The sequence below is a fragment of the Diabrotica virgifera genome, chromosome 5 (genome assembly GCF_917563875.1).
Source record: "Diabrotica virgifera virgifera chromosome 5, PGI_DIABVI_V3a".
In the NCBI taxonomy this organism is placed as follows: Eukaryota; Metazoa; Arthropoda; class Insecta; order Coleoptera; family Chrysomelidae; genus Diabrotica; species Diabrotica virgifera.
The window spans coordinates 233,527,209-233,599,297 of record NC_065447.1 but is presented as its reverse complement, the minus strand read 5'-3'; the positions used below and the strand labels follow the sequence as shown (position 1 = coordinate 233,599,297).

The 72,089-nt window shown below is 33.5% G+C and overlaps 1 protein-coding gene across 1 annotated transcript; it reads left to right on the top strand.

Annotated features, from left to right (window-relative positions):
* Nucleotides 1–25,277: 25,277 nt before the first annotated feature.
* Nucleotides 25,278–57,484, top strand: LOC114334329 (uncharacterized). The gene is made up of 4 exons (XM_050650863.1): nt 25,278–25,561; nt 39,064–39,178; nt 42,730–42,847; nt 56,486–57,484. The coding sequence occupies exons 1-4, from the start codon at nt 25,440–25,442 to the stop codon at nt 56,698–56,700; spliced, it is 570 nt and encodes a 189-aa protein (XP_050506820.1). The 5' UTR covers nt 25,278–25,439; the 3' UTR covers nt 56,701–57,484.
* The last annotated feature ends 14,605 nt before the right edge of the window (nt 57,485–72,089 follow it).

Below are 72,089 nucleotides of genomic sequence, written 5' to 3'. Positions count from 1 at the left end.
ATTGTGTAGTCGTGAAAACATAATTTTGCAATATGGAATGGACCAATGAAAAGATACTTCAATTAATTTAGTTATATAGAAATGAAGAATGCCTATGGAACCCGAAATCGAAGCTATTTAAAATAATAAACAGAAAAACTGATGCTTGATATAACATTTCTATAGGAATGGGTTGTGATGTCTCTGAACTAAAAAATGAATTAGCCTCTGGCATCATTTAGACGAGAAAGGCAAAAAGATGGTTCGAAGTGGTTTGCTTTTAAAAGCCTAATGTTTTTGTGTTTGGAAATGTGGTGCCTACGTCGAATTCTTAGGATATCATGGACGGACACAGTCAGAAATGATTAAGTACTAAGAAAAGCGGGTTTACAGGATAGGGAACTTCTTAATTATGTTAAAAGTAAGGAGACTGCATACTTGGTACACAAAGATAGAGGGTAAGAGGAGTCTGGGAAAAAGATGTCATTGCTGCGTAATCCCTCAGTGGACAAGAATCCACGACTATGAAATGCTTTGCAATGCTAAAAACATAATATTTTAATAAATAACAGTAATATTTTATAAACAAGACAATGTAAGGTGGACGCCTACGCAGAAATGCACGGCATCTTAAGAAGAAGAAGAAATATGAATTTATAATTGCTAGACATTTTTGGACGTTTTATTTATTTCAAACTTTAGTTGATGATGCCAGATTTAAATAAAATATTAATTAATAAAACTTATCATCAAATTTTTCAACAAACTAATAAAAAATACCTGAATAAATTATTTTTGAGTCTGGAAATAATTTTTATTTTATTTTAATTATTAAAATCAAATTTTTTAAATTAAATAATTATAGAATAGAAGATGAAATTATTGAAGTCATATCAAAATTTATACTTATAAACACAATGTGTGACTGGCCCATCTTAAATACATATGTAATCTGTGGGCAATATGAAATTCCGATCATCAACCAATGCGAACGTTCGCTTCAATGTAAATGGCCCCACTTTGTAGCGAACGAATGACCAAATGAACACCTACGAATTCGTTCCTTCTTTCGTTCGTGTTCGTTTTGATTTAAATGCGCCTTTAGTTTTGATGGTTCGCTGAAAGCAGTGTCCTGAAAACAACGTCCAATTCAGTATGTTCTAAGTATTTAAGGAACCACCCACATCCCCCATGAAAAAATGCGGCATTTCGAAGTTGCAGAGCTTTTTAATAACGCGGATATTAGGGTAGCTATTCCAGAAAAGCTATAAAAATATAAAAACTAAATAAAAATACAACTGATGAGCCAGATCGTCTTCAAAACGCCAATGGCACCAATCATCTTGTTAATGGCATCCGATATCCGATTTCTTCATCAATTCATCTGGTTTCAGATCCTCAACCAACAGCATGTCAGAAAACGTTCAGAAATAATAGGGTCATTAGAAGCCCGTCAACACTGAGATACTAAAAGTCATTATAAGGAAATTTAACGCTGCCAGGACCATCAACATCCAAAGCTGGTGGAAGTAAGAAGACAACCACAAGACAGCATTTGCAAATAACTCCTCCACCCCATACAAAACTGTCCTTAAAGGAAAAGCTGAGAAGAAATTATCAGCCCAAAAATAAAAGCCAAATGTATATTGCCTTATTACAGATACAAATTCGTGAACTACAGTGTAATACTAGCACTTTGTTCCTCCTAATATTTAACGTGATCAATCTAACCTTATTGTACATAATTTAAAAGTTCGTGAAACTTTTCCAATGCAGTCAACAGAATTTTCTTTCACCCAAAAATCGTTTATTAATTGTAATTTTTTTCTTTGAAAAATTGTTTACGTGAAAATTGAAACAGTCCTGAAAAATGCAACCCAGAACGGCGAACCAGACGTCATTACTCTCAATAAGGCAGGAATGATATTTTTCACCATTTCCGGTTTCAGATTTACTGGTGCTTAGAGGCCGACAAAGTAACTTAAGATAAATTTATCATTTTCTTGAAGTAACTACGTGCAGCGACAAAAATTGATATTTTCATTCTAGTTTGTAAGGGACAATTTTTAAACTAAATTATTAATGGTTTTAGTTTGTAATCTGTCACCAGTGGTGGCTGGTGATGATTTTGTTCATGGGAAGTTGATTCGAGAATAGGGAACATCCATAAACTACGTCGTTGAAAAGGGGGAGGGGGGTCTTTGCTTATTACGACGGTATACGACAGAGGGAGGGGGCCATGAGTGCACATCCGACGTCGTTTGATGTTCACGAATATAAAAAATATACCCTATTGTAGGACTAAAAAGAATTAGTAGGTATATTACATTTATCGCTCACTTTTCATTTCGTTTTTATCACTCACAGCCCTAATAATATTGCTAGCAGTTTTGTACAGAATATCAAACAATAAAACATTGTTCTATGTATTTAAACAAACGCTTCTATACAGAACAACGTCTGGAAGCAATAAATATTAAACTGCTCATTTATTTACTGAATACCCTGTGTGAAACAATTATTCTACAAGAATGAATAGAAATAAAATATTCTATTTTATTTAGTTAGAGTTAGGACATTGTATTTATACTTAATAAAACAAATGGTATTGCAATCAAAACAAAATAAGTACCAAGATTTATATGATGCTGTTAAGAAAGCATAGGAACTCCGATAAAAGTATTGTCTTTTGTCCCAATAAAGCTAATTAGTTGTACAGTGGATTAAGAGAAAAAAAGTACGCGGATATTAATGAGCAACATAGTAATACTGATTTGGATACTTTCGTAAATAAACTTTGATAGCTAACTTTAAAAAATCCAGAAATAACATGAAATTAAAAAAAAATCACTAAAAAGGGGGTTATGAGTTGCAATTACGACGTCGGTATGAGCGGGGGGGGGGGGGGGATCAACGGATCAACTGTAAACGACGCTTTACGACGGAAGTGGGGGAGGGTATTAAAAAGTCCAAAAAATTTTACGACATAGTTTATGGATGTTCCCAATAAAAGTCAGGGCATTTAGGAAAAAATAAATCAATTTTTAAATACAGCACCTAACGACTTAAAGCTATTTGAATTGTGTTAGGGATGACGTCAGGAAAAAGTTTACAATATAAAAATAGGTCTATACAGTAATGAGCGTGCTAATAACCGGCAAAATAGCTCAAAAGATGGAAAATATAATACATTGCGAAACAACAAGAGATGAATCTAGTTAAAATGGAAATGATCGTTATAAACGTACAAATTGACATTATATTACAGTTTCCCAGCTTTAGACGTATCAGACGAGTATGACAACTGCCACTGTGACAGTAGAATTTTATAAAATACTACTGTCACAGTCGTCTAAAGGTGAGAAACTATGTAATGTAATGTTAATTTATACGTTTATAACGATAATTTCCACCTCCACTACTTTCATCTCTTTTTGTTTCGCAATGTATTATCGCATGTGATTATTACGTGAAATAAACGTACCTTTGCGATGTAACCGACATTCACACCTATTATAAAAAACATGTACTATATTCGTCATGTATAAAAGAAGCACTAATATATAGGTGAATGATTTGGCACTGGAATACGTTTTTTCCCGTCATAAATCACCGAGTTACGTATTCGTTGAAATTTGCCGTAAATTTAACGTAATCATCACGTAACTGGGCTCAAACCTGTTTGCTGGGTTAGCAGTAGTGACACTAGGCACCAGGTGCTTCCGGTGTCGGCTCTGGTATTCGTATTCAGTGACCCCAAAAACTCCCCGAATAACAAAATCTGGCCTGTAATATACTAATTTTGACATGTTTATGCACTTTGGATATATTTTATGGACTTTAAGGGCGTAGGTGCCAAATTTTGGGCCAGTGTGTTTTAAATGCATTCATTTTTTCGAATCCTGAGTAAACTAGTAGGTACTTAAGTATTTTTGAAAAATTTAAACGCAGAATGAAAGATTGCATTATTGCCGAGGGCCGAAAGTCCCTGAAAACTTCTATAATCTTTATTTTAATAAGACACAGGGGGTAAAAACAGAGAAAATTTAGTGTGTTTTTTAATTTCAAATATCTCATTCAAAAGAAACTTTCTTGTTATTCTAAGGGACTTTCGGCCCTCGGTAATAACGTAATCTTTCATTCTCCTATTGTTCTGAAGCTATTTCTTTGTGGGACATTTATGTAATTTATTATTCTAACTGGGAAATAAGCCACAATTTAACTTAAAAAATTATTTTATTGGCGTTTCGACTTCCACCTTGGACGTCGTTATCAAAATACTATTTATTTATAAAATAATATAGGTATTCTGATAACAACGTCCGAGGTGGAAGTCGAAACTTCAATAAAATCATTTTTTAAGTTAAATTATGGCTTATTTCCCAGCTAGAATAATAAACTTTCATTCTGCGTTTAAATCTTTCAAAAATACTTATTATTTTTCTCAGGATTCTAAAAAGAATAATGTATTTAAAACACATAATCGCGAAATTTTGGGCTTAAAATGCAATTTATTCATTTCCACCCATATTTCTATTGTTGACTTTTTTCCTGGCGTCATTTTGAACACAGTGCAAAAAGCAGAAAAACACAGAAGAAAACGGTAAGAAAATTTCAATAATTGCATGCAATATTAATTTTTTGTCTACAGAAAACACGTTATCATATTTTTTTATATATGTCATTTTATTTCATGTTAGCGCCGAAAAACACAACCCCAAATCTTGTTTGGATAACGTAAAAACACCGAAAATTGCAATATACGTTTGGGCTCTAATAACAGTGGCACAACTCAAAAACACGTATTTTGGGTTAGAAATAAGTGTAAATGTTAAAATATACATTTTTTTCAGCATCAATACAGGCACAACTCACAACTCATAATTATTCAATATTAGGTCGTAAGATGGCAAACGTGTCGTTGTTGTATTAAGTGATTATTCCCAAATATTGTCTGCATTACTGATACTACTCAAATTGCTTCCAACGCTCGATAGGATCAGGGCACATTCTTGTTATCAACAGTGGCACATTTTGAGTTGGGTCAGTGTTACAGAAATATTTGGTTTTCTCTAGTGGCACTTTTAGAGTGTCATTAGAGTTTCCTATAATTTCCTACAATAATTGTAGAATCTTATTTTTAATGAACTTTATTTTTATAATCCCTAGTTAATCTATTTAATGAACAATGGTCTTGCTGCAATAGTGGTATAACTCAAAATATTTTTTCAAAATTGGCATTTAAAAGACGAATTTAAAAAAATCAACATTGTAGACGCATTACTAAATAATATGATAGACTTGGATCCCGCGTACCAAAAAAAGTTGATTAATAGCAAGCTGAAAATTTGTTAATAGCTTAACGGAGTCTAGTCGGACAAACTTTGATGTATGGGAACACTGGAACAGGGGAAGTTTTAATTGTGGAACAGGTTAAAAATTTGGAACGTCCGTCTACGAAAACGTTCCATGTATTTTGTCGGACAGAACTTCCAATTGATTTGTTACCATTTCATTAAACTCTCGTGTAAAAATCAGACTGGTGTTTATCACCAACTAAGAATTTTAAGAGTGGAACACGAAGAACATGTCAAATGACAGGAATCATGTTGGTTAGTAATAGTAGTCTAATTTTTGCATGAGAGTTTAATGAAAGGGTAACAAATCAATTGGATGTTCTGTCCGACAAAATACATGGGACGTTTGCGTAATCTGACTTTCCAAATTTTTAAACTGTTCCACAATTAAAACTTCCAGTGTTCCCGTTACATCAAACTAGACACCGTTAAGCTATTAACAAATTTTTAGCTTGCTATTAATCAACTTTTTTTGGTACGCGGGATCCAGGGATATGACCTTTACAGAAAGTATCAACTTGAAGATAACCTTCATTTAAGCAAAATAAAGCATTTTTTATGCATTTTCCTAAGCAATGGAAACTTTAAATCCATTTATCTCAAAACAAAACATGATTTTTTGAGTTGTGTCGCTTGTGTGCTTTTGCAGCCTATGAACAATATGTTATTATCATATTTTAATAAAAGTCCTTTTATTCCATGTTGGCGGCGAAACAACACAACCCAAAATCTTGTTTGGATAACGCAACAACACCGAAAATTGCAATATACGTTTGGACAAACAAGACAATCTTTTTCGCTCTTACTTAGGAGATCTTATCTTATATAACCGAAGCTCTCGACAAAAATGTTTCATTAAGTCCAATCATCTATCACATTATATAAAGTACCAGAAAGTTAGGCATCTCTGGCCGGTCCGGAACTCTAATGCCTCTTTTATAGTTTCAAAATTTATTAACAAAAGATTCCTGTTCGTTGTGGTCCGTTTCCTCTAATTCAACTAGAATAATGGGGTTGACGCTATAGCGGCGAGTCGGATTTCGTTCATAAGTGATAGGCCATGTGAAAATCCTTTTTTAAATTTCAAGATTAACGCAATTCTACAAATGCGTGTTTGAATGGCAGTGAATGAACATAGAATTCAATGGAAAGATTCAATTGAATGATTCAATAATAAGAGCTCAAGAAACTGCTCTTATTAGGTAAAAGAAAATAACACTATTGTGTTATGACTGAATATCATTCTAAGAACCTTCCTTTTAAATACCAGATCAGAAGCTCATTTATTTCCCGCTGGGATGTATTATTTAGATTTTAGATTATTTAGATTTTCTTTCTAGCAGCTTAGATCTTAAGTAACGTACTAAGGAAGTAAAACCTCACTTATAGGTAAATGGTATATAAATTTATTAAAATTTTTATCTAAAATAATCCAAATTGGATTGAAGTGGGTACATCTATAGTACAAAAATCACACAAACGTTTTCGGACCAATCAGTCCATCATCAGGTAGAAAACCTAAAATAAGCAAACCACTGTATTAAAAGAGGCCAAGATGAAATTATTGACTGTTTGAAAGTTAGGAAAATTAAAACATGTGGTTACTTACTTTAGATCCAAAGTAGTTGGAACTAGCTACATAGTTAGGTCAAAAGACCTTAGAATTACAATATTGTACTTACTTTAGATCCAAAGCAGTTGGAACTAGCTACATAGTTAGGTCAAAAGACCTTAAAATTACAATATTGTAATTTTAAGGTCTTTTGACCCAACTATGTAGCTAGTTCCAACTACTTTGGATCTAAAGTAAGTAACCACATGTTTTAATTTTCCTAACTTTCAAACAGTCAAAAATTCATCTTGGCCTCTTTTAATACAGTGGTTTGCTTATTTTAGGTTTTCTACCTGATAATGGACTTATTGGTCCGAAAACGTTTGTGTGATTTTTGTACTATAGATGTACCCACTTCAATCCAATTTGGATCATTTTAGATAAAAATTTTAATAAATTTATATACCATTTACCTACAAGTGAGGTTTTACTTCCTTAGTAAGTTTTTTATTATGGTATACAGCCAATGAGAGGAATCTTTTCCTTTATATGTTAGATCTTAAGTCTTGGGTATAATGCTCTATTAATTCTAAACTATTCTAAATCACACATTAGAAATTGTAACATATCATCATCCAAACATATTTCTTTCTTAATATGGCCCTAAAATATTTCTCTATTAATAATACCATTATAATACAGGGTACGCATCTGTACCATACTTTTTTGCATTATATTTCCTTTTTAATGTATTTTTACCACAAAAAAAGATTCGAAAGTTCGTTATATATTTCATAAATCTTTCAAATTGTTTTCAATTTACGCCTACAGACCAGTTTTAATCTCTTTGCTCATTATCCGAAAGGGTAACCTCATCCCAAGCTATTACTAGCATGTGCAGATGACATTGATCTCGTTGGAGACTCCATCCTATCCATAAAAGACATTTTCAACAAGGTGGAAGGAGCAACAAGTGAAGTAGAGCTGAAGATTAATGAAGAGAAGGCGAAATATACATATGTGTATAAATAGAACGACACGAAGAGATAGGATAGGACTAAATGTGACGGTCAACACATTTAATTTCAATTTACTGAAGAAATAAAAGACAGAACCCCATCGACAAATGGCTGTCTATTCGCACTGGATAAGCTTATAAAATCAAAAAATCTTACAAGAAGTTCAAAGATCAAAATCTATGAATCCATAGTCAGACCTGTACTAACATATGGATGCGAAACGTGGACCATGACCAAAGCAAACGAAGAAAAGCTCATACGTTTTGAACGAAAAATACTTTTTCGGACCTCGGATGTTTCGGTTAGAAACATTTTCGGACCTCGACATCACGAGAACCAGTATAGGATCAGAACCAATATCGAATTAAAAGGACTTTACAGTGACGCCGATATTGTCCAAGAAATTAAATCAGAGCGACTAAGATGGGCAGGCCACGTGCACACACTTCATAACGAGAGACTTGTAAGACTGTTATGGGAGGAGATTCCTACAGGCAAAAGACCACTCAGACGTCCCAGAATGCGATGGAGAGATAACATCCAAGCAGATCTTCGGAAAATGAACAATCCATTTGACCCTAGATTGATGCAAGACTGAACAAATTGGAAAAATGTTGTACAGTCAGCCAAGACCCACCCAGGGCTATAGCGCTACGGGATAATAAACCTCATCCGACAACTGTATAATATATTCGCGTCAAAAGGTTTAATAGCCAGTTGTTAAACATCTTTTTTATTTATATATGTAACTATAAACCATAAATCACACACTTTTACTTTTTCACGGTTCTATTTTTACTAAAAGGGAATTATAAAAAAATGTTTTATCTACTCTATGTCATATTATGTGTAAGTTTTTATTTTGTGAAAACTGTCATTATAGATAGCAGTGCGTGAAGTGTTTAAAGTGTGCGTGAAGTAACAATATATTTTAAATGGGACTACTTTTTCGAACTGTTTTAACACACTTTCATATAATCAAATATTCTTAACATTCGCGTTGTCATGGTCTATCTACTCTATGTCATATTATGTGTAAGTTTTTATTTTGTGAAAACTGTCATAGATAGCAGTGCGTGAAGTGTTTAAAGTGTGCGTGAAGTAACAATATATTTTAAATGGGACTACTTTTTCGCGCTGTTTTAACACACTTTCATATAATCAAATATTCTTAACATTCGCGTTGTCATGGTGATGACATAATGAGCAATAAATTACGACAAAAGTTTTGACAGTTTTGTGGTTTGAAAGAAGTTAGAATTTTTAAATGTCAAAGCTCTAAAAATTGTAGAATAGAAATGAAATCCAGTGAAGAAAAGTTATTTGTTTATGGTAGAGTAGATAAAATATTGTATGAAACTGTGTGTGAAGTACTTTTTGCGAACTTACGCGATGTATAGCACTCGCTCAGATGTCGCTCGTGCTCTAAGTATCGCGTGCGTTCGCAAAAAGCATACTTCACGAACTGTTTCATAAATAACTATTATTGTTTGAATGTACAAACTAGAAGAGAACAAAAAATTCTGTTAAAAATGTTCACAACTTTATCAGAGCATTAGACTACATTTTAGTCATTGATTCTGTAAACTATGAATTTTTTGTAAGCTGTTTTAGGTTAAGGCCCATCAAAGATTCCGGTTTTCAATTTGTTTTTACTGAATGTAGGAAATTTGCTGTACAAGTACCTATTCAAAACATGGACAATTCTGGTATAAGGCCTTTACAATTGGTTTCATGAGCCATAAGCATTATCTGGAGTATAATATGCAACGGAGGTATTATTATTTTCTATCGTGCGAACAACGCTTCTTTAATTACGTTAACTTGTCCTTGAAATATCATCTTGCTGAGAAAAAGCAGCAAAAGTACTTTCTCTGTTATAGCGGCTTCCCACGATCGGCAATATTGCGGACGGACACGGACCCGCTCGCACCACGCACCGTGGGAAGCGTATCGTCCGTGGTAGCAAAGACGTGTCTGTGCTGGTCCGTGCTAGTCCGTAGTAACTACGGCTTCTCAAGATCGGCAATATCGCCGACAGACGCAGACCAGCTCGCACTACGCACCATGGGAAGTGGTCGTCTGTGATAGCACAGACACGTCTGTGGTGATCCGTCGAAAGTCGGTACAGATCAAAGGTGCGTTAATGGTCCGTGTGGACGCTGTCATGATTTTTTAACACGTTAAACGCCAGTTTTTTTATAAATTGATAATTTAACACATTTTGATAACAATAACATACATAATATGAATAATTATTGATTTGAATCATAATATAATACATTTCTTCTTAGTAGCTACTAATAAAAATTTAATAACTTTTTTCATGAATATTATTGCATTAATAATTCTGATTTATGAGTAACAACCAAACATTCGAAACAATAAAAAATTTTACAAGTGCTAGGTACATTTGTAGCGAGTTTGCGAAGATTTAGCTTGGGTATATTATTATTATGAATATCATTAACATTGCTTATATACGGATATATCTCCCTATATAAACAATGTCATTAGCTTTGAATAAAGATTTTCATGGAATATCCATGTCCATACTACACATTTCACACCATAATATGCTATTAACGAAAACATTGAAAGTGATAAGAAACGTGAGAAACGCAATGTAATCAATAGCTAAATTACAAATTAAATAAGTCACATACATAAAATCCGAAATTCATGACACCGTCAGTTTTCGCTATCCAGCATTTCACTGATATTTTTTCGCGTCACTGTTTTAACGGACGACAAGGCATTGATTGGCAAGTTAAAGAAATTGTTCATTTGCTGACACCACCAGTTGTATTTAGTGTTGCTAAAGTGTGTTGAGTTGTTATTAGAATTTTTTTTTGCTAAAAAATGGAATGGACCAACGAATTAATTTTTGATTTTTTAAATCTGTACCACCCACTTTGTGGAATTCGACGGCACCAGACCATAAAAATAGGAACGATACATACGATGCATGGAGCCGCATCAAAAGCCAATTAAAGGATGGCACTGTTTCGATAAAAGATTTAAAAAAGAAGAGGGACAATTTAATGTAGACCTTCTTCTTAAAGTTCCATCTCCTAGCGGAGGTTGGATATCGTAATGGATATGGTCACTTTGTTGGCTGCTGCTCTGAACAGTTGTAACAGGGCCGTAACTACCATTGGGGCAGCCGGGGCACTGCCCCGGTCCCCCGGTCAAATGGGGGCCCACAGAGGCCTCATTTTGGTTTACCGTGCATAGATTTTAACGAGGAAAATAAAAATATGTAATTTAAAAGCCGATATCAACGAAATACTTTCAAATGACACAATTTTAAAAAGACAGCAACATAAAGCCTTAATTTTTCACTGGGGAAATTAGTCTTTTCGACTAAAATGCAATTGGAATAGAACAGGGGCCCTGAGGCCTGAGCTAAGCTGGGACCCCCGAGACCACATAAAAATTTAAATTATTAGTTAGGAAATTAGTTATTTCGGCGTAACAAAACCTAAAATGCCATTGGAAGAGGGGTCCCGGGCTACGCTGGGGCCCCCGAGACCTTTCGTAAAGATATAAGTTGTTGCTGAGGAAATTAGATATTTTGGCGAAATAAAAATTAAAATGCAACCGGAATCGGGGCCCCAGGTCCCAGCCCAGCTACTTTGTCTTAACCAATTTTCCCAGACAACATCTTGGTATATGAAAGGAACCAAATGGTACCACATTTTGAAAAGAAGGGTAAGGGTAAGATAGAATGAGCACATTAGGATCAGTCCCACCACTACACTGACCAGCTTCACTGACTGTGTTTGGCTCACATTGCAGTTGCTTAAGGCACCTTAAGGTGCACTTACGTTTGCTTAGTAGTTCGCTTGGTTATTCGTCCGCTACAAAGTAAGACCATTTCATTGTAGCATACGAACGCATTCGTTGATGAGCCGTCCACAATGTCAGATACAGATGAAGATGTATTCATTAGCGCTGCTTATTTTATAATTATTGCAAGACATGCTGAAAAAAAAAAGAAAGAAGAGAGTGTGGTGTTCACACAGGAGGGAAAATGCGTTTTCAAGGGGTTAAATACCAAACATTTTTTCGGACCCCCCTTGCGCTGTGGGGTAGGGGGCCCTTAGATTACGTTTGCCCTGGGGCTCCCAACATCGTAGTTACGGCCCTGAGTTGTAATGAACTACAGTTAAACCATTCTCTAAGGTTCCTCAGCCAGGAGATGCGTCTTTTTCCTATGCTTCTTCTTCCTTGGATCCTTCCTTGCATAATAACTCTCAGCAGCTCATATTTCTCTCCTTTAGTAATGTGACCCAAATATTCTAGTTTTCTTGTTTTTATACTGTTCATAATGTCTAACTCCTTATTTAAACGTCGTAGCACTTCAACATTGGTAATCCTTTGATCCCACTGAATTTTCAACATTCTTCTGTAACACAACATTTCGACGCTTCTATATTCTACGCTGCTCTGTAACGCTTCTATTTTCCTTATGTGTTGCCTTTTCAATGTCCAAGCTTCCATTCCGTATAGTAATATAGAAAATATGTAGCATCTTAGAGCCCTCAATCTGAGAGGCAACTGAAGGTCTTTGTTTGAAAGCAGTGTCTTCATTTTTATAAATGCTTGCCTTGCAGTTTCAATTCGGACTTTAATTTCTTTGCTTTGGTCATTTTTGTCATCAATCCAGGTTCCCAGAGATTTGTATGTACTTTTTCTATTTGGGTTTGCTCTAGTATTAACCTTTCATTTCCATGTTGTGTTTTTGAGACAATCATAAATTTAGTTTTTTTCTTGTTTATTTTGAGTCCATATCGAATGCAATAATCGTTAATTCTATTTAAAAATTCTTGTAGCGACTCCAGGGTGTCTGCTATTATAACGGTGTCATCAGCGAATCTTATGTTATTTACTATTCTTCCGTTTATAGAGATTCCATCACTTAGTTTCGCTATCGCTTCCTGAAATATGGCCCCTCTATGGACCAGAGAGGTCCACTAATGTGGACCCTCTATGGACCCCCAATGTCTTACCCCTCTATGGACCTCTAATGTCGACCTATAGAAGGCAAAAAACAAAAGTTAAAGAATCAATGGGAACTGGTAGTGGGGCTGATGACGTTTACAAGTCTGAGTGGCCTTTTTATATCATGGCAAATTTTTTGGATGATGTCTACAGTAGTAAGTAAGATTAAGTAATTTTATTTGCAGTTTATATAAGACTAATATTAAAAGTGACATTCGCCAGTTGAGCCTAGCTTCAGCCCGTGAGTAATGACCCGTGAGTAATGAACTATTACTCACGGGTAAAGTAATGGGTGTTATTATCTATTAAAAAATAGCGAATAATGAGCATATTATTAAACGGTCGTAGAAAAAATACATTATTCCACCGGCGCGCCACAAATAATGTTCATTTGTTAGTTTTTTCCCGTGATGCGAACTTTGGGTGTCAAAACAGAAAAGAAATATGTCAAAGAAAATAAAATTATAATTTATATATACTTACTTTGAACGACTTTTATTGTATTCTGATATCCACCAGTCGTGACAAGACACCTCGTAACGCGACAGTTTGTAACCGGACAGTTGGTAACGGACAATTCGTAACAGCGACAGTTCGTAACGGCGACAGTTCGTAACGGCGACACTCGGTAACGGCGACAGTTCGTAACTAGACAAATTCGTAACGGACAATTCGTAACGTCCAAATTGAATTATTCTGTTTATTGGAAACTAACTATTATCAATTATCACAGTTATAATTGAAATTATCTTTATCAATTTAACGAATCAGTACGGGGATAAACATGTTTAACACATTTTATATTTCGTGTTTCAGAGTATGTACCTATATTAAAAGTCTTTAGACAGAAACACATATTTAAATACATACAAACTTTTAACAATATTCTTAAGTTTATTTCTCTTATTGTTCCTTAAATTTGCATATACAGTAAAACCTGTGTGTTACCGGCCACTTGCCAAAAACACAAATTGTAAACTATGCATTTGATCATTATTATGTTGACCTTAACCCGGCATTAGTCGCTAGGTTGGTTCTTACGTGAGTGGTCGCGCGTGATATTTTGTCTCACAAAGGTACCCAACTTTCGCTTTTTTTTACGAAATATAATTTTCAAAATAGATTTTAAACTTAATAAAGTTATTATTAGCTTTACACAATGTGACTGTTGATGCGCTGTTACAGTTTAACCTAATCTAAAAATGTAGAAATACTATTAATTTTAATATTTCAATATAAATTTCAAATTTGTACTAGTACCTTTATTTTATTGTCATGCAACAGGGTAAGTTCTAAAATTATCTTTGCACAATTCATATTGCAAATACAATATAAAATAATGCTACAATATAAAATAATGCTAAAAATAATGCTGAATAATATTATACACGGTCTATTCGATTGTAGAGGAAGGATAATTCGGAGACAAGAAGGAACTAGAGCATGTGTAATTTACCAGGGGAAAAGTTGTGTGCAATATTCTTAAACCGTGAGAGAAAATCTCATATAGCGACCAATGCCGGGTTAAGCAAAGTTGTTGTGCATGACTGAAGGTTGCTGAGTGCCCCTCCCCCCACACTACTCTCTTTTTTATTTTTTTGGACAAACTGTTTTTTCTTAATTTTATAGGATGTATAATCAAAAGATACATGCAACCCTAAACAACCCTTTTTTCTAATAAACAATAGTTTTTTGTGCTGTTTGCGCAAATAATTATTACTTAGGTTGGTCGTACTCACTAAGAAACCTTCCCGGGTTCATGTATAACAACTTTGCTTGAGGTCATCCTATTATGATCAAATGCATAGTTTACGATTCTATAAAGGACATACAAACTATTTTATATTGTGTCGTATAAACATCAAAAACATGGTATAAAAATAATTATTTTTCAAATCAAAATGTCAATTTTAAAAACAAAAAAACTTCCAACGTGGGGAATGGAACCCGGCTTGCCTGGGTGAAAGCCAGGAGCTAGGTATTTCAGGCCATGATATAAATATTTGACGTATAGTTGTAGGGATTTTCCATCTAGTTTCATATTTTATCTTGTTTTGCCTAAAAGCCCCGATTTTGGGCTGGCCGACACATCATTTTTTAACGGAACACCTAACTCAATAAAGAAAGACACCCATGCTAAAATGCTCCGGTCAAATTTTACACTACCTCCCTGACTATTATAAAGCATATCCAAAGTTAGTCCAAAATTTGTTTTTGAGCAAGGATTTTTTACAAGTTAATAATTTAACACATTTTGTTAAAAATAAAATACATTATGTGTGTAATTATTGATTTACATGGAATGTGCAATATGCATACTACACATTTCACACCATATTCTAAACTAAAACATTGAAAGAGATAAGAAACTTGACAAACGCAATGTAATCAATGCCAAAATTAAATGAGTCACAATATATAATCTCGATCAAAAGCACAGACTGTCGCGGACCATGGGAAGACCTCTGTCCGCGGTGCGTTAGAATCCGCGGTGGTCGGCTGTTCGTGATGATCCGTAGAATCGCAGACCATGGGAAGACCTCTGTCTGCGGTGCGTGGTGGTCCGTGCTCGTCGGCTGTGCGTGATGATCCGTAAAATCGCAGACCAGTGGGAAGCCGCTATTACAATAGTAGGTATGTAATTTTGGTGCCCGGATGAAGAAGATTTTTTGGATTTAGTCCTTAGATTTCTTTGGAAGGTTCAAACCTCCGATAAGATCATTTAGCTCGTCCAGAGTAAAGCGTTCAAGGCGTGTTGAATCACCTTCAAAATCAGCCTGTGTAAAATAAGCCGATTGGTTGAAGTACGACCTGTTTATAACAGGCGGCTTTCAGCAAAAAAAAACACAGCCTGGTTTATCAGGATTAGTGAACATTGGCGTAAACAGAGTAATTTAAGATTCCAAATTTAGCTAAACTCACAACAAAAATAATTTAAATAAAAAATAATTATCAAACAAAATTTCTAATCTGACCACTAATCTGACAAAATTTCGTATGAGAACAGCATTGAAAACCCTTGACTGGCCTAGGAACGCTTTAGCTACACAGGAGAACTAGATTTTGGTCATAAATTCGACGAATTTGTGGTAAAAGGGAGTGTGAAATAACATTCGGAAAATATTTGTTTCTCTATGATTTTGAAATTGTTTTAGTGCTTATGATCGTGATCCATTACTTCCAAAACATCAGGTCTGGAATAATCCGTTTAAATCAGTGCCGTAGTTTCGACAGTAAAATCAAATGGGATTACAAATAGGCAGATTGGAAATATAAACTCGTCATAAAGTTAAACCAGCTTTAATAGTAATTTATGATATCCTAAGTGTTAAAAGTACACGTTTAAGGCACGCATGTGAAAGTTTGCAGAATGAGCGATAGCGAGTTCTGCAATTCACATGTTTGCCTTAAAAATTTACTTTTTAACACGCATATCATACAATATTTTTTCTACAAACGTAATTACAGGACAATATCTACAAAAACTTTTACTTGAACTTGACTGACATTCCGTTTTTATATTTTTTTGACATTACATCAAGATTGCCTATACGGTCAATACGAACTGCAGTGCCTTAAAAATATTTTAAAGCACTAGTGCCTTAAAGTAGCATTTTTAACGCTCGTATGACGGTTGTAGAAAAAAAATATTAATTTAATTTTTAAATAAACTTTATTACGTTTTAAATCAGACTAATTTAATTTACACAATAAATTAAACCAAAGAAAAAAAGGTTGAGGCAGAGAAGATAAAAGAGGATTTACATATACAGTAAAACCTCGATATAACGGACCTTTATTTAACGGACTTCGAATATAACGGACAAAAAATCCGATAAAATGTAAAAAAATTAAAAATGTTCTGTTATATTAACGTTATACTTAATTTTGATGGCCAAGATGCAGTAATAGATTTAGAAGGGTTGGAAGTTCCTGATTCCTATAAACAATAAATACTAGTGCAGAAGAAGAAAGAAACTGAAGATGTTTTACAGTGGACCACTACATACTAGTGCCGGAGAAGAAAGAAATTGAAGAAGATGTTTTACAGTGGCTAGAAGTAGATGAAGGTGGCCCTGGATATAACATCATTACTGAAAGTAAAATATCAGATAAAGTTATGAACCTAAAAAATTAGAATGGAAGTGAAGATAGCGAAGAAGACAAAACAACACTGCCATAAATAAAGTTATCAGAGGTAAGATCGCATCTCGACCTTGACGATTAAGTAACATTTATAATACAATGTACATATTTAAAAAAAAAAAAGTTTTTTATTTATTTTTAACCCATTTTTATATACCGGACTTTCGACTTTAACAGACACCCCGTCCCCCCAACTAGTCTGTTGTATAGAGATTTCATTGTATTTTTTATAGTGGAGTGTGAAAAGTTAACAGAGAACAGGCAGGATTATCAAATCATTGTTCATAGCTCTACCTAAGAAGGCAACAACAAAACCTGTGCTGATTATAGAACCATCAGTTTGTTAATTTTTCTATGAAGGAATACCTAAGCGCACGAATATAGTGAAGCCTCGCTGCTCGCCAGGATGCTCGACACGCTGTTGGCCAAGATACTCGATGCGATCGATATATTTAAGGGCCTTTAAAGTAAATATTCCACCAACGGTTAGAGCTTTAGAGATAATTGTTTATAGAAGCGGATTTAAATACAAAATGTATTTCTACAAAATTTAAAAAAATACTTTTCTATGATTGCGTAGATTAGAAGGGGGGAAAAGTGACAAAAATGAAGTATATATCTCTACAGCACGCCTCTGGTATCAGCGGAAAACTATATTTTAAGACAAGTTAAAGTACCCTAGCATGCGTAAACTGTAGGTCCGTGAACTTAGCCCGAAAAAGTCGGGAAAAAAATGCGATTGATGCCATTCGTTTGTCCATTGATTGTCCACGTTTGTCCACCATTTTATTTCGTTAGTCAACCCATCAGTTCTTTTTTATAAACAAAAATTTTTTTCGGGCTAACTTCACAAATCCACAAATTTTCGAAAATTTAAAAAAACTCTTGCTATATTGTTTGTCCATCGTTTGTCCATGTTTGTCCACCACATAATTTTTTTTGTCCACCCTCTGAAACAACCCCCTGTTAATTGTAATTATTTTTTTATTTCTTAATTCGGGCTAACTTCACGTTCTCTTAAATGGGCATTTAAACGTTAATTCGGGTGCAGAATCACAACTACCCGTTTGTCCACTCCTTCGCAGCGTTTGTCCAACCCCTTAAAGTGCGAAACAACCCCCTCGTCAAATGTAATTATTTTTTTATTTCTTTATTCGGGCTAACTTCACGTTCTCTTAAATGGGCACTTAAACGTTAATTCGGGTGCAGAATCACAACTAAGCGTCTGTCCACCCCTTTGCAGCGTTTGTCCAACCCCTTAAAAAGCGAAACAACCCCCCTGTTAATTGTAATTATTTTTTTATTTCTTAATTCAGGCTAACTTCACGTCCATTTAAACGTGTATTTTAAAGTTAATTCGGGTGAAGAATCACAACTACCCGTTTGTCCACCCCTTCGCAGCGTTTGTCCAGCCCCTTAAAGTGCGAAACAACCCCCTCGTTAATTGTATAACCTAATTATTTTTTTAATTCTTAATTCGGGGTAACTTCAAATTCTCTTAAATAGGTATTTAAACGTTAATTCGGGTGCAGAATCACAACTACCCGTTTGTCCACCCCTTCGCAGCGTTTATCCAACCCCTTAAAGTGCGAAACAACCCCCCTGTTAATTGTAATTATTTTTTTATTTCTTTATTCGGGATAACTTCACGTTCTCTTAAATGGGCATTTAAACGTTAATTCGGGTGCAGAATCACAACTACCCGTTTGTCCACCCCTTCGCAGCGTTTGTCCAGCCCCTTAAAGTGCGAAACAACCCCCTAGTTAATTGTAATTATTTTTTTATTTCTTTATTCGGGCTAACTTCACGTTCTCTTAAATGGGCATTTAAACGTTAATTCGGGTGCAGAATCACAACTGCCCGTTTGTCCACCCTTTCGCAGCGTTTGTTCAACCACTTAAAGTGCGAAACAACCCCCTCGTTAATTGTAATTATTTTTTTATTTCTTTATTCGGGGTAGCTTCACGTTCCCTTAAATGGGCATTTAAACGTTAATTCGGATGCAGAATCACAACGTTAATTGTAATTATTTTTTTATTTCTTTATTCGGGCTAGCTTCACGTTCCCTTAAAAGGGCATTTAAATGTTAATTCGGATGCAGAATCACAACTACCCGTTTGTCCACCCCTTCGCAGCGTTTGTCCAACCACTTAAAGTGCGAAACAACCCCCTCGTTAATTGTAATTATTTTTTTATTTCTTTATTCGGGCTAGCTTCACGTTCCCTTAAATGGGCATTTAATCGTTAATTCGGATGCAGAATCACAACTACCCGTTTGTCCACCCCTTCGCAGGGTTTTCCAGCCCCTTAAAGTGCGAAACAACCCCCTAGTTAATTGTAATTATTTTTTAATTTCTTTATTCGGGCTAACTTCACGTTCTCTTAAATGGGCATTTAAACGTTAATTCGGATGCAGAATCACAACTACCCGTTTGTCCACCCCTTCGCAGCGTTTGTCCAACCACTTAAAGTGCGAAACAACCCCCTCGTTAATTGTAATTATTTTTTTATTTCTTTATTCGGGCTAGCTTCACGTTCCCTTAAATGGGCATTTAAACGTTAATTCGGATGCAGAATCACAACTACCCGTTTGTACACCCCTTCGCAGGGTTTTCCAGCCCCTTAAAGTGCGAAACAACCCCCTAGTTAATTGTAATTATTTTTTTATTTCTTTATTCGGGCTAGCCTGACGTTCCCTTAAATGGGCATTTAAACGTTAATTCGGGTGCAGAATCACAACTACTCGTTTGTCCACCCCTTCGCAGCGTTTGTCCAACCACTTAAAGTGCGAAACAGCCCCCCTGTTAATTGTAATTATTTTTTTATTTCTTATTCGGGCTAGCCTGACGTTCCCTTAAATGGGCATTTAAACGTTAATTCGGGTGCAGAATCACAACTACTCGTTTGTCCACCCCTTCGCAGCGTTTGTCCAGCCCCTTAAAGTGCGAAACAACCCCCTCGTTAATTGTAATTATTTTTTTATTTCTTTATTCGGGCTAGCTTCACGTTCCCTTAAAAGAGCATTTAAACGTTAATTCGGATACAGAATCACAACTACCCGTTTGTCCACCCCTTCGCAGCGTTTGTCCAGCCCCTTAAAGTGCGAAACAACCCCCTAGTTAATTATAATTATTTTTTTATTTCTTTATTCGGGCTAACTTCACGTTCTCTTACATGGGCATTTAAACGTTAATTCGGGTGCAGAATCACAACTGCCCGTTTGTCCACCCTTTCGCAGCGTTTGTCCAACCACTTAAAGTGCGAAACAACCCCCTCGTTAATGGTAATTATTTTTTTATTTCTTTATTCGGGCTAGCTTCACGTTCCCTTAAATGGGCATTTAAACGTTAATTCGGATGCAGAATCACAACTACCCGTTTGTCCACCCCTTCGCAGCGTTTTCCAGCCTCTTAAAGTGCGAAACAACCCCCTAGTTAATTGTAATTATTTTTTTACTTCTTTATTCGGGCTAACTTCACGTTCTCTTAAATGGGCATATAAACGTTAATTCGGGTGCAAAATCACAACTGCCCGTTTGTCCACCCTTTCGCAGCGTTTGTCCAACCACTTAAAGTGCGAAACAACCCCCCTGTTAATTGTAATTATTTTTTTATTTCTTAATTCGGGCTAGCCTCACGTTCCCTTAAATGGGCATTTAAACGTTAATTCGGGTGCAGAATCACAACTACTCGTTTGTCCACCCCTTCGCAGCGTTTGTCCAGCCCCTTAAAGTGCGAAACAACCCCCTAGTTAATTGTAATTATTTTTTTATTTCTTTATTCGGGCTAGCTTCACGTTCCCTTAAATGGGCATTTAAACGTTAATTCGGATGCAGAATCACAACTACCCGTTTGTCCACCCCTTCGCAGCGTTTTCCAGCCTCTTAAAGTGCGAAACAACCCCCTAGTTAATTGTAATTATTTTTTTACTTCTTTATTCGGGCTAACTTCACGTTCTCTTAAATGGGCATATAAACGTTAATTCGGGTGCAAAATCACAACTGCCCGTTTGTCCACCCTTTCGCAGCGTTTGTCCAACCACTTAAAGTGCGAAACAACCCCCCTGTTAATTGTAATTATTTTTTTATTTCTTAATTCGGGCTAGCCTCACGTTCCCTTAAATGGGCATTTAAACGTTAATTCGGGTGCAGAATCACAACTACCCGTTTGTCCACCCCTTCGCAGCGTTTGTCCAACCCCTTAAAGTGCGAAACAACCCCCCTGTTAATTGTAATTATTTTTTTATTTCTTAATTCGGGCTAGCTTCACGTTCCCTTAAATGGGCATTTAAAAGCTAGCCCGAATTAAGAAATAAAAAAATAATTACAATTAACAGGGGGGTTGTTTCGCACTTTAAGGGGTTGGAAAAACGCTGCGAAGGGGTGGACAAACGGGTAGTTGTTGTTCTGCACACGAATTAACGTTTAATTGCCCATTTAAGGGAACGTAAAGCTAGCCAGAATTAAGAAATAAAAAAATAATTACAATTAACAGGGGGGTTCTTTCGCACTTTAAGGGGTTGGACAAACGCTGCGAAGGGGTGGACAAACGGGTAGTTGTGATTCTGCACCCGAATTAACGTTTAAATGCCCATTTAAGGGAACGTGAGGCTAGCCCGAATTAAGAAATAAAAAAATAATTACAATTAACGAGGGGGTTGTTTCGCACTTTAAGGGGTTGGACAAACGCTGCGAAAGAGTGAACAAACGGGCAGTTGTGATTCTGCACCCGAATTAACGTTTAAATACCCAGTTAAGAGAACGTGAAGTTAGCCCGAATAAAGAAATAAAAAAATAATTCCAATTAACTAGGGGGTTGTTTCGCACTTTAAGGGGCTGGACAAACGTTGCGAAGGGGAGAACAGACGGGTAGTTTTGATACTTCACCCGAATTAACTTTAAAATACGCGTTTAAACGGACGTGAAGTTAGCCCGAATTAAGAAATAAAAAAATAATTACAATTAACAGGGGGGTTGTTTCGCACTTTAAGGGGTTGGACTGACGCTGCGAAGGGGTGGACAAACGGGTAGTTGTGATTCTGCACCCGAATTAACGTTTAAATACCCATTTAAGGGAACGTGAAGCTAGCCCGCATTAAGAAGTAAAAAAGTAATTGCAATTAACAGGGGGGTTGTTTCGCACTTTAAGGGGTTGGACAAACGCTGCGAAGGGGTGGACAAACGGGTAGTTGTGATTCTGCACCCGAATTAACGTTTAAATGCCCATTTAAGAGAACGTGAAGTTAGCCCGAATAAAGAAATAAAAAAATAATTAAAATTAACGAGTGGGTTGTTTCGCACTTTAAGGGGCTGGACAAACGTTGCGAAGGGGTGGACAAACGGGTAGTTGTGATTCTTCACCCGATTTAACTTTAAAATACACGTTTAAACGGACGTGAAGTTAGCCCGAATTAAGAAATAAAAAAATAATTACAATTAACAGGGGGGTTGTTTCGCACTTTAAGGGGTTGGACAAATGCTGCAAAGGGGTGGACAAACGCTTAGTTGTGATTCTGCACCTGAATTAACGTTTAAATGCCCATTTAAGAGAACGTGAAGTTAGCCCGAATTAAGAAATAAAAAAATAATTACAATTAACAGGGGGTTGTTTGAGAGGGTGGACAAAAAAAATTATGTGGTGGACAAACATGGACAAACGATGGACAAACAATATAGCAAGAGTTTTTTTAAATTTTCGAAAATTTGTGGATTTGTCAAGTTAGCCCGAAAAAAAATTTTTGTTTATAAAAAAGAATTGATGGGTGGACTAACGAAATAAAATGGTGGACAAACGTGGACAATCAATGGACAAACAAATGGCATCAATCGCATTTTTTTTCACGACTTTTTCGGGCTAACTTCACGGAGCTGTAAACTGTGTGTCAAGTTTGAACAAAAGATATTAAAAGGTGCTTTAACCATGGGCTAAAAAGTGTTTTGGGTTATATCTTCGTATTTTGTGCTAAGGTTTCCTAGTTACGAAATGGACAATTGTTAATGAAACACCCTGTAGGTATACATATACCTACACATTTCAAATCAAAATCAAAAAATTTTTAAACTTGAAAATTAGTTAATAAATACCAATTATTATTTGATCTACGTTGTTCTGAAGCTATTTTCTTGGGGTATTTTTGTAATTAACTATTTTTAATGAGAAATAAGCCACAATTTTACTAAAAAAAAAAGTAAAATTGTGGCTTATTTCTCATTAAAAATAGTTAATTTGATCTACGGATCAAACTGAGCTATCTTTATCACATGAGACTTATAAAAATGTGACGAAATTGTAATGTTTCTAGTATAACACTTATTTTATAATATGCTTTTTCTTATGAGGATGTTTCAGTGCGTCACCGTTTTTCGATTTCTTTCTAACGCATTAAATTGTATGTGACAGAAAAAAACGCACGTCGGTGACATTTATAACATTTATTCTAGTCGTCAATAGATGGCGCTATAATCGAAAATGAAATAATTAGCGAATTATATAATAGCTTTGTTCCAGCAGAATGTTGAACTGATTCAGGATCGTACTGAGTGTGCGCTTTACATAAAACGCGTACAAAATTCTGCTGGAACAAAGCTAATATATCGATGAATATAATTTGAACAATTTAAAAGACTATACAAATCAAAGAAAATATCATTTTATAAATGCAATAAAGACAATTGATTTGTTTTTATGCCAAATTGCAAATAAAATTTGACAACTGTCAGATTTAACTAAAATGTCATGTCACTAAAATGTATATTATCACGGACTTAACTTTTTTTCTATCATTTGTGACGCACTGAAAAATACTCATGAAAAGAAGCATACCATATCTATCTCCAATAAACAGATAAGTTATACATATTTGATAACATGTTTCTCTCGACCTTCCTCCCTTCCTTCTAATAACGCTTCATCTTAGAAACTCATAAGTGGTTATAAGCAATTTGCTTTTGGATTGCGTCTGAAATCTTTTTTTCTATCGGATGAATTAAATTGTTCGGTAGGCAAAGCTCCCTTCGCGTGGGACCTTTGAGAAATATTATTCATTCCCGGATTATATCTTCACGGGATCGCAACGGTCTGCTAAGTGAGGCAGTACCGGCAAATTCGCTGGTACGGGCAATGTACAGCGAAGTTAGAAATATTTTTTTAGAGATCAATTGGATCTTAAGGGAGTAGTGTTGTTTGGTAATAGTATTCTTTAGAGATCAAGGCAGTATGCCCGTAAAAAGTGTTTTTGCCGACTATGAAGTTTTTTTTTATTTTTGATGAGAGCAGACCAAAATGCTGAATGTTTCAATGATGGTGATGTGCTGTTATTATTTATATTTCTTCTACATGTACTCAGTGCAGTGCAGAGTGCAGTGTTAGTGCTTTTGTTTAAAGGAGTACATCACGTAATCAATTTTTTAAGTCTACGTTTCAGATAATAATAAATATGGTTTGTATGTACCAACATTGTATTTTGACTTTTCTAACAATCTTCTTTTCTCCTGGACCAGATACAAGTAATTGCTACCAGAATTGCTGAATCAAGTAACAATCGCACCTACGAGGTAGGTGTGACTGTTACTTGATGTTTATTTATATTATATGTTTTGATATTAAGAGTTTTCTTCGTCCCTAGAAGAAAATATGAAGTGGCACCCTTTTGGCAATTTGTTTTTAACTTGTTTTCTTCGTTATGCAATCAGTATTTCTAGTTTAGGTTAAGTAGCTGCCATATTATAATTTTCTTTCTTTTTCTCCAATTTTATTTTTGTTTATGTATTAGTAAGAATGATCCAAATAACCACCCCCACATCTCCTCAAACCTGATATACTCCTCTGACAAGAATACCTTCCAAGATTTAATATAAAAAATGAATGAAATAGCTTTTATTCTAGTAGTGTAATTGTTTGTTGCACGTGCACTGCAATTTCTTGAACAAAGAGATAAGCACTTCTGATGAAGCCAACAATCAGTTGGTTAAATATTAAGTGAATAGATACTAGACAATAGAATTGTTTATTTTCAAACCGACAGAACCTGACATATCAAAAAAATTATCTTATGTATACATATACCTACACATTTCAAATAAAAATCAAAATTTTTTAAACTTGAAAATTGGTTAATAAGTACCAATTATTTGATCTACGGATCAAACAGAGCTATCTTTATCACCTGAGACTTAAAAAAATGTGACGAAAATGTAATGTTCCTAGTATAACACTTATTTTATATATCTTATCTATCTCCAATAAACAGATAAGTGATATTTGATAACATTTTTCTCTCGAATATGTGCAGTAGCTTTGTCTTGACAAAATAATTAAACAATAATTATTTTAGTATTCACTAAATAAAATTTTACTAAATATGTTATAAAATGTATAGGGAATGATGAATCCTAAAAATAATACAATAAGGATCACAGTGGTGGGTGATGGTGATACGGGAAAGACATGTATGTTGATAGTGTATAAAGATAAGAAATTTGATGACAGATATGTACCAACTGTGTAAGTATGCTTTTTATTATGTCAAGGTGAAGATACTATGGCCATTGTGTCTGTTCATGTTTTGTATATATGTTCACTAAAGTAATAAGAAAAATCTATATAATGACGTTGACCTTTTTTGATTTTGTGCAAAAGGATCTGTGCATCAGAAATCTTAACTGCGTTTAAAAATCCGATATACATTTGCTATTATACATTTTGTGCAAAGTAGTCTGGGCTGATTATCGGAGAATAGGCCATTTTTGGGAAAAGTTATTTACCAGCAATTTTATTGCTGGAATCGAATTATAAGATCCTATATATTAATAATATAGGTATGCAAAGTCCTCAGATAGTGTGCTACTTTTTTTATAAACAAAATGGCGCACGAAAATCGTGTTTTTTTCAATTATTGCTCTATAACTCCGAAGATTTTACCTTTACAACAAAAATACTCAAATAAAAATTCACCGTGATTAAATTCTGCGTAGAGACGTGTTTTTCCCGATCTGCTCAGACGACAATTTCCCTCGGAAAATGCGGGTTTTCCCAACAAAATCTTTAATTTTCAAATAAAGTTTTAGATAAGTAATTATCTACCAATAATTAAATAATTTGGTGACTTAAAAGCCTTCTTGGTTTAGATTATAGTTCCAGAAGCTGGTGAAAATTAAACGAATATTTTAGCAACAATTCATTTGTTAATTAATAATTTATGGTCGGAATAATAACCAAAATAATTATGATACACTGATTAAACTTTGAAATCTTATAAAGATGAGATGCCTATTTAACATTTTGTCGACAAAATATAAATTTTTTATTTTTTTGCATACTCTTTAAATGTTTAAAAAAAATAGTTATAAACAAATTAACGTTTCTCAGAAAGTTTTTATTATATTATAATTTTAAAAAATAGCTAAAATGCGCATTTCAAATATCTTGAAAATGAATGCTTCAAACTTTTTTGCAACCATTTGCAAAAAAGTTATGAAACAGCGAAGTAAACATACGATGACTACGGTGTTTATAATTTTTTTTAATTCTTTCAAAGCGTAGAAGTGAGTTTAAAGTACAAGCTAATTATTTACAAAAAAATATCGATTATAAGTTTAATGGTTATATTTTAATTAAAGATTATAAATATATTTTTTTGTAATTTACACGCGCGAAAGTAGAATAATACAGTACTGTAGCTAAAATTTTCACTCGGAGCGACGACCGGCGGCCGCGCGACGTACACTTTTAATAAATAATGTATGCTGCGTGTCAGTCGCTTCGAGTGAACATTTTAGCTCCGACTCTTTATCAGGCCTACTTTTGCGCTAAAAATTAAAAAAAAGTATTTTTAATCCGTGATTAAAATATAACCATTGCACTAATTTTTGACATTCTTTGTGAGTAATTAGATTGTACCATAGACTCACTTTTAAGCTTTGAAACAATTAAAACAAATTATAAACAACGGAGAAATCGTATATTTACTTTGCTGTTTCATAACTTTTTTGCAAATCGTTGGAAAAATTTTTTAAAGCATTAATTTTCAAGACCTATGCAATACGCATTTTAAGTATTTTTAAAATTAGAATATAATAAACAATTTCTGAGAAATGTTAATTTGTTTATAACAATTTTTTTAAACATTTTAATATTATGCAAAAAAATAAAAAATTTATATTTTGTCGACAAAATATTAAATAGGCATCACACCTTTATAATCTTTCTAAGTTTGATCAATGTCTCATGATTATTTTGGTTGTTATTGCGACTGTAAATTGTTAACTAACAATTGAATTGTTGCTAAAGTATTCGTTTCATTTTCACCGGCTTCTGAATTTATAATCTATACCAAGAAAGCTTTTGTTTCACCAAGCTATATAATTATTGATAAATAATTACTGGCCTAAAAAAATTATTCGAAAATTCGAGATTTTGTTGGGAAAACCCACAATTTCCGAGGAAAATTTTCGTTGGAGCAAATCGGGAAAAACATGCCTCTATGTAGAATTAAATTGGCGTGAATTTTTATTTGAGTGTTTTTGGTGTAAAGTTAAAATCTTAGGAGTTATAGAGCAATAATTGAAAAAAATACGATTTGTCGGCGCCATTTTGTCTATAAAAAAAGTAGCACACTATCTGCGGACTTTGCATACCTATATTAATAATATATAGGATCTTATAATTCGTTTCCAGCAATGAAATTGCTGGTAAATAACCTTTCTTTATACTTTATTAATTAGACCAGCGTATTATAACTATATTTTTTTTTCAAAATTTAAAGATTATGCAAAAAAAAGAAAAATTTATATTTTGTCGATAAAATATTAAATAAGCATCTCATCTTTATAATCTTTCTAAGTTTGATCAATGTCTCATGATTATTTTGGTTGTTATTGCGACTGTAAATTGTTAATTAACCGGCTTAATTTTCACCGGCTTCTGGAATTACAATCTATACCAAGAAGGCTTTGATGTCACTACGTTATTTAATTATTGATTAATAATTACTTACCTAAAACTTTATTTGAAAATTAGAGTTTTGTTAGGAAAACCCGCATTTTCTGAGGAAAATTTTCGTCTGAGCAAATCGTGAAAAACATATCTCGATGCAGAATTTAATTGCGGTAAATTTTTATTTGAGTGTTTTTGTTGTAAAGTTAAAATCTTCGGAGTTATAGAGCAATAATTGAAAAAAATACGATTTGTCGGCGCCATTTTGTTTATAAAAAGAGTAGCACACTACCTGCGGACTTTGCATACCTATATTATTAATATAGAGGATCTTCTAATTTGATTCCAGCAATAAAATTGCTGGTAAATAACTTTTATATAAATTTTGCTAATTAGCCCAGAGTAAAAGATACAGTTTATATTTTAGCATTTTAACAAATACTTATGTGCAAAATATAAGAAATTGCGCAGTATCTTATTCTAAATGGATAACAAAAATAGTATCTAGACAAAAAACTATTAAAAATATTTAGTTTTCAGTTTGTACATACTATCGGTCACAGATTTCTACTTAGGGACAAAACTATGGACACTGGATATATGAAGATGAAGAATAAATAAAAGTATAAATATCAAAAAAGGCTATAGGCAAGCATGAGTATATGATACCAAATAGTAAATCTTTTTCACGTGACTTATCGTTTTTAAGTTTCACTATTCTCATAGTTATTTGAATGTTGAATGCACATGTTCCAATTCGTTTTTTCTTTCTCAGTTCACATGTTCATTGTGTCTTCTTCATTTATACATTTCTCTTTCAAGGCCTCTGCTACACAGTGCCTTCTCGTCGGTTTCCTCTCCCTCTCTTTCGTGACTGGCGTGACCAAACCATTGCAGACTTTGTTTTTGAATTTTTTTTAAACTGTAGTATTAATTTAAGAGTCTTAATTTAAGACGGATCTTAATAATTATTTTTGCATTCGATTCGTGAAGGCGCCAGGAAACTTTGTGACCCGGAGCCATGATATAATATCGAAAAACTGCATACAAAAATGCATTCTTAAATTGCATCTCAAACAGACAATAAAAAAATTCTGAACTCGTCAATTATCGGCGGAAATGAGTTCAATTTTGTTACTCTAGGATTTTTGGGGTCTCTGAAAACGAATATGACGTCATAAATGATCTCCGGAGTACCTGGTGCCCAGGGTGCCTACTGTTTACCTCGTCATTAAAATTCATTAAAAAATTAGTCAAAAATCATTACTCGGGGGGTTTTTAGGCTCACTAACGATGAATATGACATCGGAAGTGATCTACGGAGTACCTGGTGCCCAGAGTACCTACTGTTTACTTCGTCTTGTGGAGTTTTCAGCAAAAAATTATTAAAACATTAGTCAAAAATCATTACTCGGGGGGTTTTTTGGGTCGCTAACGACGAATATGACATCGGAAGTGATCTCAGGAATACCTGGTGCCCAGAGTACCTACTGTATATCTCGTGACTATAGATTTTTGACTAATTTTTTAATGAATTTGCCGAAAACTCGGTAAGAAGAGATAAACAGTAGGTACCCTGGGCATCAAGTATGCCGGAGATCACTTCCGATGTCATATTCGTCGTCAGAGACCCCAAAAACCGCCGAGTAATGAATTTTTACTAATTTTTAAATGAATTTGGCAAAAACTCCAGAAAACGAGGTAAACAGTAGGTATCCTGGGTACCAGGTATTTCGTAGATCACTTCCGATGTCATATTCTTTGTTAAAGACCCAAAAACCCCCGAGTAATGATTTTTGACTAATTTTTAATGAATTTGCCGAAAAGTCCAGAAGACGAGGTACCCTGGGCACCAGATATTCCGGAGATCACTTCCGATGTCATATTCGTCGTTAGGGACCCCAAAAACCGCCCAAATAATGATTTTTTACTAATTGTTTAATAATTTCTTGTCGAAAACTCCACCAGACGAGGTAAACAGTAGGTACCCTGGGCACTAGGTACTCCGTAGATCACTTCCGATGTAATATTCGTCGTTAGTGACCCTCAAAAACCCCCAAGTAATGATTTTTGACTAATTTTTTTAATTAATTTTAATGACGAGGTAAACAGTAGGTACTCTGAGCACCAGGTACTCCGGAGATAACTTACGACGTCATATTCATTTTCAGCGACCCCAAAAACCTCAGAATAACAAAATTAAACTCATTTCCGCCGATAATTGACGAGTTCTGAATTTTTTTTATTGTCTGTTTGAAATGCACTTTAAGAATGCATGTTTTGTATGCAATTTTTCAATATTATATCATGGCTCGGGGTCACAAAGTTTCCTGGCGCATTCACGAATCGAATGCAAAAAGAATTATTAAGATCCATCTTGTCTTTTTTTATGGCTTCGCCTATACCTCCATCTTCTTTTTCTTTCCTGGACCCTCTTTACATGCCATGCTTTATCGCCGTTTACTAATGCAGGCTTCATCACACTATTGTATATATTTCCTTTCAGCCTTTCCTTGATTTTTCGTTAATAAAGTACATACTTCGTTCTTTGAACTCGTTCTCTTTTAGTTAAATAAAAAGGCTGAAATATTTTGGGGGATTTTTCGACCTAGCGTATCATTTTCTTTTATGTAAGAGGCAAGTTATTTAAGTTCTCCTACTCGTTCTAGTTTTTATCCAAGCAATTCGACATTCACAACTACATATACTTCGTCTTCGACTTTCTCTTATACTTCCTCTATAGCCTTTCTCTAACCCTTTAAGGTGATACAGTAGCGATCAACAGGTAGCCAAAACGCGTTCCAAGATTGCAGCTGTAATTTTGAATATTTTTTCGAGATATTTGGCACACGTATTCATAATATAATAAAGAATGGCGGTTGGCGGTACAGAGCCCAATTTGAAAAATATATTAATATGTGGAAATTACTCTGTAATTAAATACAGTATTAAAAAACGAGCCTGTACCGCCATTAAGAAGAACAAAAAAATACTCTTTCTTCAAATAAACTTTTTTATCCGATGCCTAGATTTTGTGTCATTTTGGAACTACTAATGAAATAAAAAATTTTAGTAGTTCCAAAATGACACAAAATCTAGGCATCGGATAAAAAAGTTTATTTGAAGAAAGTGTATTTTTTTGTTCTTCTTAAAAGCGGTACAGGCTCGTTTATTAATATTGTATTTAATTACAGAGTAATTTCCACATATTAATATATTTTTAAAATTGGGCTCTGTACCGCCATTCTTTATTATATTACGAATACGTGTGCCAAATATCTCGAAAAAATATTTAAAATTACAGCCGCAATATTGGAACGCGTTTTCGCTACCTGTTGATCGCTACTGATTCCTCTTAACTTCTTCTCCAACAGTGCTTTGCTCTCGTACACTAATATGATTAGTAGCATTCTATATTAGGGTTAGTCAAAAAAAATTATACTGTTAAGTAAATAATTGTTATAAATTAATTGTTTTTGGTGTTAGTATTAGGCCTGGCTATTGCGAAGTCCTAAAAACGGTTACAGTTTGTCTATTTTCCTGGAGTAACTATGTAGTTTATAATTCTTCGTTGATTGGAGAATTTCTTTAAATATAATCGCTTTTTCTTAGCTGTGTAATCATTTTAGAGTTTAGAGACGATTTTCGTACTAAATTAATATAGTTATGACAGCTAATATATCAAAGTGAAACATATTACACGTGTAATTTTAAAGTGATCGGTACTATTCATTTTAACAAAAATCCCTGGACAACATTAACGCACCACTCATATTTTTCTCAATAATCTTTATTTATTGATAATTTACTGTACGACAAGTTGCCTATGGATCTTGTTTGACAGTGACAGTTGTTATGTAAGCTAATACTATTCTTGTTTTAACAATAATTTGTATTAAACTTCGTTTTAGACTAAATAGTCCATTAAAATGTTACATTTTTTAGGCCGTACCTTGAATTTCTTAGAGGAGTCAATTTTATTTCTTTAATGTGTAGGGGGGATCAGTAGAAGCTTAAGTTCAAGTTTTTGGGGTCGCCATCCTTGTCCCCCGGTCGCCATATTGGAAATGGGGTGCAAAGTGGTTTCGCGCTATATCTCGTAAACTACCAACCCTATGGAAAATCTAATTAAACATAAAATGTAGCAAATTAAATTCTCCACAATTTTGTTTTTATTATTTTTTATCGTCAAGTGACCAACAAAAAAGATATAACCAAAAATATGTAAATTTTTTTTAACAAGTTTCCTTTTGGATTTTATAACTCTTTTCAGATCATTTTAAAATAAAATAACATTATAGCAATTTGGTAGATGGTTTTTCAGCGAACAATTTCCACTATAAATTTGTTTAATTCTATTTATTTATATAGGTTTTGCAGCGCTCCAAACTTGACCAGATTCTCGAATGCTCATAGGAATACAATGAAAACAAAAGTTAGGCTTACTTTTCTATCTATATATATTTTTTATTCATACAATTTATTATGATTTTAACATTCCTATGCTATTATTAATCTGTTTTTGACCTTTCTTCCCACTATAAAATAACTCTAAGCATATATAGAAAAGGCCCAAGAAGTTGTTTGAGGACAAATTCGCCGCTTCAGAAGAAGAATGACGCAACCGCAAAATGCAAAATTCTTAAGCAGAGCAAAAAAACGATTTTTGATATCAAAATCATAAAGTAGGATAAAAATTAGCCATTCACCACACCGTGGTGAGGATCTCGAGATATAAGCATTTTTTGGGGTGTGCCGCTTGCTTGTATATGAAGTAACATAATTTTTTTCCTATTATATAGTTTGAATTAAAATTTTCCCAAAAACTTCTTCATAAACTATATTTTATTGTTGTGTTGGTTAAAATTATAAACTAAAAAGTTTGTCACTCGACTTTTTTAAGTAAACATGAAACTAACGAAATATGATGACAAAATGTTAATAAATTAACAACTCCTTCTTTAATGTGTTTAAACATTTTGGACAAATTTCATTGTTATCTACATACTTTAAAGATGACACAGTAAAATTTTTAAAAGGAAATATTTACAGCGACCAAAGATACAGCGAAGTAAATTTGAAAAATCATCAAAATTGATTTTTGGCATTTTTGTATAAAATTCGTTTTTTAACATGTTCTACCAACTCTAGATAAAAATAAACTTCATATTCGGTTTCAGCGACCTCGAAAACATAAAATAGACCAAAATTGATCATTCACCTTAAATTTGATTTTCGTGGTTGGCATAACGGTTAATGCCGGTAGTGTTATAAATAGATAGAAAAGCATTATTTTTCTACGAGAATTCGAGAATCTGGTCAAGTTTGGAGCGCTGTAATACCTAGAATAAATAAAATTAAACAACTTTATAGTGAAAATTGTTTATTGAAAAATCCTTTACAAAATCGCTATGATGTTATTTTATTGTAAAATGAACGTAAAAAAAGTTATAACCTCCAAAAGGAAATTTCTTACAAAATTTTCTCTTATTTGTTGGTCAACTTTACGATAAAAAGTAATAGATATAAAATTGTAGAAAATTTAATTTGCTTCATTTTATGTTCAATTACATTTTCTGTGGGGTAGCTAGTTTACGAGATACAGCGCGAAAGCCCTTTGCACCTCTTTTTCCAAGATGGCGGCCGGGGGACAAGGACCTCAACCCCAAAAACTTGAACTTAAGCTTCTACTGAACCCCCCTACACATTAAAAAAATAAAATTGACTCCTCTAAGAAATGCACACTAAATGTAACATTTCAATGGACTAAAAAGTGAGTTAAACTTTTCATAAAAAGTGCCGATTAAAGCAAAGGGCTTTTGAGAAACAAGCTTTTTATTGTGATATTTTTCATCGCATGCATGTTTGGAAGTTGATTTGCATAAAAATCAAATAAAAAATGAACCGCCAAAGAAATTTATCAATGGAGGAGGCAGTGCGAGCATCAACTCTCCTAGATGAAGGATATTCAATGTGATACGTTGTAGGTTTGATACTAAGACATCATTCCAGCATCAGTCGCAAGGTGAGGCGATATAATGAATCATGGTCGTAGTACCATCGAAGACCAGGGCAAGGGCGAAAACGTTGCACTAATCAAATTGATGATCGTTTTTTGAGACAACGTGCTCTCAGAGATAGGAGAGTCACCAGCAATTTGCTAAAAAATTAACTAGCAGATGTTCCAAATGTCGCGATATCGTCACGAACAGTTAGAAGACGTTTACATAAAGCACAATTGAGCAACAGGAAACCGGCCAAAAAACCCTTGCTTACCAGAGAACACAGGGTTCAGAGATTGAATTTTGCAAGATTGCATCAAAATTGGACCATCGATGATTGGAAACAAGTTCTTTTCTCCGATGAGACTAGAGTAAGCCTAAAAGCTCCAGATGGTCGTGAGTGTGTCTGGCGAAGGCGAAGAGAAAGGTTTGCCAGCTGCAATATCTCTCCTAAAGTACCTTTTGGTGGTGGCTCTAAAATGTTTTGGGGGAGAATTTGTTTTGAAGCTCGTACGGAGTTGGTCCCCATACGTACGAGGTCTATGAACGCACATTATTACTTAGACAACATTATTATCGAATATGTAATGCCTTTTGCTCCGTTTCTTGGACCTAATTTTTTATTCATGCAAGACAACGCTCGTTCTCATGTGGCTCGACAGGTTATTGGCTACCTAAACGATGTTGATATTCCATTATTAGAGTCACCTAACAGTCCGGACATGAATCCTATAGAGCATCTATGGGACTATCTCAAAAAAAGATTCGAAGTCGCAGACCCCCTATTGCCAATCACAACCAACTCATCGAGGCCGTTATTGAAGAATGGGAGAATATTCCGCAAGCTTTTGTTGAACATTTGATATCAAGCATGCCTCGACGCATAAATGCAGTTACAAGAAGTAGAGAAGGGCCTACACGGTATTAGTGTTGACCCAGATGCATTTTATAGTGTTACTTTACTGATTTTTTTCTTTTTGCAATTTGGAGTTATGCTAGCTTATTTGGGCATTTCCGGCCGGCAAAAACAAATTTTTAAAGAAACAATAAGGCAAATTAAGGTCATGATAAAGTCATGTTGGACTTATTTGTAGGTGTTTATTATTATTTCAATGTAACTTAGTTTTATTTTGTGTTCATATTGTAAATATTTAGGAGTTTATGTACCAGTTACATTTAATATTTGGTACTTTCGTACCAAATTAATAATTAATAATATGTAATTTTAAGAAATTTTTTGTTTGATTTATGTTTAAAGAATTGTATTTTCTGTATTTTTTTTTTTTTTTTTTTTTATTTACACACATAAACCCGCATCAACCACTAAGGGTTATTAGCGGGGGGACATACACAAACAGTAAGATACATATTATTATATAAACATGCTTTACAATCTGGTGTATTGTTTAGTCATTTTGAGATAATTTAATAAGGAGTTTAGGTTTGAAGTCAGTACACTTTTAATATTGTCACTAAGAGCACACGCGATCCTTTCTTTCTGGTACACTGGACACTCGATAATTATATGTTTCACTGTCAGTTGCGTGTTGCAATTGGTACACATCGGAGCGGCCTCCTTGTTGAAGATATGCTTGTGTGTTAGTAACGTATGTCCTATTCGGAGTCGGTTGATGATGACTTGGTCTTTTCTATTTCTTGGTAACATGAGTTTAGTTCCTACTTGACTTAGGCATTCTTTTAGTTTGTTGTTAGTCTGATCCCAAGTAGTTTGCCACGTTCTGTGGACATGACCTTTGATATTTACTTTGTGATCAGTCCAAGGTATTTGATCTGTGATAGAAATACTTTGGTCGGTAGTTGCATTGCTTGCTAGAGAGTCCACTTCCTCGTTGCCAATTATTCCCATATGGGAAGGTACCCAGATGAAGAGAATATCTTTCTGTTGATTCTGTAGATAAGATAATTCTTCTTTGATTTTGAGAAGGATAGCGTGAGTTGTATATAGCTGTTTTATCCCAAGTAATGCGCTCATTGAATCGGTGATAATCACAAATTTGCTTTCATGGATAGAACCACATTTTTTCATTGCCTGGTGAATTGCTGTAAGTTCTCCGGTATATATACAACAATTTGTTGGGATTCGTACGGTAGACTTGATGTTTCCGCAGATATAAGCTGCAGCATGTCCTTCATCACATTTGGAAGCATCAGTGAAGATTCGATGAGTTGTTGGGTATTTGGAAATTAAATTTTTAAAAGCTTGCTGGATAAGGAAGGGATGTGTGGAATGTTTAGGGAGATCTTTTAGAGACATATCTATTTTTGGAGGATTGATCATCCAGGGAGGAAAATTTACATGAATGGGTATAGTGAGACTGAACTGTTCTAAATTAAAACCAATACGTTTTGTTCGCTCAGGAAATGGTAGCATATTTCTTGCAATGTTTTCGTAATGATCAGAAGATATATTTGTTCTGTAGAATATTGTTGAGTAGGTTACGTTGCTTTTGTTTGCTGAAATTCTGGCAACGTAATTCAGTGATAGAAGTTGCCTTCGTTGGCTTAAAGGGAGTTCATTAGCCAGAACTTGTAAACTACTTACTGGACTAGTTCGTGTGGCACCTAAAACCAATCTCAAGCACGTATTTTGAATGTAGTCAAGTTTTTTTAAAGATGTTTTGTTAGCAGTATCGTAGCATAAACAGCCGTAATCTAATTTACTTCTTATTAATGATCTATATAGATTAAGTAAAGTTGTTGTATCAGCCCCCCAAGAGGTATTTGACAGCATTTTTAGTAGGTTAATTCTGGATTGGCAAGAACGTTGCAGATTCGTTACGTGGTTTTTCCATTTTAAGTCACGTTCAAAAGAAAGTCCTAAGAAATTTATTTCTTCTGACTGCTTCAGCATAACTCCGTTAAGTGTTAATTGAATATTAGGATAGTCTTTCCTTTTGCTAAAAATTAAATAACGTGTCTTTTCGCCAGAAAATATAAAACCCGTGTTTTGCGACCAGTTTTCAATTGTATGTAAGGCCGTTTGCAATATATGTGATCCCAGAGTTACATTATTTGTTTTTAGATAAATGACTAAGTCGTCTGCATATAGGCTAGTAAATACAGGCAGCTTTATTTGATGTATAATACTATTTATTGCAATCAGAAAGAGTGTAGGACTTAGAGTAGATCCTTGTGGAGTGCCATTTTGCAGTACTCGTCTGGAAGATGTGAATCCATTGGCTCTAACTCGAAAAGTTCGTGTTTCTAGAAAATTTTTAATAAACGACAACATATGCCCTTGGACATTCCATTCTTGAAGTGTTTTTAGTATAAGATGTCTCCATGTTGTGTCAAAAGCTTTTCTTATGTCAAAAAATACGGCAATAAGTTTTTGATTGTGCAGAAAAGATTCATGTACAGCTGATTCAAGGGTTATTAGATTGTCTGTTGTGGATCTACCCGTACGAAATCCACTTTGTCTGATACTTATTAGGTTATTGTTTTCGAGATACCATTTAAGACGATAATTAAGGATTTTTTCTAAAAGTTTGCAGGTACAGCAAGTAAGTGAGATTGGACGATAGGAATTTGGATCGTCTTTTGGTTTATTATATTTAAGGATTGGAATTATAGTTGCTTGCGACCATAGATCAGGAAAGTCGTGCTGAATGAAAATATTATTAAAAATATCAACTAATATTAGTTTTGCATTTAGAGGAAGATTTCGTAAGAAAAGAGGGTGGATATCATCAGGTCCTGGCGTCGAATTTTTTGCGCTTAAACAAAATTCTAATTCTTGAAGACTTATGGGTTTGTTTATTGGATTGTCGCTCTCGGTGATTTGTATATTTGACGATTCCATTAGATTTTTATATTCTAAAAAAGATATGCTATAGTTGGAATCACTAGAATTAAGTTCATATATATCTGCTAGTATTTCTGGAATAGCTACCTTGTTTGAATGCATTTGGTTATTGTATGATAGCGTATCTATGCCTCGGAAGTATTTTGTTCCTTTTATTCTGCGTACTTTGTTCCATATGTCGCCTATGGGAGTGGAAGGATTTATTGAAGCCACATACTTTTTCCAACTGTCTCGTTTTCCTTTCTTGATCAATTGTCTGCTTTTTGCTCTGAGATTTTTAAAAATTATAAGGTTATCGATAGTTTTATGTTTCTTATAAACGTTGAAAGCGTGTTTAGACAAAGTAAGTGCTTGCGCAATTTCGTTATTCCACCAAGGAACTGGCTGCCTTTTACTTGATTTTGTTTTCCCCACTGCGATTGTTGCTGCAGAAATAATAATATTATTAAATAGTTCCAGATTTTCGTTTGCGGTATTGGTTAAATTAAAGTTGTTTGTTTGTCCTTCTATAAGTGTTCGATACAAATCCCAGTCAGCTGACTTTATTTTCCATGTTTGGTGAATTGGAAAAGTCAATATATCATTAGTATCTATGTTTATTGTGATAGGGAAATGATCACTATCATATAAATACCCCAATGTGTCCCAGTATAATAAAGTAGCTAGCGACGGACTGCATAAAGAGAGATCTATAGCTGAAAATGTACCATTGTATGAATTGAACCTAGTAGATTTGCCAGTGTTCAGTAACACTAAATTTAAATTGTCGATGAGATTGTTTAAGAGATTACCACATTTGTCGGTTTTGTTACTTCCCCAGGTACTGTTGTGACAGTTAAAATCGCCTAATATTATTTTTGGGTGTGGAATTTGGTTTAAAACATTGCTTAGTTCAGTTATATCTAAATCAGTAGGATGAGGTAAGTATACGTTGCAAATATTGATTTTCATTTTGTGGGTGACTGACACTGCAACTATTTCCAGGTTTGTTTGCAGTTGTATTTCGGTTGACTCTATGTCATCCCTTACGAAAATTGCTGTTCCGCCGCTTGAATGATCTGTAACTCGGTTTCTTAGAAAAGGAACATAATTTTTTAATGTTACATTTTGATGTTTGAAATGGGTTTCTTCTATGCATATGACTAAAGGAAGATAATCGTTTATAAGAAGCTTGATGGATTCTATATGGGTAAAATAACCATTAAGGTTCCACTGTTTCTGTATTTTATTTGTGTTCATTTTAGATTTGATGTATACTCAATGCTTATTCCGATAAATGGAGTCGAATATAAAGTGATACTCTCTGATACTGCAGGTCAGGAGGAGTTCGATAAACTGAGACGATTAGCTTACAAAGATGTGAGTACTAAAGTAAAATATCCATATACAGTGGGTGATAATATTATTAGAGCCACCTAGAAAAATTCAATGTTTTAGAGGAAGGGTATATAATTGAGCTGTATCATATATTAATACATTTGTTTCCATTTGGGTGTCTTGTTACACTTTATGAAAGTGCAATAAATAGTCTGACAATAGTGGAAACACGCATGTGTGACAATGCGTGACTCAGATGCTATTGTTCGTCAGTGCTGCCCAGCCTAGCTTGCAACTTGTGTGCCTATTATTTTGTATTCTTGGTGTTTAGAGTTATAATAAACTTTGTGAGTTTCCATTGCTCGCTAGTGATATTCTGACAGTCCTATACTATATTTTGTGAATTTGGTAAAAATTGCGCGTTCGTTACACTAGTGGTACCAGAACATCATGGGAAATCCAAAGACATCTCACCAAGGAAAATAGCAGAAATAAAAACATAGCATCCATTTCTAAAGTTTCAAAGGCAACGTGGACCGTATAAAGAAAAAACTTACATACCATTATTAACCAAAAGTAAAATTTTCTGAGGTGGCTCTAATAATATGATCACCCACTGTATAAGGATAAAGTAATATAGAAATAAGCAAATAAAATATGTAAAATTAGAAAATCTACGGTTTTGTTTTGATTTGAATCTGTCTCCTGCCATCCCCCGATAGAACTATTTCTAGGTCTACCTGTTGTCAAGGAGGCTCTGCAGAAGACAGTTTTACACCAAAACGTCCGTAGTTCTCGGTACGAAAATAAAACTATTAATACCGTAGTATGGTTAGAAGGCCCTCTAACGGGGAATAAGTGAAATGAATGTCGACTCGATTCAAGTTCTCTGTTTAACCCAGATATGACAATATCAAAAGGCACCGCTAGGAAAATATTACAATAAGTGGTTCAGAGAACCTGTATGAAACGGGTCGGCATTAGTAAAATTAGAAAATCTACGGTTTTGTTTTGATTTAAATCTGTCTCCCTCCATCCTCCGATAGTACTATTTCTAGGTCTACCTGCTGTCAAGGAGGCTCTGCAGAAAACAAATTTACACCAAAACGTCTGGTGACAATTTGGTGTAACGACGTTTGTAGTGACGACGTAGTGACGACGTTTCGGTATAAATTTGTTTTCTGCAGAGCCTGCTTGACAACAGGTAAACCTAGAAATAGTACTATCGGGGAAGGCAGGAGACAGATTTAAATCAAAACGAAACCGTAGATTTTCTAATTTTACTAATGTCATACTCTGTATTAGAGTACAAAGACTCGTTTCATACTGGTTCTCTGACACGCATATTGGAATATTTTCCTAGCGGTGCTTTTGACATTGTCATATATGGTTTAAACAGAGAACTTAAATCGAATCGACATTCATTTCAAATAAAACATGCTTGTTATAGGTAATCAATTTTTATTCCATAAGACTAGTACTCTACGTCAACTAATCCACCTATTAATTTTTGTACATTGGAAAGCATTCAGCTAGATCAGCCAATAGCACCGTGTGATCTGCTTACCTTAGATATATTATTCCCACTGCAGCCCGCTTCTGACACCAAATGTTAAGTGAAGTTTGGTTAAAAAACAGTTCTTCTTCATAAGCTTTTCCTTTTCAGGGATCGCTGTTTCTTACTCATCTTCGTCACTCATTCCTGTGTATCTTACTTTCCTCATTCAATCCTTTCTCTGTTAAGTCCTCTGCCATACAGTCCTATCTTCTCATTGGTTTTCCTTTACCACTCTTTTCCTCAGCTTCTAACTTCCCTCAATTCTTCTAGCTTTTGGTCATACTTTCTTTTATGTTAAGTTATTCATTTAGCAACGTTTGATCACTATTTCGCCAATATCATCAATTATTATCTACTTATTGCTTTTCTCTTCTGTAGCTGGGCTGTCTTCTGTGTTGGACAATGTAGTGTCAGTAAGGAAATGTGTCTATCGTACATTTTTTACCTGAGTTTTGGGATTTTTTTACAAATTTTTAACTTTTTTTTCCATTTCTTTTTTGATATATTGAATGACTCCCTATTTAAAGTATGGCTTGCAAATTTTAGAAGCCTCAGAGGTATAACCAGAGAAGGTTCCCATTATTTTCAGTCTGGTGGGATATAGAGTAATATTTTTGGTGTTATTTTATATGCTATTAGATTGAAAACTTAGTCTTTTGCTAGCATCCCTGCCATTTCGTTCGTTGCAATCCGTGACTGTACGCCGGGGTTTGTCCAGGTTGGGTCAGAGAGAGCAGCATATATGTGCCTCCTAATGAGAGACTAATAAGTTTCGAAAGCGTTAGAGGTGCTTGCTGCACTCTCTGATTGAACTAGAATATGATGCGGCTGTAGTTTCGTGTTGCAACGAAATTGAAAAAGGTTATTCATTTTTGATTTACATGTTTACTCTGATTGGAGTACGTAGGGAACCATTCTCGTTGGAACTTTACCGCGCTGAGCAGATGGGACGTGAATTATAAATTGTAAAATTCCCTCATCTTCTCCAGTCTCAGCATCCGTTATGGCTTGCAAATTTTAGAAGCCTCGGAGGTGTAACCAGAGAAGGTCCCCATTGTTTTCAGTCTGGTGGGATATAGAGTAATATTTTTGGTGTTATTTTATATGCTATTAGATTGAAAACTTAGTCTTTTGCTAGCAGTTGCCGCTAGGGCATCCCTGCCATTTCTTTCGTTGCAATCCGTGACTGCACGCCGAGGTTTGTCCTGGTTGGGTCAGAGAGAGCAGCATATGTGCCTCCTGATGAGAGACTAATAAGTTTCGAAAGCGTTAGAGGTGCTTGCTGCACTCTCTGATTGAACTAGAATATGATGCGGCTGTAGTTTTTTGTTGCAACGAAATTGAAAATGGCTATTCATTTTTGATTAATAAAAGTCATTTGAGTTGTTATTAACAACTATCTATCTATCTATCTAATCAGCCCTAAACATCCATCCTTGGATATAGGCCTCCTCTTCCTTCTTCCATGCCTCTCTATCTTGGGCAATTTGCATCCATTTTGACCCACTGTGTTTCTTCAGGTCATCTGACCATCGCATCTATCTGTGGCCTTCCTCTTTTTCGTCTGTGGTTCCACGGTCTCCAATGTATAATCATCTTAGTCCATCTGTCATCCTTCTGCCGTAGGGTGTGTCCGGCGAACTTCCATTTAAGCTTTGCTACTTGGGTAGAGACATCTTTCACTTTTGTTTTGTTACGGATCCATTCGTTTCTTTTCCTGTCTAATAGTTTAATGTTCAGCATTTGTCTTTCCATGGCTCTTTCTGTCTTTGCTATTTTTTCCATATTATCTTTTGTAAACGTCCATGTCTGAGAGCCATATATTAAAACAGGGAGTATACATTGATTGTAAGTTTTTTATTAACAATTAAGTAAAGATTTTAGAAACTTTTAAAAAATTATATTTAATTAATCTCTCAGTTTATTATCTACCAACACATATTTTATTGAAAATTTATGTTCACTGCTTGGCTTGGCCTTATATTTAAATTCAAGTCACCCAACTTTAGGATTAACAAAGTCGATATATTTTTAGGTGGACTGCTTTATCGTGACATACGCTGTAAATGAAAAGACTTCCTTCGAAAACGTTTTCCTAAAATGGGCTCCAGAACTCAAGAGATTCTCGCCAAAAGCCAAAATAATTTTAGCGGGTAAGCTAAATATATGTATATTTTTCAGGTAGAAAGAGTTATTATACAAATACAAATCAGAGTATAATAAGTAAACAATTTTTTAAATAAACTTACTATGAAGTAAACACTTCTAATGTAAAAGGTGTAAAAAATTTTAAAAGCATTTTTTAAAAATATCGAAAATGGATTTATAACGATTAAAAGATTCAGAACGTTTTCAAAACGATCAGAATCAGAACGATTTCCAAACGATCAGAATCAGAACGATTTCAAAATACATCATTCGCGAACAATTTTTTTTTTCATAGAGAGTTTGAAAAAATGTCTCTTTTAATTTTTTTCCTGCAAGCGGATTTAAAAATAATATTACCATTATTCTGATATCTTTAAGTCTAAATTTGCGGTTTTAAGAAGTTTTATGGGTTTTTCATGATTTACTTTGTCAAAAGCTTTTAAAATGTCGATTAAACATAATTATAAACACGTCTTAGCTCATACAGTGGATCCCAAACCCTTTTTTCAGTGCGTCATTAATTTTGATGTCATATAGCATTTTAAGATTGTCGCATATCATTACACGACATTTTAGATAAATCTAATAGTTGTCAGAATATTTATATGTATCTAAACATCAGTATTTATACAAATATTTGCCAGAATATTATTATTTAATAGTTATTTATGATATAATTGTTAAAAATACACGTTTAAGGCACGCATGTGAAAGTTTGCAGAATGAGCGATAGCGAGTTCTGCAATTCACATGAGTGTCTTAAAAATGTACTTTTTAACACGCATATCATGCAATATTTTTTCTACAAACGTAATTACAGGACAATATCTACAAAAACTTTTACTTGAACGTGACTGACATTCCATTTTCATATTTTTTTGACATTACATCAAAATTGTCTATACCTATACGGTCAATACGAACTGCAGTGCACTAAAAATATTTTAAAGCACTAGTGCCTTAAAGTAGCATTTTTAACGCTCGTATGGAGTGCTAAAAATTGCATTTTTAACACAGTTGTAGAAACAATATTGTAATGTAAAAATAAATAAATATAAAATAAAATTTCACTAGACCATGTCCGAATATACCAATGACATAAAATATTTATATTTACGTCGCTGAAAAATACTAACCTAGAAATTACAATTACCATTTTACCATATGATATTGTAAAAATACTGTCACGATCGATTACTTTTGTGTCAAATTACCTTTATTCGCGTCATTGATTGGTTATCTATTTATAGTCCAGAAAGCCACTGCGCATCCGCTAGGAAAAATATTCTAATTCGGATTTTTTGCACAATCTTACTCAAAAAGGGCCCCTTTTAACAAATTTGCATGTTGCCAGGACCAAAAGTTGGTAAAAAATTTTTTAAACGTTTTTTTTTTTTGTTTTTTTCCTAAAATTATTTTTTTTGCATGGAACAAAATTTTTTTAGATTTTTTGGATCATTCCAATCAGAAAAGGTTTTTAGTGACTTTTTTCTAAAGTTGATAGTTTTTGACATATAAGCGATTAAAAATTGAAAAATTGCGAAATTGGCCATTTTTAACCCTTAAAAACTATGTAAAAAACTGAAAATTTGAATGTTGCTAAGGTAGGTACATATTCCTTAAACATCGGTTGATGAAATCCCGAAGAGGTTTTTGCAATACAGTATTCAAAACTTCTTTGTTTTTTAATTGATAATCAAGCGTGCGCGACACTATTTCCCACCGTTGCATGTGTATACAATATGGTGCAAATGAAAGGAATAAATTCGTTATTTCATAAACCGGCGACTTTAAGGAAAAATCCTGAAGCAGGTCGATTTTTATTTTTAAGTTATGATATTGTGGCATATATGATATACTAGTGACGTCATCCATCTGGGCGTGATGACGTAATCGATGATTTTTTTAAATGAGAATAGAGGTCGTGTGCTAGCTCATTTAAAAGGTTCTTCAATTCTCTATTAAGTAATATAAACATTTACATAATTATTTATACAGGGTGTCCAATAATTTAATTTTTTTGTCAATTTGCCAAATGATTTAATTTAATATAAAAATTTTGGACATAAAAGGTATAAATAATTATGTAAATGTCTATATTACTGAATAAAGAATTGAAGAACCTTTCAAATGAGTCAGCACTCGACCTGTATTCTTATTTAAAAAAATCATTGATTACGTCATCACGCCCAGATGGATGACGTCACTAATATAATATATATGCCATAATATCATAACTTAAAAATAAAATTCGACATGTTTCGGGATTTTTCCTTAAAGTCGCCGGTTTACGAAATAACGAATTTATTCCTTTCATTTGCACCATATTGTTTAACCCTTTGTGGGCCAGTGGTCCCATAGTGGAACCACAATTTCAAGAATTTTTATCCTACTGTCCCGGTAAGCGTCGGCCGGAACCACAGACAAATTCTTTAATCCCCTCCCTTACACTATCGGCCATGCATACGATCAGGTTTTGGTTGGAGCGCTTTAGTGTGTTCTAGTAGGTGATTGATGTGACACATTTTTCGCTATTTTGCGCGCCAACTACTAAAATTTCTACTGAACGTAAACAAATTGATAATGGCAGGTAAGAACAGCTAAATTAGGTAATTTTGATGGTTTTAAAGGGATCGTATACAATTTATTCTGATATTTTTGTATATTTTATATTTTCAAGTCGTCTAAAAGGTGTGGTTCCGTATGGACCCACAAGTACTTTTTATTATTTTTTGTTGTTGTTTTTTATTTTGGGACAGACAACGAAGGCAGAAGGTCTAAATACTTTGTGTACCGTGGCTGTCTAAAAATTGAACTAGAGGTTCTTCTTCTTTTTGATGTGCCTATCCGTGACGAATGTTGGCGATCATCATGGCAATATTTATTTTAACCAGGATGTTCTTCTTCTTCCTGGACCTCGCTTTCCAAATATTTTTCCTTGCAGGATGGCTTGTAGGACTAAAGGTTGGGGAGGGGTAATATATTGATACGGGATTTGAAAGACTTTACAGTTCCTGAACATTTTTTTCATTTTTATTACAGAAAGAAAACAATGGACAATAAATAATTTAGAAGCTATGGGTAATGATGGTGTATTTGCTTTGATTGAGGAAATACCATCTGACGGAGAGTCAGAAGCGTCAGATATTGATTCTGATGTTGAGGATCTTGGAAATAGTGAACCAGATAACGGCATCCCGGGCACTCAACATTCATTGGAAGAAATGAATCAAATGGTTGACGAAGGTGAACATGAAAAAGAAAATAACGAAAGTGTTTTCAGTGATTCGGATGATTGTACGCCGCTATCTGTTTTTGGGAAAAGGAAAAGAAAGCTTACAAAACAAAAACAAACTGCAAGGAAAAAAAATAATAATGTACATGCAAAGAAAAATGAGATTGTCAAATGGTCAGAAAATAGTCAAACTTATTACAAGACACCTTCATCTTTTGTTGAAGAAGTGGGTCCTGACATACCGGATTTACCGGAAGATCCGTTGGAGTTGTTCATGTTGTTATTTTCAGAGGAGCTGTTAGATATATTAGTGTTTCAAACAAATCTCTATGCAACCCAAATGAATCAGGGAAATGCTAACAAATTTACTCCCACTAATCGCGAAGAAATGAAGTGTTTCCTGGGGATAAACATTCTGATGGGAATAAAGCATTTACCAAGCTACAAGGATTACTGGTCTTCGAGGACAGATCTACGTGATGGTTTTATTGCATCTTATATGTCTCGCAATCGATTCAGTTGGTTACTGGGACATATTCATTTAAATGATAACAGTCTTGAACCGAAAAAAGGTGAAGTTGGCTACGACAAATTGTATAAAATGCGACCAATGCTCGATAGGTTATCTGACAATTTCATTCGATATTATAAGCCAAGTGAATGCCAGTCAGTAGATGAGTCAATGATTAGATTCAAAGGTAGAAGCATTTTACGCCAGTATATGCCCAAGAAGCCTGTAAAACTGGGCTACAAAGTTTGGATTCGTGCTAATGAATCTGGTTTTGTTTCAGAATTTCAAATCTACACTGGTAAAGTTAACAACTTACCTGAAAAAGGCTTAGGTGCACGGGTTGTAAAAGACCTCACAAGCAGTCTTGCTGGAAAATGCCATAAAATATTTATGGACAATTATTTTACTTCGTATGATCTTTTGGAACAACTTAGATCCAAGTATATATATATGGATGTGGAACAGTAAAAGCTAATACTAAATATTTGTCAGAATGTAATTTTCTAGAGGACAAAATCATGGAAAGGGGAGACACTCAATGGAAGATAAGTGATGTTGGTGTACTTGCTGTGAAATGGATGGATAACAGAGCAGTTTATTTTATGAGTAATTTTCATGATCCTACTGATGTTAAACTTATTTCAAGGTAACAAAAGGATGGCTCCAAAGAAAATGTTACTTGCCAAAATTTGGTCAAAGATTACAACGAGCATATGGGTTATGTGGACAAGTCAGATATGCTCAAATCTTGTTACGAAATTAACCGCAAATCCAAGAAATGGTGGCCTAGAATATTCTGGCATTTTGTTGACTTAACGGTTGTTAATGCCTTCATTATTTTTAAAGAACGATCTGGTGGTGCATCAACACTTTCTCTAAAAGAATTTCGGTTAGCAGTTTCTGCAGGACTTATGGGTACTCCTTCGCTTACTCAGAAAGGAAGAAAATCGTCCGGTTCTGAGGTAAATAAATTTAAAATCTGCGTTCCTATTGAAATACGCACCAACAAGTCGGAGCATATGCCAATACATGGAACCAAAGTAAGATGTGCTCGATGCAGTACAAGAAACCAACCTCATCGAACGAGGTGGCATTGCACTGTATGTAAGGTGGGACTATGTTTATCTGAAAAAATCAATTGTTTTTTAGAATATCATAAAAAATAAAGTGAACTTACCTCCTTTATGAATATTTATTATCATTTTATAAAAATTGAGATAGTACTAATCAGTACCAGTGGTTCCACCATGGAACCACCTCCAAACTAAACCACCCCTTATATAAAAAAAATTTAATTGACACTTGACGTTATCTTTTGTATCACTGTATCCCTAACTTGTAATAACTTTGCAGTTTTTTGTTTAATACTTAATTCGGTCCGCAAAGGGATACACATGCAACGGTGGAAAATAGTGTCGCGCACGCTTGATTATCAATTAAAAAACAAAGGTGTTTTGAATATGGTATTGCAAAAAACTCTTCGGAATTTCATCAATCGATGTTTAAAGAATATCTACCTACCTTCGTAACATTCAAATTTTCAGTTTTTCACATAGTTTTTGAGGGTTAAAAATGGCCGATTTCGCAATTTTTCAATTTTTAATCGCTTATAAATAATGTCAAAAATTATCAACTTTAGAGAAAAGTCACTAAAGACCTTTTCTGATTGGGATGATCCAAAAAATCTAAAAAAAATTTGATCCATGCAAAAAAAATTATTTTAGGAAAAAAACAAAAAAAAAAACTTTTAAAAAATTTTTGACCAACTTTTGGTCCTGGCAACATGCAAATTTGTTAAAAGGGGCCCTTTTTGAGTAAGATTGTGCAAAAAATCCGAATTAGAATATTTTTCCTAGCGGATGCGCAGTGGCTTTCTGGACTATTAGAGTATTGTAATCGCCACCAAATAATACATTTATAAGTATAAGTTGTTTTAATATGCAAATACCCGTCAAGAAATACATAATTTTCTTAGTTCAATGTATAATAATCACAGAGGTACGTTTTTTTCTGTCACTTCCAACTGTAATGCATTAGAGAAAATTCGATATCTGTGGCGCACTAAAAAAAGGGTTTGGGATGATCCGTATCTATATATCTATGTGTAATCACCTGTAGGGAAAAACACCGTCACGCGTGCCAAAGCTTCTTTTAAGCCAAATTGAATGTCAGTATGTCAGCAATTTATTTATTTTATTTTGGTTATGCAAAATTTTTGTAAATATATTTGTTGGGATGATTGCAATAATTAATATACAGGGTGGTTCATCTTACTCGCCTCGGTCTCTGTACGGAAAACCACTTGATATTTTAAAAAAATTTCTTCACAGAAATATACAGGGCCATTAATACTACAATATAAAAATAATGTGAAATATAAAGGGTACTTCAAAAAAGAGTGGTATATCAAATTAATTTTTTTTTTTGGAATGCCCCATATGTTATGACATTATTGAATTAACCTTAAAAATAAGCTATACTTTCATATGGGTTCCCTATACCTAAATACAGGGTGTTTTGATTTATTTCGATTTTTATAAAAATGTAAGGTTTTAGAAAAAAGTAAATATCTACGAATCTAAGAATCAATAACAAATTTTTTCTTGGATCTTAATAATAGACTATTTAGAATACTTAAACAGATGCTTATTGCAACAAAATTTCTTACAGGGTGGTCAAAATATGAGATTGTTCTAATAACAAATTCAAGCTGTAATAAGTTACTTATTTTAAATAGAACACCCTATATCTTACTAGTCTATCGCGTAAGAAATTTACTTAGCTTTCAATTTGTACTAGGGTTTCCCATACCTATCTTTTTACAGGGTGGTCAAAATATTAGATTGTTCTATTAACAAATTCAAGCTGTAATAACTTAGTTATTTTAAATGGAACACCGTGTATCTTACTAGTCTATCGCGTAGAAAATTTACTTAGCTTTCAATTCTTATTAGGGTTTCCTATACCTATCTCCCTTCATTTTTTAAACATTTAAACATTTCCTAATTTGTAAGCTTTAAAAATTAGAATTAAGTGCCTATGTTGTGGTTATGTACAACATATCACTAACACCGGCAATATACTTAGATATCTTGGTCAAGATACTTTAATTAATAAAATTCACATTTTTATCATTTAATCGCACAGAGTGTTCTTATTTTAAATGACATACTTACTCGATATTCTATTCTTTATAATGGAAGATATTTAAAATCTCTTCAATTCCATGTAAACATTCCCAATACACATGTTATTCTGTAAATTATATAAATTTCCATGTTATTCTGTAAATACCCATTTTTACATATTTTTGTACAATAGGCTCGTTTTCGTCAAAGTAACCATTGCATTTAATTGTTTGTAATTGCGATTCAAAGATTCAAACAAGAAGTGGTGTTCTTAAATTTACTTAATAACCGTTGGGTTAAGATATGTAAAATACTTATACGGAATGAAATATAATTTAAATATCTTCCAGAATACGGCATCTAATATAGGGATGCAGTTTAATATAAACATTTTCAATGTCACATGTAGGCCAAAATCAACTAAAATAATACAACACTCTGTGTGATTACATGATAATGAAAATTTTATTAATGACAGTATCTTCTCTAAGTATATTGCCGGTGTTGGTGATGTGTTGTACATAACGACTTAAGTACTACTTCATTCTAATTTTTAAAGCTTACAAATTAGGAAACCTTTAAATATTTAAAAAATGAAGGGAGATAGGTATATTAAACCCTAAAAAGAATTTAAAGCTAAGTACAGCTAAGACTAGTAAGATACAGGGTGTTCCATTTAAAATAAGTAAGTTATATACAGCTTGAATTTGTTAATAGAACAATCTAATACTTTGACCACCCTGTAAAAAGATAGGTATAGGAAACTCTAATACAAATTGAAAGCTAATTAAATTTTCTACGCGATAGACTAGTAAGATACAGGGTGTTCCATTTAAAATAAATAAGTTATTACAGCTTGAATTTGTTAATAGAACAATCTCATATTTTGACCACCCTGTAAGAAATTTTGTTGCAATAAGCGTCTGTTTAAGTATTCTAAATAGTCTATTATTAAGATCCAAGAAAAAATTTGTTATTGATTCTTAGATTCGTAGATATTTACTTTTTTCTAAAACTTTACATTTTTATAAAAATCGAAATAAATCAAAACACCCTGTATTTAGATATAGGGAACCCTTATGAAAGTATAGCTTATTTTTTAAGGTCAATTTAATAATGTCATCAGATATAAGGCATTCCATAAGAAAAATATGACTTTGATATACCATTCTTTTTTAGAGCACCCTGTATAATTAAGATTATTTTTAGATTGTAGTATTAATGGTCCTAAATATTTCTGTGAAGAATTTTTTTTAAAATATCAAGTGGTTTTCCGTACGGACACCGAGGCGGATACGATAAACCACCCTGTATATTCATCGCAGGCTTTTGAACGTGGTTTTTTTATGGGTAGTGTGGTAAGGAATTATATTCAAAAATTCCTACTTTGGTTGTAACTAAAATTGACATCTAAAAAACAAAACCTTATTTTTGAAAATGTATAAACATTTTCAATTTTTTTGCAACCTGAAAATGCAGCAGCATTATACTCTAGTTAAATCGAAGAGTGTAGGAAGAGTCTATACCGGCTTCGGGGATTTTTCCCCCTCATCATTAGTCCCATATCCTGTTCATGGGACTACTGATGAGGGGATAAAATCCTCGAAACCGGTATAGACTTTTCCGGCACTCTTCGATTTAACTAGAGTATAATGCTGCTGAATTTTCAGGTTGCAAGAAATTAAAAATGTTTATACATTTTTAAATTCATTTACTCTTTTGTGGATTACTGAGAAAGCTTTCTCGTTGGAACTTTACCACGCTGAGCAGATGGGACGTGAATTATTTAAAATTCCCTCATCTTAATGTTCGCCTCGGTACCCGTATGATTTATAATTTTTGAAAGTCGCGGAGGTAGTAAGCAGAGAGTTTCCATGTGTTGTCAATCTAGTTAGGGGAGTGCAATTAGAACGAAAACATGCATTGCTTCTGAAAAATTCAAACAAGCTTATATTTTTCTAAAACTTTTTTGTTAGTTTATATACATGTTAAAGTAAAAAGTTCTACTCGCGGATTTGGCCGCTAATTGTTTATTAATTGTTTAAACAATAACAATTGTTTTGTATTAATGATTTTAAATATATCGTTAAATTCATTATTTTATTTTGATCAAACATGTTTCTATTTTGTTTATGATTTATTACCAATTTTATTAAAAAAAAGTTTTCTTCATAAAATGCTCTGGACAGTAAAAAATTTAAAACTCAACCATCAGATATCAAATTTTATCAATTTTATACGAGTTATGTCAAAAATATGAATTTCGTTAAAGAGTAAAGTACCTTTATATTTCAGAATATCAAAAAATGCTATTATGAAAAGTTGTTTGAAATTAAAAACAATGTTTAAATATACAATTACATTATTCCAATCGAAATTTTTTTTTAAATTTTTTCTCAAATTACGGATACTCATCATTATTTTATTACAATTATGATAACTATTTTATTATCACTTTTACGAAAAAAAGTTATTCTTCATAAAATGCTCTCCCTGGTCTAGAATCTAGGATACAACCATCAGATATTAAACTTTTTTAATTTTATACGAGGTATGTAAAAAATATGAATTTTTCCTAAGAGTTAAGTGCCTTCATTATTGACAATATTTTAATTAGAAGGACGTAATTAAACACTAAAACAAGTTTTTTAATTCCAAACAACTTTTCTTAATAACAATTTTTGATATTGTGAAATTTAACGATACTTTACTCTTGAATGAAATTCATATTTTTTGACATACCTTGTATAAACTTCATTAAATTTGATATTTGATGATTGTATCTTAGATTATAATATACGATGCATAGTATTTTATAAAGAATAACTTTTTTTGGTAAAACTGATAATAAAAAAGTTATCAATAGGTTCCAAGTTATGCAGACATACTGTATAAGAGCTAAAAAAATTTTTTTGCTGAACATTTATTATTGTTGAAGTTTATTATTAAATGTGTTTTAGTTAAGTTTTCCAGAAAAAAGTTTTGATCACTTTATATAAACATTTTTTTAGCTGGTAATTTTCGGTTTTTGTATTACATTTTTGTTATCTTTCTTAATTTTCTCAACAAGAAATAGTCTATTTCATTTCTAAATTATAGTAATTCAGTGCATTTTAAAGATTACATCCTAAGATTTAAAAAAGTACTTATAAACCTGTAATAGATCTGTTCAAACTTGAGTAATACCGTCTTAAAGTGGTGGTCATTCTATAAAACTACGAAGATTTCAAAAAATACATTTTTTTTAGACGTCATATCATTTGAATTAAATTTTTGAGATTTTTTTTTTGAATAAAACATCATTTAATACCATGCTTGAAAGGTAAGTTGTGCAAAATTGAGGGTTTTATAAAAAAATTGTATTAGTTACACATTTTTAAATCATTTTTAAACAAAATTCATGTAAGGCTCACTTTCCGCCCCCACCGTACTTATGCCCATAAATTTTATTTCTTTTTATTATAACCATAAGATAGCTTAATTATTGTTCTTTTAGGTTCAATTTGTAAAATTTCATTTGATCCATTAGTTACAGAATTACATTAAAATAACTCAACCGTGCACTTCGCCGTACGCTAGTTTACAGTGCGCCAATGTTTGTGAGAAGGGTGACTTTAGCGTTTTAAATAAAAAATTATAGAAGATACAGATTTAATTTAAAAAATTATTTATATAAGGTTTTTTTTGTAAAATTTTCTGAATTTTTCAATGGTCAAGTCAGTTTTGTTCTTAAATTTATATTTTCGGAGTTATTTAAAAAAAACATCAAACTTCGTAGTTCATTTGTTTAATAAAAAATGAAGCACCCACTTCGCGAGTAGAACTTTTTGATATGTTGTTTATTAAACATGTTTTAATGAAATTACAAAAAGTTCTATCTTGTTGATTTTTTCCGAAGTGAAAATCTATATGCACTCCCCTAAGTGGTATGAGAACGATATTTATTGTCGTTTTCTTTACTACTGGATTGAGAATTTAGTTTGCTTATTTTTGTTGTTGAATTTAAAGTATTTGGATTACTGACTGGCCCTGATTGTTGCCGGTAAATCGTAGATAGCATCTACTCTCTCTTCTCTTCTTCAGCCTGTTTGCATCCACTCCTGGACAAAAGCCTCCCCATGAGTTCTTCACTCTTCTCTGTTCTATATGGCGCCATTTTGTGCTATTTGATGTCTTAGATCAGTCATGTCAAAGATACGGCCCGCGGGCCGCATCCGGCCCCCGGGCCATACCAATACGGCCCGCGATCGCAATGTGTCACAGAAAGAAGAATCATGTTTTTTAGAGCTTTTAGACTTCACTCGATTGCTTGAATAAAATAAATTTTTTCTTAATGTATTTTTATTATCCTTAGAAACTACCAAGATTAAAAATTTTAACATAATTTGGCAAAATCCGATCATTTTAGCAGTGGCTTAATATAATTTCATATATAGTGACATCGGCAACACTGCGAACTTAACTTAACGAACACATCACAGTCATCACAACACCACTGATATGTACTACGCTTAAAATGGCGACTCTGTACTTTTCAACTTCAAAGGCGGCATCAGGGAGTGTCCTTGCTGTTCGTTTATTATGCTGTGGTCTAGACTAGAACCTTCCTTATCGATATAAAAGAAGTGCGTCGACGTGTCACGTGAGTCAGTTGCGAAGTAGTGGTTGAGAAGGTATTGTACATTTGTTTGTGTCGTGCGTGTGCGATATCCATAATTGTGTCGAGTTCCATATTTGTTACGATTTCGGCATAATGTCACAAAAACGTAAAGTTGATAGTGAACGTAGAGTTTTTCAGTCTAAATGGGAAAATGCATATTTTTTCATAGAATGGAAAGGTAAACCACTGTCAAACAGTTGCTGTTTGTAAGGAGTTTAACTTGAAGAGACACTATGATACGAATCATAAATCAAAATTCGATTGTTACACTGAAAAAATAAGAATGGACAGATTGTCATCTTTAAAATCTAAACTTCAAGGTCAACAATCGATGTTTACTAAAGCTAATACTGAGAGCGAAGATGCCCTGAAATCAAGTTTTATTATTGCATTAGAAATCGCGAAGAGATCAAAACCTTTCACTGATGGTGATTTTATTAAAGACTGTATGTTGAAAGTTGCCGATGTTTCATTTCCATTTCAAAAGTCAATAATTCAAAATATTTCGCTGTCAAGAAACACTGTTGCTTCAAGAATAAATGATTTATCTCAAAATTTGGTTCTTCAACTGAAGGAGAAAATTAAGGAATTTACAAACTTTTCACTGGCTGTTGATGAGAGCACTGATACTGTTGATACAGCTCAACTTGCTGTTTTTATACGAGGTATTAACAGTAACTTTGAAATAACTGAAGAACTATTAAAGTGCGTTCCATTGACAGGTACTACAACAGCAAATGATATTTATTCTGCATTGGAGCATTTGATGGCAGAATATGGACTCGATTGGAATATACTTAGCAGCACAACTACGGATGGCGCTCCTGCCATGGTTGGCCAACATTCGGGCGTTGTAACTAAATTAAAACAGAAAACATCAGGAAATTTTGTGGGATTTCACTGTATAATTCACCAGGAATCATTGGCATCCAAACATTTAAAAATGGACCATGTCATGCAACCTATAATTAAAATAGTAAATTTTATAAGGAGCAGAGGACTAAATCACCGACAGTTCAGGCAGTTTTTACAAGATTTGGACGAAAAGTTTTCTGATGTCCCTTATTTCACCGAAGTTCGTTGGCTCAGTCGAGGAGTAGTTTTAGAAAGATTTTTTGCATTACGTGACCCTATTCAAGCTTTCATGTTAGAAAAAGGCAACCCAATTGATTATGACAATGACTGGTGGGTTGATTGTGCCTTTTTGGTAGATATGAATAAACACTTGACTGATCTGAATGTAAAGTTACAGGGTAAAAATCTGATTGTCACTTAAATGTACTCATGTATTCAAGCCTTTGAAACAAAGTTGAGGCTGTGGGAAAATCAGGTAAAAAATCAAACTTTGGATCATTTCCCTCATTTAAAATCATTTGGCACAGTGGATCAAAAAAAATTGGATCAATATTCTCAACTTCTGCAAAATCTTATCACGGAATTCAACAATTGTTTTGAAGACTTCCACAAAATGAATGAAATGGAATTCCCAATTTTCAACAATCCATTCAATTTTGAAGCTTCACAGGCACCAGTTCATTTGCAAATGGAGTTGATAGATCTTCAATCGGACAGTATTTTGAAAGAAAAATTTAAAGAGGTGAACGCACTTACATTTTATACACAATATTTCAAGAGTTTGGATAACTACCCGGAATTAAAAAAGCATGCAGCACGCATTCTGTGCATGTTTGGTAGCACCTATTTATGTGAGCAGATGTTTTCCGTCATGAAAATAAATAAGAACAAACATCGCACAAGACTTACAAATGAACATCTCCAATCAATTCTTAAAATAAATACAACGAATATGATACCTGACATCAATGAGCTTGTCACAAACAAGAGAAGTCAGGTATCTGGATCCTCGAGCTCAAAATAATTACCCTCTTTTATAACTTTGATATGATTTTTAACAACCGTATATTATAAGTATACTATTAAATAAAATGTTATAATAATTCAGTACATTTTTTTTTATTTGAATCTGGCCCGCCGACACATTCTGAATTTAATATATGGCCCTCTGCAAAATTGAGTTTGACACCCCTGTCTTAGATAGTATAGAATTGAAAGAAACGAATACGTCAATAACAGATTTTCTTTTTTTAGGAACCAAAATGGATCTCAGAAGAAATCATCCCTCACATATCACAACTGAGCAGGGAGAAGAGTTAGCTAGAGACATTAACGCTCACGGTTTTATTGAAAACTCATCCAAGACTATGAGCTTTATAGATGCCACATTCCAAATGGCTATTTCGGCTGTTATGTATAATAGTAATTACCTTAAAGTGAAAAGGGAATCATCGTGCATATGTTTATAAATTATGAAAATCATTTTAAGAATAAATACTAAGGGTCGATTTCTCATACCTGCGGTAATCTACGGTTCAGTTGAACCAGGTTCATCGGTGATCTACGGTTTTGTTGGGAATGCATTTCTCATTGCGCGTTCATGTCAGCGCTCGTTCTACAGCTTTCGAGAAATGCCAATAGATGGCAAAAGGTAAAAAACTGTCGCCATTTTGAACTACGTTTTTTATGCTATTTTTGAATAAAGTTAAATTTAAGTATTTATAGTCAAATAGTCATTTTAATAATTATAAATAAATATTATAAAAACAACAATAATGTTATCATTTATCGTTAGGCTTAATATAATAAAATGGGATATATTTATATATGACAGCGTTTCATGTTAATACAACGCATGCGTAGTCCATGAAATCATCTGAACTGAGTTCTGAAATCTTTGAACGGCCGAATTCCACCGTTCAAGTTTAAACTGCCATCGGTTGAACGTGCGAATTGAGAAAGACGATTTTGACCTTAAACTGACGTTTACTAGAAGTTCAGGTTAAACTGGAGTTGAACTCGATATGAGAAATTGCCCCTAAAACGTATTTTTAATGAACCTATTTATGCATATTATTAAAAGATTTCAGTTAGAAAATTAATCTATTACTGAGGATAACGTATTATCTGTATTAATATTAGAAAATTAATCTATTACTGAGGTTAACGTATTATCTGTATTAATGTCTTTATTTGCCTTTTAAGCAGGTATATTAATAATAGCATTGTTTAAATAAAGTATTATCTTTGTAAGGTTTATTATTGACAAATTTATATTGTCAACCCCAACTAGATGCAATAATGCGAAGTAGAGATGCAAAATCGTGTACAGATGCATATAAAGCAAATTACTGAGAACTCACTAGAGTTTAATAGACCAGCATTTCTATGTCTAATTAACTTGAAGAAAGCATTTGACAAACACTCAAAGATGTTATCCATGTTTTGTATAATAAAAAATTCAAAAAAATACAAATAAGATCATTCTAGGTACCAGGAAGCAAAAAAATGGAAAGACTGTATAAGAAAAACAACCCGTACATGAGAGATGATAAGGGGATACTATTAAATGCGCCGGAAAAAATAATGAGATATGTATTGGCAAAACTATTTTACAGAACTGCTAAATAAAAGCGAAATACAAAAGGAAACAAACCATGAATTTGAAGATGATCAGATAGCAATAGAAATACCCACAGAACAAGAAAGGGAACGAAATAAAGAGTCCAAGAATAACAGAAATATAGGACGAAACGATAAAACCAGGAGGGAAAACACAACAAATAAAGATATGTGATGTGATAAAAAGAATATGGCAAGTAAGAAAAATGCCAGAAGAGTGAACCAAAGCAAGGATATGCCATATACATAAAAAGGCGATATAATTCTATGCGAAAACTATAGCGGCATTGCGCTACTAGAAATACATAGTTTACAAATTCTTGGCCCAAAGTATAAGAAAAAGGTTAAATCAAGATTCGAAAAAAATATTGAGAGAATACCAGGCAGGTTTAAGCAACATACCAACGACGGACCAAATTTTTTCCTTTAAATGAATCAGACTACCCGTTACGAATATTAAACAGTAGTATATATGATTTGTTCATCGATTTTAAGCAGGCCTACGACACATTAAACAGACAGCAGATGTACGAGATGATGAAAGAACTGGGGCTATCAAGTAAAATTGTCAGGATGGTAAAAAAGACGATTGAAAACACAACAAACGAAGTAGCAAAGGGCATGCATCCTAAAAGTTTGAAACCAAGGAAGGATTATGACAAGGAGACCTATCAACAGACACTATCCACAACTACATTCAATCTGACATTCGAAGGAATAATCAGGAAAAGCAGAATAAAGATGAAAGAAACAATATTTAAAAACGGCCACCAATGCATAGCATTTGCAGGTGATCTGACACTATTAGCAACAAGCAAGAAATAACTACAAAAGTTAATGAAAAGCATAACAACAGAAGCCAAAAAAAATTGGACTTAAAATAAATGAAGAAAAGACAAAGTATATAATGGGAGAGATCCAAAAAGGAAAAGAAAATAACATCATACTACATATAGATGAAGAAAAAATATACTTATTCAAAAGAGCCAAAGAAATTAATTACCTGGAAGCAAAAATAGATGAAAATGGTCATGCGGAAGGGAATATCTAAAGCAGGGGTTCCCAAACTTTTTTGTACCACGCCCCCTTTTGTTGAAATGAAAGCTTCTCGCGCCTCCTCTTTACAATAAATTGTATGCGCCTAAATAGGAACAAAATCAAAACAAATAAGTATTAGCTTGAAAACAATACATTTATTTATTCTGTCATAAGATACTATAATATCAGTTTCCATAAAATACAAAAATTATTAATATAAGAAAAATATATTCAGGGCCGGCGATAACGGGCCTGCAAGGGATGCACTGCAGGCGGGCGCCCCTGTTTGGGGGCGCCAAAATGAGATTTTTCGGCTGGTGTTATACAAAATACTTACTAATTAAAAAAAAAACGAAGGGCGCCTATGCTAGTTTTGCAGGCGGGCACCTTATACCCTAGCGCCAGTACTGAATATATTAGGTTGGTTAGTGAGATGGATGTGCTTTCATTTTATTTACTAGTATGCCTATTCGTGGCTGAGTTTTAGTAAGCTCACAGCACAAGTCACTAGCAACATCAAGTTTATACCGATACTTTGTTTTAATTGCCACAAGTGTTGAAAATCGCACAAATAGTTACTTGAAAAAGGCAAATATAAATGAAGAGCTTCCCGTGATACACTAAGATACACTTTGAAATATTTTAACCAAAATGAAGGTTTGTCCATTATAACAAAGTATTTGGCAGAGGAATCATTCAAAAAATCATTTGGATTTGTTTGCAAAGCATCTTCTTGAAGTGATTCAGGCAGGGAGTCTATGTTGACATGGATTGGATCAGTTGACATGGAATGGATTCTGTAAATAAAATTGTCACAAGTGTTTGGGAAGTATTTCGGAACTCTTCAATTAGGCTCTCCAAATGGTTTGATATTTGGATTTTTAAACTTGGTCCTTCATAAATGTCCTTGAAGCGTGTTTCTTCTGAGATTGGCTCTACTTTAGAGAAATTTGAATAATTTCAGGGGTTTGCTGATATTTTACGCCTCCAAAGTTGAGTAATTAAGCCTCCATCACAATGAGTAACTACTATATTTGAGTTTCCACCCTGCAGTTTTAGGTGAAGGCTGTTCAACGAGTCAAAGATGTCTGACAAATAGGCCAATATTACTTGGGTACAATGTTTTTTGAAGGCCATGTTTAGCTCATTTTGCTTTTGATGTTCCAAGGTGATTACTTCATCTTAAAGGTCAAATAATCTTGCCAACATGTTTCCTTTTAATAGCCATCGTACTTCTGTATGAAGTAGCAGTGTTTTGTGATCACTTTCTAAATTTTCAGGACCAATAAATCCTTATGCAGTATACTGCAGTGTGAACAATCGGGGACTCAGGAAGGTCGATGACACCAGAGTTTTAAACAGTCGAGTATTCAACACACTGTTTTTTATGTACTTCACTACTTTAATACACAACTTTAAGACATCCCTAAGTTCATTTGGAAGGGTTTTTGCTGACAAGGCTTGTCGATGTATAAAACAATGTATCCCAATCACATCAGCATTTTTTTCTATTACTAATTACAAATAGCCTGAACGAAAACGAAGCATTGAAGTTGCGCCATCTGTACATAAACTGATCAGTTTTTGCCAAGATAGTTCATGTTTGTCAAAAAACTCTCACACTGCTCTCATAACATTAACAGCTTTTGTCGTGGTCTCCAGTCTCCAACTCTGTAGAAAAGAGTAGCTCGTCCTTCATTTTTTCGTTTTGAATATACCGAACATAAACAATTAACTGATAACATTGTGTTATGAATATGATAATATGATAATTATATGTTAGTACTCTCGTCTAGCTGAATAGCAAAAAATGGCGATTATTTTACTGCATCAACTACCTGGTTTTGTATGTCTTCGGTCATATATCATCAATGCGGCGTTTCACAGTATTGTCAAAAAGAGGTAGGTATTTGAGATAACTTTTGCTTACTCTGCGTTACCAGATACAGTTTAACAAGCGGTTAATTTTGAATTTTAGAAAAATAACTAAATTTAATTTAATGTTCAACTTGTCTCGCGCCCCCCCTGATATGTCCTCACGCCCCCAGGGGGGGCGCGCCCCCCAGTTTGGGAACCCCTGATCTAAAGGAAATAAAAAGTATGGAGCATTACGAACATCAATGAAATCCAAATACGTATCAAGAGAAAAAAAATCAGAATTTATAAAACTGTTTCCAGACTTACAGTAACATACACATGCGAAACATTGGCGCTGAAAAAGTCATAAACAGATATTTTAGAAAGATGGAAGAGAAAAATGCAAAGAGCAATATATGGAGGTGTGAAAATAGGTCAATGGAGAAGAAAAACCAATAAAGAATGGGAAGAAGTATAGGTATAAAGAGCCATCGATCACGACGACGATCAAAGCACAGAGAATACGATATTTGAATGGGAAGTAAAAGAATGCCAAAAATGTTACTCTCACGAAGACCAATACAAAAGAGAAGGAAAGGCAGGCCAAGAAAAAGGTGGAAGAACAGAGTATACGAAGACCTGAAGAAAAGTAACATTGAGAGATGGAAAGAACTAGAATTGGAGAGAAGGAAATGGAGGGAGGTGGTGAAGGAGTTTTTAAAAAGACTGAAGTGAAATTGAATAAACTCTATAAGACTAAAAGAAAATGTACCTAATTAGAAATGTAAACGTTTTAGCCCTAGGTCTACAAGGCCTGTTGAGCTTAATAAATAAATATTTTGTACAGAAGGATATAAGAGCTAATTGACAACAAGAAAGACAGCACAACAAGAACCTACTAATATCTGTTATATCTTGATTATATAAAAAATACCAACCGGAGTACTAAATAGATAAAACTATTTTTTTCTACAACCGTGTTAAAAATGCAATTTTTAGCACTCCATGGGAGCGTTAAAAATGCTACTTTAAGGCACTAGTGCTTTAAAAATTTTAAGACACTGCAGTTAAAAGTGAATTGTCAAATTGTGAAACGTCAAAATATTTATATTTCATTTATTAACATTAATATTAATAGTACAACTTGTGCAATTTGAAAAAGATGGTTTAAAAGGTTTTTTAAAATTTAATTTAAACTGTATTATTGCATTTTTAACACGCTTGTAGAAGAAAACTATTAAAATTTGTTAGAATATACAACAATAAAAGTAGATGTTATTCTATAGTTATGATTTACATATTGACAGTATAGGCAGCTTTAATATAACGTCAAGAAAAATATAAAAATGGAATGTCAGTTAAGTTCAAGTAAAAGTTTTTGTAGGTATTGTCCCGTAATTGAGAATGAATACATTATAATTGTTGATATATAAGACGTTTGTAGAAAAAATATTGTATGATATACGTGTTAAAAGTAGATACATTTTTAAGGCACTCTTGTGAATTGCAGCTTTCGCTTCGCTCATTCTGCAAACTTTCACATGCGTGCCTTAAAATTATACTTTTAACACTTATATCATAAATATAACTATGTATTAAATCCTTGGTAAATTCTTAAAAGGTAAAATATTGCAAAACCTCTAAATTTCAAAGAACTGCTTGGATTGACATGCAATTTGGCATACACTTAGCTAACAAGTCAAAGAAAAAAAGTAATATTGTGCCGATGTATGCTTTTGCCCTATGGGTGATTTTCACCCCCTTTTGGGGGTGTAAAATATATGTTCGAAATAAGTCCGGAAATAGATAAAATGACTAATTCTAAGCAAGTTTTGTTTTATAAAGTTTTTTCACTAAGTTAATACTTTTCGAGTTATTTGCGAGTGAATATGTTAATTTTTCTACAAAATAACCACGTTTTCAGACGGTTTTTCGGAAATAACTCAAAAAGTAAGTATTTGGTGGAAAAGAAATTCTTATCAAAAATATAGCACGTAAAAAGTGAAAAACTTATTGTATATATTAGGTCACTGTACCTAGTAGACGCATAGTTATAGCTAATGAAAAATAGGTTCATATTCGTTAGATTCCAAATCGTATATTTTAACGTGCCATAACCAAAAAACGAAGAACTTTTTTGGGGAAAGCTCTATTTAACTTTTTTAAAGTGTTTAAAAAATGCCTATTTTGGTTTTTTAACAAAAATATTTTGCATCAAAAGTAAACAAGTTACGCTCAAAATAAAGTTGGTCCCTTTTTTGGTAAGAAATAGGGAAAATCACCCCCTAATTAGCATTTCAAATGATCTTAATTGTTATCACTTCACAAGTTTTTTTGCTCGCGTGTGTATTGATCATACGATCTATAAGTTTCATCGGTCTAAAGTCCTTATTTTTGAAAGAGCTGTAGTTAAAGGGGCTTGAACGAGTCACCGAGCGAGTCACTTATCACGAGTGTATGCAAATTTGGAAACACCGAATTTTGACCAATTTTTTTCTTACAGTAAAACAAAAAATACAAAATATTCAGAAAACTAAAGCCGACTTCTTTTATTGTTTAAGACTTTTGGTATCTTTAACAATTTTTAGGCTATTTAAATAAAAAGCATTTTTTCAAAATTAAAATTTTTACAAATTTTACTTTAAAACCAAATTTTTTCAAAAATAAGCACTTTGAATTGATGAAACTTACAGATCATATAAACACAACATAAGTAAAGTAACTTGTGAAGAGGTAACGATTAATTTTATTTAAGTTGCTAATTGGGGGGTGATCTTCCTGATTTTTTTGCCAAAACAAAAGGGACCAACTTTATTTTGAGCGTAACTTGCTTACATTTGATGCTAGAAATTTTTTTATAAAAACAGAAATTAAGCTTTTTTTAAACACTTTAAAAAAGTTGTAATGTGTTTTCCCAAGAATACTTCGTTATTTTGATATTTCACATTGAATTATTCTATTTGGAATTTTTCGAATATGAACCTATTTTTCATTAGCTATAACTCTGCTTTTGCTAGGTATAGAGACCTAATATACTATACACCGTTTTTTTTCACTTTTTTATAGGCTATAGTTTTGCTAAGAATATTTTTTTCGACAAAATGCATACGTTTTGAGTTATTTGCGAATAACCGTCTAAAAACGTGGTTATTTTGTTGAAAATGAACATATTCACTTGCAAATAATTCGAAAAGTATTGATTTGGTGAAAAAACTCTATAGAACAAAAGTTGCTTGATTAGTCAGTTTATCAATTCGGGAGTTAACTTGAACATATATTTTTTCACCCCAAACTCACCCCCAAGTTAAAAGCACACATCGGCACCATATCACTTTTTTTCTATGACATGTTAGCTATGCGTATGCCAAATTTCATGTCAATCCAAGCGGTTCTTTAAAATTTACATCAAAACCGTGAAAGAAGGTATGTACTACATATTTTGCGGGTATTTTTAAGTTGTGACTGAGAATACTTAAATAAATTATTGACGAATTTAATTGTTGTTTTTTTTTAACTAATGCCTCGACAACTAATGACCATTCGCATGGTAGATACGGTAAATTTTTGCAGTTAGGTACCTAGTGTCATGTGTAGTGTGTGGGTTGAGTAAGTGTCTTGTTACTTTGCAAAGTCGACGTCATTGTCTTTGCCTTTGCAAAGAGACGCTAATTGTATCCGAACGTCTGCGTCTGCGGCCCCTCCGGTGCGTACCGATCCCACAAGGACAGAAACTATTTTCATTTATTAATTTATAATAAACGAAAAATTCCTGACCCTGGTGGGTGAGATTCGAACTCACGACCATTCGGACCATTCGATCCAAAGGTAGGCGCTCTTACCACTGAGCCAAAGAGGGGGTAAAATTTTATTATAAACAAGTATGTATTAGATAATTCATCATGGCGAATATTCTGCCTTTGATACATTCAATAATTATCATAATTTTTCACTTACCTTTAAAGAATCATTCACAAAATAACTGCTAATATTATTACCATTAAACACTCACTCTCTACACTAAAAATGAACACAATCTTTGCACAAAATTATTACTGAAAACCGGTGTAGTGAACATTTCAACAAAAACATATCTACGTGTTCTGCCCGAAAAACCGGATATTACTGACATTGTCTACTCTATTTGAAGACGGCATTAGTAAAACAACAACTTTTAACTTTTTATTGGTTCCGTAAAAACAATTGCTCATTCCAGGCTACTATAGAAAGAAACGCACTGTCAAAATTAGATTGCGCAGAACCCTTTGTCCTATGTTTATTCCTAATATTTGGATTAATGTAAACAAAAACAAATCGAATAGAATTTTTAAGGCAACTAATACCAGTATTTTAGTGATGATTTCGTAACGATTCCTTAATATTAAGGTTTCTACATATTATGCACTCACCGTTTCACGCACGTAGCGTTTAGTTTCCGAAAAATATTGATTTTAATGGTTTTAAATGAACAATTCATACTGTCCGGAGCGTATCGTATCAGACATCTCTTTGTAAAATCAGGTTTTTCGGAGACTACGCTACGTGCCGGACACGATGAGTATATGATAATATGTAGAATTCCTTAATATTACTGAAACTGAAATATAAGCAAGGATTTCTATTCAGTTCTTAGGATATTATTTTTTGTTATAGGTAGTAATTACACAAGACCACTTTATTAAATTATTTTTCTTTTTAAATCTTACTACTAAATGCATAATGCATGTTATTGCATTGTCTGAATATATCAAATTCTCTTCTATTTTGCTCCTCAGTTCGAAATTCTACTTTAAAGTCTGTTCTTTTCGCTGTTTTCATACAAGAAGATGCGAGTCTTCTTCTTCTTTTGGTGCCTAAAGATTGGCGATCATTCTAGATATAATTAGTTTATTAACTTATACTTAAAATATATTAGTTGTTGTTGTTTGTTGTCGAGAAACCTTGTCAGGTTTTTTAATTATGATATGCTGCTTCTCCCAATTCTTCGCTTTCCGAATACTTTGCCTTGAAGGATTATTTTCAGTAATCTGTATTTAGTGCCGTTTCTCCTTATATCTCCGAGATATTCTAACTTTCTCCTTTTAATCAAACATTTACATCGCTTTTATTTCTTTCCCCATTATTCGTAGTACTGTCTAGTTGGTTATCTTGTCCGTCCATGATATCCTTAGTATTCGCCTGTATCCTCTCGAAGGCCTCAACTTTTTTCTCCATAGTTTCAGTGAGTGTCCAGGATTCAACTCCGTAGTACAATAATAATAATAATAATAATATCGTATGGCATTTTTGCCGGGGAGATCCTTTCGGATAGTTCCGGCGCCATTTACATCTTTAACCCTGTTTTAAGTAACTAGTGCCGATGTACACTAGCCCAGGGGGACCGACGGCTTTACGTGCTCTCCGAGGCACGGTGAGACGGCTCGTGTCATTATTGGAAATGAAAATGGTTGGTCTTTGGCAGGGCTCGAACCCACGGCTACTGGCGTATGAGGCCAGCGTTTATGCCGTTACTTTTAATCTCAGGAGCTTTACTTTTATCTCCAGATTAAGCTCTAACAACACACAACATTCCAGGAATGTACTACCAAAGTTCTATCAATATTTGAATGTCCTGGACATTTATATAGGGAACATTCGGTGAACATCTGATTAAATTATTCCTGGAATGTTACCATAAGACATTCTGTGAACATACTACCAATGTTCCTATATATTCATTTTCAAATTCACGGCGCATGTATTTGTGCATGGTGCTTAGAGAGGGCATCACGTGACTAAAAACGACCAATGACGTCACTTCGGACTTCGGCCTCGGCGCTTCGGCCATCTTGGCCTTGTCATGATGCATCTTGGCTCTGGCCACCTTGCCGTGCGTGATCGTTGTTTGTTTTTATTTGTGCTTTTTAAGAATATTTTTTTAATTCGGATACTTTTATAATAACTTTAATAGTATTATTAACATAGTGCATAAAATCAGTTGGAGTAGCAGAAGCAATGTAGATAAAAAATCTGCAGGAATAGCGTTTCAAAGGTTAGTATGCAAATATGTAAACAAAGGCATGCCCCTATTTCAGAAAATATCCATTTATTATTTTAATAATTGCGAATAAGCCACAAACTTGCTTATTCCTAACTAAAATAGTAAATAGAGATAATAACAAACGATTATTTGTAAAATTAAATTTTTTTTTGCGTTTTTGCTAATGTATGCCTTTATAAACAGGATGGTAGACCACACACTATAATAGTACCAACTAATGAATACACAGTATGAATAGTATAGTCGGTTTGCTAAACTTAGTCTCAGACACAACTGGCTAGTGATTTTAGTAAATAATTTTGACAATTTGGTAAAATTGGCAAAAAAATAATAACTAAATAGTTAGTAATTTTGGCAAAATTGGCCAAAAACAAAAAAATTACCTACTTAAATCACTAACCAGTTGTGTCTAGGGAAACGACTATACTAATAAACAATTTCTAAGTTGCTTTTTATAATATTTTGTGAGTTCATTAATCATATTTTTTATTTAAAACTAAAATTTGTTAATAATGCTCAGTATTTTGTATTTTTAGCTTTCCAGAAGATCCTGCGAAGAAGGCATGAAGTATTGATCAGATTTGTTAATAGAGCAGTATGTTCAAAACATTTTTAGAAAAAGATATTGACAGAACTTCACTTTCAACTTTTCGTTTGAGAGACCGTGCTGTTCCAATAGCTTATATCATACAGGTAATATGCTTAACTCAATTAATAATACAATTACAATATACAGTTGGAAAAATTAAAGAATAGGGCTTTTCATTTACAGTCATTTGTTTCGAGCTTCCGTCATATGTCGTATAATCCGTGTTGTATTAATATTATACACAGATTATATAACATATGACAGAAGCTCGAAACAAATGACAATCGATGAAAAGCCCTATAGGGCTTTGTTGTCATTGTCATTTGTTTCGAGCTTCTGTCATGTGTCACATATATTAATATATCTACGTCATACGTCTTTGGTTTGTATCATTGGTTATGTCAATAACGTATGACGTAGATATATTAATATTATGTGACACATGACAGCAGCTCGAAACAAATGACTGAATGAAAAGCCCTATAACCATGAACGATCACATCAATCACTTATTTTGTATTTGCTGTCTTTTTCTATAAATCACAAACGTTTGATAGAAAAAGATCATCATCATCATCATTGGCTCGACAGCCTTTTCTGGGTCTTGGCCTGTTCCAGGATTCTTCTCCACTATGATCTGTTTCGTGCTTTTTTTCTCCAGTTTTTTATTTTTAAGGTTTTTATATCATTTTCTATTTGTTCTAAAATAGAAAAAGATAGCAAATACAAAATAAGTGATTGATGTGATCGTTCATGGGTATAGGGCTTTTCATTCACAGTCATTTGTTTCGAGCTTTTGTCATGTGTCACACAAGCGCGGCTCCTCCTTAGGGTCAATTGGTCAATGACCCCCCTAAAATAATCTCATAAAAATACCAATTTTATTAAAAATATCTTTTATCTAAAACTTCACTCTGAAATATAAAATTCTCTCTCAGCAGTCTCCATTGGCAAAACAAATATAATAGATATAATAACGTCGCGCCTCGCGCTATACACAAGCCCGTGGCTGGGCCGTATTTTAAATTGTCTATATACAGTTCTTATGGCTTATGGACAAATGCATGTAAAATAGAAAAGAGACGGCAGATAGCAATTTCGTGGGCGAGAGTGGGAGTGACCTTTCCGTCGTATACCTCTAGTAGAGTCGACGGCCTCACGTTTAGTTAGAAAACAAGATGAGTGTTGTTGACGAAATAATTGCCTTAAAATCTGCTGGAACACTAAATTATGAACGGCGGCTTGAGAAAAAAGAAAGTGGTCGACCAAAACCAAACATGAATTTAAAACAAACAACAAAGGATAGGGGTAAGGACATTCAAAGATATTTTAAAGAATCAATGTACAATTTGTGTGATTGGATTTGTGGCTGCAGTGTGAGAAATGCATTTTTTTGCTATCCGTGTTTACTGTTTTCGAATGACGCTGTATGGGCGAAAAATTGAGTAACTGACATTAAGCATTTAAAAGTGAAAATTACAAAACATGCCTCTTCAACTACTCATATAAATTCATCAATGAGTTACGCAAGTTTAGGACGTGTTAACATAAGACAGCAACTTGATAGTGTATATCGTAAATCTGTGCATGACTTTAATGAATTGGTATCTAAAAATAGGTATATTTTAAACAAACTAATCGACTGTGTAAAATTTTGTGGAGTTTTCGAAATTGCATTGCGCGGTCATGACGAAAGTGACAGCTCCAATAATCGTGGAATTTTTCTGGGCCTTATCGATTTTGTTTCTGAACTGGATTTAATGTTTAAAGAACACATTGAAAAAAGTACAGTATTTAAAGGAACATCGAAAACAATTCAGAACGATATTTTAGAATCAATGTTAGCCATTGTGCATACTCCTATCATGAAGGAGATTGGCCAGACAAATTTTGTGGCCATTCAAGTAGATGAGACCACAGACAGCTCCAATAAAACGCAGATGATTATCATATTGCGATATGTATTAACTGGTATTGTACATGAAAGATTTTGGAAATTTGTTAACCCCCTAGGTACTACAGCACAACATTTAACTAATGTAATATTGGAAGAACTTCAATTATTAAAAATTAATGAAGCACCTGAAAAATTGATTGCCCAAAGTTACGATGGTGCATCAGTCATGAGCGGTAAACTGGGAGGAGTACAAACAAAAATTAAAGAAATATACCCAAATGCACACTTCATTCACTGCTATGCCCATCAATTTAATCTTATCCTCCAAAAAGCGGCGAGTCAACACAAACCGATAAAAATATTTTTTGCAAATTTACACGGATTTTCGTCCTTTTTCGGCCGATCTCCAAAACGTACGATGGTTCTGGATAGAGTGGTTAAAGTAAGGCTACCTAAAGCTGCGCCTACTCGATGGGCTTTCAATACAAAATGTGTTGAAATTGTATACACTTATAAAGATGATTTAAAATCTTGCTTAGAGGAAATTATTGATGAGGAGCAAGATGGTAACAATATAAATCAAGCAACTGGTTTAAAAAGACATTTGGAAGATGAGCATTTTTTATTTTGGTTAAATTTTTTCCATAAAATAATGCCCCATGTTGATATATTGTTTAAACAATTGCAAATGCGAGACATTGATGTTATATCTGTCAAAAATTGTATCCTGTCTTTTAACAACAATATCCAAATAATTAGAAATACTATTTTGGAATCAGAAGTACCAAGCACATCAACAGCAAAAAAAAGAAAAACTACTGCAGAGGATCCAAAGCGACGAACTGCACTTGAAATTTGTGATATTATTATATCTGAAATAAATCACAGGTTTAGTTTCAATGATCATCTCATGATTTCACAGTTATTCTACATAGAGAAATTTGAAGCATACACTACCAACTTTCCGCAAAATATTTTAAAAATGGTGACGGCTAATTATCCCACAGTGAATATTTCCAAACTAAAATCGGAACTTGAAGTCTTATATTGTCGTGAGGATTTTCGCAATAGTGCTGGTGCAGTAGCCATACTTCAGCTTTTTATTAACATGAATTTGTCTGAAACATTTTCTGAAGCAGTGAAGTTATTAAATATTTTGTGCACACTCCCTATGACAACCGTGGAAAGTGAGAGATGTTTTTCTACTTTAAAAAGAGTAAAAACATTCCTGCGTAATACGATGGGACAACCTAGACTTAGTGCCTTGTCTATGCTGAGCATCGAGAAAACGCTTGTCAAGAGCATTCCAAATTTCAATGAGAAGGTCATAGACTATTTTGCAGAACTAAAGGATAGAAGAATTGACTTAAAATATAAAAATATTTAAAGTAAGTTTCGTTTTAATAAATTTACAATTTATTATACTATAAATATTCCTATCTATATATCAGTCAATAACCTGTTCATACCATTTTTCCTATATTTTTTAAAAGATTTACTCTAAAAAAAGACAAATTTAATTTTCGGAAAACTAGGGTAAATAGTATTGAGTTTTATCTAAGTCTGTATTTTTTATCTAAAATATAAATGCTAAAAGATCTTTTAAATACTTTAAAAAATCAACAGTTTGAAGTTTTCAAACCAAAATGACCCCCCTGAAGATTGACCCACGAGCCGCCGCTGGTGTCACATAATATTAATATATCTACGACATACGTTATTGGTATATACAATAATACAAACCAAAGACATATGACGTAGATATATTAATATTATGTGACACATGACAGAAGCTCGAAACAAATGACAATCGATGAAAAGCCCTATTCTTTCATTTTTCCAACTGTAGATACCGTTGCTCTTCATTATCTACATCAGAGATCTAAGTTGACATTGTTGCCCAATTACAAAAAATTTTTGAATTCATTTTAAGTCCAATATATCACATAATTATTGCGAAGTAGATTATACAAGAAAACAGATTAATATTGCATGTAAATAAATAAAAACATCAGAAATAGAAAACAAGAATTAAGTTATAATCTTAAGTTAAAGTAAATAATAAAAACAATAAATATAATAAAACAAAATACTTATTTGTTTGTGAAAAAGCTATTTCTTTGTGGCATTTTTGTAATTATTGTAACTATTTTAATGGGGAAATAAGCCACAATTTACTTGAAAAAATAACTTTATTATGGTTTCTACTTCCACATCGGACGTCGTTGTCAAAATACAAAATGTTTTATTATTTTCTTTATTAAATATTATTTAATTTATTATTATTATTTCTGCATATTATTACCTGTAAATATTTCTTCTGATTGTTAATTGTAAAGGATAGAAAAATTACCATTTATTTTATCTTTTTTTTAGAATCAGCTGAGAGAAGTAGTCTACAAAAAACCAGGAAGGAAATGGAATATGTGGCTATGAAAGGCAAAAGAAAGGTTTACAAAGCAAATGTGACACATTTTTTATAGGAATATCAGTAAATTACATTAAAAAAATGTATGAAAAGATTTTTTACAATAAAAATGTTTATATTTATCAAGGATGTATTATTTGGTATGGCCACATATCGTCAGTGATGTGACAATACCTCCTATCTGTTTTTTCATGAGATTTGTAAGATAGATTAAAAACTTGTTTGGGGCACCTCCTGTTTTCATATATTTTTTGACTTGTTTTGCAGTAAATTTAACTATCTATTTACTACAAAACAAGTCAGAACTTACGTATGAAAACAGGAGGTGACCTTAAAAATGTTTTTCGTCTCCTGCAAACCTCATGAAAGAAGATATAGGAGGTATTGTCA

Excerpts from the sequence above, each read along its gene's own strand:
- LOC114334329 (XM_050650863.1), top strand. The coding sequence starts at position 25,440 with ATGATGAATCCTAAAAATAATACAATAAGGATCACAGTGGTGGGTGAT. Across the intron at positions 39,179-42,729 it reads GACGATTAGCTTACAAAGAT|GTGGACTGCTTTATCGTGAC; the intron begins GTGAGTACTAAA and ends ATATATTTTTAG. Across the intron at positions 42,848-56,485 it reads AGCCAAAATAATTTTAGCGG|GAACCAAAATGGATCTCAGA; the intron begins GTAAGCTAAATA and ends TTCTTTTTTTAG.